The sequence below is a fragment of the Eptesicus fuscus genome, chromosome 17 (genome assembly GCF_027574615.1).
Source record: "Eptesicus fuscus isolate TK198812 chromosome 17, DD_ASM_mEF_20220401, whole genome shotgun sequence".
Lineage (NCBI taxonomy): Eukaryota > Metazoa > Chordata > Mammalia > Chiroptera > Vespertilionidae > Eptesicus > Eptesicus fuscus.
The window spans coordinates 60,503,592-60,570,764 of NC_072489.1; the positions used below are offsets into that span (position 1 = coordinate 60,503,592).

General features: G+C 60.7%; 3 protein-coding genes across 5 annotated transcripts; all 3 read right to left on the reverse strand.

Annotated features, from left to right (window-relative positions):
- Positions 1-21,988: 21,988 nt before the first annotated feature.
- BUB3 (BUB3 mitotic checkpoint protein) lies at positions 21,989-31,808 on the reverse strand. 3 transcript variants are annotated; one of them, XM_054729110.1, is made up of 8 exons: positions 31,724-31,808; positions 31,103-31,297; positions 30,712-30,781; positions 28,726-28,877; positions 26,229-26,387; positions 24,816-24,993; positions 24,352-24,568; positions 21,989-22,261 (listed from the first exon to the last, which is right to left on the reverse strand). In XM_054729110.1, the coding sequence occupies exons 2-8, from the start codon at positions 31,295-31,297 to the stop codon at positions 22,252-22,254; spliced, it is 981 nt and encodes a 326-aa protein (XP_054585085.1). In that variant the 5' UTR covers positions 31,724-31,808; the 3' UTR covers positions 21,989-22,251. The 3 variants fall into 3 exon arrangements, with proteins under 3 accessions (XP_054585085.1, XP_054585086.1, XP_008154368.3); XM_054729111.1 differs by lacking the exon at positions 31,724-31,808 and adding an exon at positions 31,532-31,586; XM_008156146.3 differs by lacking the exon at positions 21,989-22,261 and having other exon boundaries at positions 24,348-24,568.
- A 4,372-nt stretch (positions 31,809-36,180) lies between these two features.
- Positions 36,181-37,777, reverse strand: HMX2 (H6 family homeobox 2). Its single transcript, XM_008156164.3, has 2 exons — positions 37,510-37,777; positions 36,181-36,731 (listed from the first exon to the last, which is right to left on the reverse strand). The coding sequence occupies exons 1-2, from the start codon at positions 37,775-37,777 to the stop codon at positions 36,181-36,183; spliced, it is 819 nt and encodes a 272-aa protein (XP_008154386.2).
- Positions 37,778-47,608: 9,831 nt separating this feature from the next.
- On the reverse strand, positions 47,609-49,280 carry HMX3 (H6 family homeobox 3). Its single transcript, XM_054729112.1, has 2 exons — positions 48,875-49,280; positions 47,609-48,285 (listed from the first exon to the last, which is right to left on the reverse strand). The coding sequence occupies exons 1-2, from the start codon at positions 49,278-49,280 to the stop codon at positions 47,609-47,611; spliced, it is 1,083 nt and encodes a 360-aa protein (XP_054585087.1).
- Positions 49,281-67,173: the final 17,893 nt, after the last annotated feature.

Consider the following 67,173-nt stretch of genomic DNA (forward strand, 5'->3'; position numbering starts at 1 on the left):
TCCAGCTCAGACACCTGCATGATGAATGTTCCCATCTCCGGCTGCCTTCCCTGGTGAGGAAATGGCTGGAAGGCCCGGCCGTGGGGCTCAGTGGTTGAGCCTTGACCTATGAACCAGGAGGTCACAGTTCAATCCTGCTCAGGGCACATGGCTGGGTTGTGGCGTTGAGGGGGGCGTGTAACTGTTCGATGTGTCTCTCTCACATTGATCTCTCTCTCTCTCTCTCTTTTGTTATCTTCACCCGAAAATATTGTTTCCATTGATTTTTAAAGAGAGTGGGAGAGAGAGGGAAAGACAGAAACACCGATGGGAGAGGGACACATCCACTGGTCGCCTCCCCTGCCCCCGACCAGGGCCAGGAGCCTGCAACCGAGGTACGTTCGTGCCCGTGACCGGAATCGAACCCGGGAACCCGGGACCCTTCAGTCCACAGGCAGGCGCTCTATCCACTGAGCCACCCGGCCAGGGCTAAATCACACTGCACATGCGAAGCTGAGAGGAATGACTTTTGGATAGGTTTGCGCTACCGCCTCCTGCACCCAGTTTAAAAAACAAAAAGAAGTCTCCCTCGGTGCCCCCACGGTTCTCGGGCACCCACACCCGCACCCCAGGGCCCGCCAGCTCCCTGCTCCCCGGGGGACGCGCCTGCGCAGCGCCCAGCCTCCCGCGGAGAGGAGATGCTGGGGGGGCCGGCGGGAGCAGGGAGGCCTGTGCGGCCGCAGACAATGCGAGAAGCAGCCCGCCCGCCGGCCGCGGCGATTTGATCAAAACGCTCTGGCTCACCTCTCCTCACCAGGACACAATGGCCCCATCCGGCGGGAGCCAACTCGCGGCTTTTACTCATTACTTTTCCTGTTGAACTCTCTGGGCCGCCGTGGAGATCATTTGCAAATAGAGCCGGGGTCTCAAGAGGGTCGGCGCGCAATCAGCGGGGGAACGCGACCCCGCGGCCGCCGCCTCCCACCGCCCTCCGGGATCCCGGTTCTTCGGTGCCCCTCGCGGTCTGGAAGCTGTTGCCATTCGTCTCCCTTGAGCGGAGCCCAGATCAATCTCCCTAAATTAGAGGCTGCCGCACCCTGCCTGGCAGAGGAAGCGAGAGCAGACAGACAGACTGTCTGCGGGAAATGGCTAATCCGCGCTGGTCGGCCTCGGAGAAGCGATGTCCACAGCAGATAAGGCCACGGCCGTCCCAATTGCTCTGTCAGCGCCGAGATGCCTGCGCTCGAAGCTCATCCAGACAATTGGAAGCTGTTCTCCTCTCGTCTTCTTCGGAGGCAATTGCACAGCTTGAGGCCTGTTTGTGATGGGAGGAGAGGCCACGATGATGTATACAGTGAGAGCCTCGCTCCGGATCAAATCGTGCATTTCCCAGGCAGCCGTGCTGGGCAAACACCCCCTCTGTTTCCTCTTTAATGCGCTGTCTCTATGCATCCTGTCGCGCCGACACGCCCGGGGAGTATTTCTACACACGGACACCGGCAGCTTGCGGCCCGTTACACGTAACGCGGTGTGTCTCTCCCAAGACGAGCACACGAAGAGCGCGTCCTCCTTCCTCAGAGCCGGTCGGGCCCAGGCACGTGCGTCCGCTGCCCTCGCGGGCCTCGCGGCTCTGATTAATACGGCCGCGCCGCACTGCCGTCAGCCAGGGTTTAGGGAGCAGCCCCCGCGGCCGGGTCTGTGCGGGGCCTTAATGAAAGGGTCCTATCGTACTCCAGGGATCTGAGCGAGGGGACCCCCCCCCCCCACAGCCGTGCAGGGGCCAGAGGGCCGGCTGCGGGGTCGTGGGTCCTGCGCTGGGGCAGCACAATGGGCCGGACCCAGCAGATTATTGCACGGCCATTAGCGCCGCGGATCGATGTCCATCAGCTGGAGTGGAGGGTGCCTACGACATACTAGGGGACGGGAAATGGGAGCTGGAAGACGTTACTAAGAATCACTGATCTCATTTTCGGGGGTCGGGGGGGTCCTCAGTATATGCAGCGTACATGCTAGTGTGTGCATGTGTGTGAGAGTGTGGGTGTGCATGCTAGTGTGTGCATGTGTGTGAGAGTGTGGGTGTGCATGCTAGTGTGTGCATGTGTGTGAGAGTGTGAAAGTGTAGGTGTACATATGTGAAAAGTGAAAGTATAGGTGTACATGCTAGTGTGAAAGTATAGGTGTACATGCTAGTGTGTACATGTGTATGTGAGAGTGTAGGTGTGCATGCTAGTGTGTGCATGTGTGTGTGTGAGAGTGTAGGTGTGCACGCTGGTGTGTGCATGTGTGTGTGAGAGCGTAGGTGTGCATGCTGGTGTGTGCATGTGTGTGTGAGAATGTAGGTGTGCATGCTGGTGTGTGTGTGTGTGTGTGAGTGTAGTTGTACATGCTGGTGTGTGTGTGTGTGTGTGAGTGTAGGTGTGCATGCTGGTGTGTGCGTGTGTGTGTGTGTGAGAGCGTAGGTGTGCATGATGCTCATACTCACATCTCAGCGTGTAGAACAGTGTGCACCAAACTGTCGGCAATAGTGACCCGAGGGGCTAGAGCTGAGGGAGAGACGCTTGCCTCGCCCGGACGCTCGTACATTACTCACATTTCCTACAAAGAGGTTACCCTCGGAAATAAGGAAAACAAACGCGTTCCAGAGACGGCGGTCACTCCATCAGCACGTCCCGCACGCCCGCGCAGGCCGGGCACTGCTAGCTCCCCCGCAGGGACGGCGGCGACCGGCACGCTTCAACGAGCGGAAACGCAGGGGCACAAGCACTCGGCGAGCGAGCGGGTTGCTTTGTGGTAAGATGGCTTCTCTCGACAACAAACAGAAATCTGAACACTGAGATCCACTGGCGTTTATGTCTCTAAAACAGGGCACCCCGTGGGTCCCCTGAGCATTAAGGACGAGGCAACTGTCATCGCTGAATAATTAAAACAGTGGACGCCCTGCCGGTTGCTCCGTGGTTAGAGCGCTGGCCCGGGGCCTGAAGGGTCCCGGGTTCGGTTCCGGTCAAGGCTACGTACCTCGGTTGCAGGCGCGGGTGGCAACTAATCACTGTGTCTCACATCGATGTTTCTCTCGCTCTGGCTCTCCCCCTCCCTTCCACTCTCCCTAAGAAAAAACCCTCTATAATAAAACCCTAATATGCAAATCAACCAAACGGCGGAACGACCGGTGAGCGCAGCGGCGGTGGCGGGAGCCTCTCCCAACTCTGCTGCAGGTGGGCGGTAAGGAGCAAGGGGTCCCGGACTGCAGGAGCCCGGACAGCGAGAGGGATGCCTTTCCCCACGGGGAGTGGGCCTCAGCCAGCAGGCGGACATCCCTCGCGGGGTCCCGGGCTGAGAGGGCGCAGGCAAGGCTGAGGGACCCTGCCCCCCCCCCCCCCCCCCGCCATGCACAAATTTCGTGCACCGGTCCCCTTGTTTTAAATAAAAATCAAGACAGTGGAGCAGTGACACCTCCCTGTGCCTGGGGGGCGCTCTTATTCCCAATTCTCCATGGAGACTCAGGGCTCCAGAGAGGCGTGGAGAGGCCGAGGACCCTAGCAACAGGCAGCGGAGAGGAACCGGGAAAAGAGTAGAAATAATGCAGCCCTCTGGAAGGACTCGGGACTTGGAGCCTGGTCCATCCCAGAACCAGGACCCCGTACTCTGGAATACATCCTGAAAACACTTCTGATGAGGCCATAAAAGCCACCCCATTTCTGAGAATCAACAGCGACTGTGTGGCGTGAAGGGGAAAAAGCAAAAAGCCCGGCGCACGCCCAGCCCCGCGCCCCTGGAGTATCACACACGGCGTCTGAGTGACGCCCAGAAGCCGGGACAGAGGGGACCCCGACGCCTGAGACCACCAGGCCACCCCGGGAGAGCGGGGGGGGGGGTGTGGGGGGGAGAGTGGGGATGCAGCGTGAAGTCCATGGAGCCACGAGCAGTAAGAAGCGAGTCTGCAGGAACCTCCTGTCGGCGTCTCAGTCTCCGTAGGAGCCTGCGGTTGGCCTGGCCGCGCCCCCGACGGGGCGGCGTGGCCTCTAAGGCTTCAGCCATCCGCCGGCGGCCACGGCGAGAGGCGGCCGGGGCTTGGGGGGCCCTGAAAGAGCCCTGCATGTGGGCGCGCTCAGCCGGATTTCGATTCCAAACCAGCACTCACTGAGCCTGGGCTGGGTCTGTGCGAGGCGTTCCCACGCTGATCACCGCTGGGAACCGGGAGCATGTGGCCTCGGGGACAGGAGGCGGCCTGGCCGCCCCGCGCACACTGCTCCCTCCGGGGACACTTGCGTCCCAGATGGGGTGTGAGGTGCACCCCACGGCCCGGAAGAGGCCAGGCGCAGAAAGGCTCTCCTCGCACCTGCTGAAGTCCCACTTCCTCGTGAGGACAGCTCCCTAATGGCCGGCCCTGAACCGGACGGCTTCGCGCTCAGGGACCAGGGCTCCCCGTGGGGCAGATGGCCACGTGCGGGAGGAGCCAGCCGGGTGGGCATTTCTCCCTCCCCGCCTTCTTGCCTGGGGTGGCTTCATTCATTCCCAAGTCCTCAACCTTAGCAGGCAACTGAGGGGCCGGGGAACCTTAGAGCGCCCCCACTTGACTCCAATGCAGCAGCCCATAAACTTATTTATTATTGATTTATAGTCCCTCCCTCCTGGCCGCCTGGAGAAGACAGAGGGGGAATGGGGTGGGGTGGGAGCTCACGCTGTGTAATGACTAAAGGTCCGTCTGGCCCTTAAACCAGAGCTCTGTCTGTGGGAACTCACCCCCCCCCCCCCAGGCCCAGCCTTGGTGCTGAGCAGCCTCTGCCCTGGCTGAGCGCCCCCCCCCCCCCCAGTTGGTGACCCGTGGCACCCCCAGCTGTGCCCTCCCTGCCCGGTCCACCCTCCTCTCCAGGCAGCAGCGCCAAGGCCCGGCTTTCTCCAGCTCAACCCGCTGCGCAGCTCGGGGCGCCTGATCTGCCCGGCCACCTCCAGGCTCCCAGCGCCCCCAAACCCCACCCCGGGGCCTGCACCTCACAGCCCCGGCCTCCCGCACCCCGAGGGCCGGGCCCAGACCTGCCTCCCGCACCCCGAGGGCCGGGCACGGGCCACTCCGCGCCCTGACTCCTGTCCCCCCAACCCCGGGCCGTGCTCAGGGGACCCCCTCCCGGAGGTTCTCTGCTTCCAGCCGCCGCTGCTCCCCACGCCCACCGAGTCCCCCCGACAGCGGTCCGTCCGCCCAGCCGTGTCCCGAGGCCGGGCTGTCTGCTCAGACCTGGGTCCCCGCGGAGGTCCGCCGCCTCCCCAGCAGGACAGGACAATGGCCTGAAAGGGCGAAGCCGGCAGCGTGTCCCCCCCCCCCCCCCCACGTTCCCGCCCCTGGAGCCTCGACAAAGGCCCGCACAGAGGCCCCGGCAGCCTCCCTCCCGGGAGCCGGACAAAGGCCGCCCGCACGCCGTTGCCAGGGCGCGTTTTAATGAAGGTGAGGACCCCGCTCCGAACGGCGGACGCGGCTCCTTTGTTTGTCGCAGTCCCGCCGGGAGCAGAGCGGGGTGCGGGGTGCGGAGCCCAGAGCTGGGCTCCGGGAGGGGGGCAGGCTCCGGGAGGGGGGCCTCCGGGAGGGGGGCCTCCGGGAGGGGGGCCTCCGGGAGGGGGGCAGGCTCCGGGAGGGAGCCCGCGGGGTGGGCCGCCTCCTCCGCGCTGCCACCAGGATGCGCGGAGGGTGGACAGTGCTGGGCAGGCTGGTCTGCTGGGCCCTGAGGCAGCTTCCATCGGGGCCCAGGCAGGAACAGGGACCTCAGAAACCAAACCCTCTGCCGGCTCCTCAGCCTCTCCCCCACCCGCCCCCAGGTGCCTGCGGCCTGCAGAGGACGAGCATTTACACCACGAGCTGCACAACCAACCCAACCCGCCATCAGCAGCTACAGGGTCCGCCCATCAGCCCAGGGTCCGCCCATCAGCCCAGGGCCCGCCCATCAGCACAGGGTCCGCCCATCAGCCCAGGGTCCGCCCATCAGCGCAGGGTCCGCCCATCAGCCCAGGGTCCGCCCATCAGCCCAGGGTCCGCCCATCAACATCTACAGGGTCCCGCCCATCAGCACAGGGTCCTCCCATCAGCCCAGGGTCCGCCCATCAGCCCAGGGCCCGCCCATCAACATCTACAGGGCCCGCCCATCAGCCCAGGGTCCGCCCATCAGCCCAGGGTCCGCCCATCAGCCCAGGGTCCCGCCCATCAGCACAGGGTCCGCCCATCAGCACAGGGTCCGCCCATCAGCCCAGGGTCCCGCCCATCAACATCTACAGGGTCCGCCCATCAGCACAGGGTCCGCCCATCAGCCCAGGGCCCGCCCATCAGCACAGGGCCCGCCCATCAGCACAGGGTCCCGCCCATCAGCAGCTACAGGGTCCCGCCCATCAGCCCAGGGTCCCGCCCATCAGCCCAGGGTCCGCCCATCAGCCCAGGGTCCCGCCCATCAGCAGCTACAGGGTCCCGCCCATCAGCCCAAGGTCCCGCCCATCAGCACAGCCCCTGGGTGCGCATCCTATGTGGTCCCCTCCACAGGGAACAGGCTGCCCCGTGACACCGCAGTGCGCAGTGCGCACAGAAACGGCAGTGACCTCGGGCCGGCCATGCAGGGCATGCTTCTCGCCTGGCTCTCTCCCAGGGCAGCCGGCAGCCATGCTGGGAGGGTGCTCAAGCAGCCTGTGGGAGCCCCACCTGGTGAGAAACGGAGGCCTCCTGCCAACAGGAACCTTGGGGTGCGTGCTCCAGCCCCAGCAGCCTCCTGAGACCCTGAGCCAGGCCCCCAACAGCCCCTCCGGGATTCCTGCCTGGACAGACGGGCAGTGTGGGGTGGTCCTCAGCGGCCTCCCCTCAGAGTCCTCGGCTCTGGGTAGCTACTCTCTCATCCTCGTCCTCCCAGCACCCCCCACGTCCTCTGCCAGCCCCTGAGAGGCCAGCCTGTGTGCCCCCAAGATTAGCAGGGTGGTGGGAGACAGCGCCCCGAAGACAGGCACCCTTCAGAGATCCGCTCACCTCAGGGAGCGTGGAGCCCGTGTCACAGCCAGGCTGGAAGGACGCAGCCGTCGCTAACGCGTCCGTCCGTGAGGCCAGCGAGCATTTCCCGGCCCGGGAGGGAGTCAGTGCGGCGTGGAGCCGGCGGGGGGGCCGGGGTGCGGCTCCGTGCGGCATCCCCGTCCGGGATGCGCTCCTGGCCTGCAGGCAGGGAGCTAGGCGGGGCGTCTCCCCACTTTGCTGTTCCAGTTCATGAGTTGGCTCTTTATCGAACACTTTGCTCAGCTGGGACTTCGGTTTTTTGCCATTTTTCACTGGTTTTGCTCGGGGTCTATTCTCTGGCTGACGCCAGAGCCTAAATTTGATCAGTGCCTTCCCTGGGGAAGGGCCTCAGAAAGCTCCCTGCTGCTCGGGATGGAGACAAAACCCCATAACGCGGCCCCGCCTCCTACCCCACCATCCGGGTGCCAGCCTCCCCTCCAGTCTCCACTCCACCACCACCCCAGTCCCTGCCCCAGGGCCTTTGCTCGAGCTCCTCAGGCCGCAGCCTCCCCCAATGAAGACAAGCCCTGCCCGCGCCTGGCTCACTGCAGGGACCGCCAAGCTCTCTAGCAGACCCTGAGGGCTCTCAGCCCAGGGGACCTGGGGCCCTCACCCTCTCTCCAGGCCGCTTGCCTTCTAGTGGGGTCCCCCGCTGCAGAGAGGGGCCTGGCAGGCCAGGGCTCTGTGTCTTCTGAAATCCAGGACACCACCTCCCACTGCAGCCACCCCCGGGGCCCAATTTGAAGGACTGGGTGTTAATGGCTCAGTGTCCTCACAGGCTTCCTCCCCACCCCTCCTCCCGATCTTCTCCCCCCTCCTCCTCCTCCTTCTCCTCCTAATCCTCTTCCCCCTCCTCCTCCTCCTCCTCTTCCTGATCCTCTTCCCCCTCCTCCCTCCTCCCCCTCCGCTCTTCCCTGCTCAGACGCATTGCTTCAGGCAGACCCTGTGTGTCTGAAGGAGGGATGCCGTGTCCCTGGTTCAGGGGCCATGGCTAACAGCAAGTGCTGGCGAGGGTGAGGGGGAGGGAGGTCTCGGCCCTGCGGGCGGAGGGACTGAACATGGTGCAGCCCCTGGGAGAGCGGTTGGTCGGTTCCTCAAAACGTAAACACATTGTCATGTGACCCAGCAGTTCCCTTCCTAGGTGTGCGCCCAGGAGAACTGAAAGCGGGGACCCACACCTGAGGGGTGACAGCACGCAGGCCACCGCGCTGGTGTCCGGAACCCTGAACCTTCCCACGCCGGCCGGCCGGCGCCAGAGCCAGCCTCCGAGGCCCCGGATGAGAATGTGGGGGGACCTTTGCACCCTGAGCTACCTGTGGACTTGGGTTTTTGTTGGGTTTCTAACTGACCAAGAGCTCTGACCCGGACGGGGCTCCGTGGGGGTCGGGAGACACTGGCCTGGCCTCCTCGGCCGCCTCTGGAGGGAGCCCCGCTCTCCGTCGCCCCAGGGAGGCGGGAAGGTGTGGGTGGGGACGAAGACCATCCTAACGCTCGTCCCTGGCCTTGGCCTTGGGCTCCGGGCCTGACAAGGCGCTCAGGGGCAGGCTCTCGCTGAACCCCGAGGTCACCTGCGGAGGAGCCAGGGTTGGCCGTTCGCAGGGCAGCACCGCAGCCGGCCGGGGCTCACGCTCAGCAGGGTCCCCGGGAGCCAGCGCCAGGCCCCCCCCCTCCCCCCCGAGGCCGGTGCACAGTGAAACCCGGGCCGCGTCCCAAAGGGATGAAGACGAGGGGAGCGTGACCCCGAACGCGGGCCTTCTCAGTGTGCGACGGGCCTCGTGCCCACAGTCAGCCGGGGAGCCAGGGACTGAGCCGGGATTCTGGGGGATGTCCCAGCCCCACCGCTGCCTCTCCTGACCCTGAGCACAGCCGCCCTCTGCCCGGCCTGCGGCTCCTGCGCGGGGAGGGGTCCTCCGACCGGAGCCGGGCCGAGGGCCTCCGCAGAGCCGGTCACGGACACAGCCCCCGGGCGGGCGCATTAGCTCAATCCGATTGTGAGCCTGTAATTGCAGCCCTCTTCTAGGAGGAAGGGGCAAACTGCATTAGGAGGGGACAGTGCGACTTTCTTCCAGGGAAAGGAAACTGGAATCAAAGCAAAATTAGATTTCACTCTGCGGCCCTGGATTGGGGAGCGGGGGACTCGGGCCAGAGTCCTGCCACTGACCCTTCAACTCAGAGCCGAGCCCCCTCCCAGCCGCGGGCTCCGCCTGCAAAATGGAAGAAAGGAGCGGCTTTGGGGACTTTGAGGAAGATTCAACTAGACGGGCAGGTGCTGGGCCGCTGGGAGGAGCGGGTCAGAAACGCGCTCTGCTCCACTGCCCAGGGTCTCGTGGTCCCGAACGTGCAGGCACGGCGTCCCTAGAATGCTCAGAAGTCACGCTAAGAACTGCAAACACAGGCATGTAAAGGCGCCATGCAAGGAAAGTACTTGTTATTATGGCCGGCCCGCGTGGCACAGGGGCTGAGCGTCGGCCTATGCACCAGGAGGTCACGGTTCGATTCCCCGTCAGGGCACAGGCCCGGGTTGCAGGCTCGATCCCAGCAGGGGGCGTGCAGGAGGCAGCCGATCCATGATTCTCTCTCATCACTGATGTTTCTCTCTCCCTCTCCCTTCCTCTCTGAGATCAATAACAATATATTTGTTGTTCTTTTCTGGGATTTCAAACCACTGAAACACGAAGGCACTGAATGAGAAAGGCTTTGTTGAAGTATCCAGAGTGTTTAACAAATAAGCCGGGAGCCTGAGCATGACTTGACTCTGCTCCAGCATGAATATTTCATAAATTACATGCAATTATTAACATCAACACCAGCAAATTAATTACTGTCGATTCATATTAATAAAACTGCGTTTTGTAATAAGTAAAGTTAGTTTACGGCGCCCCATCCGTCTCCGAGGTATTCACATTTGTCAATTGTCCTCTACTCGAGGCTAAAACAAAAGTAATCAAATAACTAATTATTGTACTAAATGTAGCACCGCTTAGCCGTCAATGAAAACTCACATTATTTATAACCCTGTGGACTAAATATTCAAATCTGTGCTGATTCCTACGCTCAGAGGAACGTCCCAGCCTCTCCCGTCCCCTGCCCCTGGCCCCTGCCCTGAACCCGGAGGCGGGCGGCGGGGGGCCTCCTGCCTGGATGACACGTCTCAGCAGGTAGGTCAGTGGTTGCCGCGGTGACCAGGAACTCGAGCCAAGTCTGCAGAACGTGCGGCAGCATCCCCGTGGCCGGCGGCCAGTGGCTCCGCGTCTTACACTCAGGCCGCACCGACCCTCTGCCGGCTTCTGTTCTCACCCCAAAGCCTCTTCTCCTCGGTACAGGCTCCGGGCTGTTCGGAGACGATGGCGCCGATCCCGTGCGCGCGGTCCGCTTCCGAGCCTGGGGCCGTGGTCCCTCCAAAGCGAAACCCAAACACCAACAAGACGGCCGCAGGGCCCACTGCGCAGCGGAACGGCTCGTTCTTGATTCCGTCCGATGCTCACCCACATCTCAGTGCCCAAGCAGTTCCCCGCTTTTGTGTAACATGTTTTCATTGATGTCAGAGGGGAAGGGAGAGGGGGAGAGAGAAGCATCCATGATGAGAGAGAATCACCGATCAGCTGCCTCCCGCCCGCCCCCCACTGGGGATGGGCCCGCAACCCGGGCCTGGGCCCTGACCGGGGATCGAACCCTGACCTCCTGGTTCACAGGTCGACGCTCAACCCCTGAGCCGCGCCGGCCGGGCAATAGTTCCCTTTTTCACAGAATTAGCCAAAACAGCAGTTTCTTCACATGAAAACTGCCGGTGGGGAGTGTTTCGTGCAGGCTGGTCACACGGGAGGAAGACTCATCATTTCGGGGAGCGGCCGGTCCCTGGAGCCGGGAGGAACGGGCCGCGCCCCGGGCTCTGTGCCGAGAGGGAGGACTGTAGGAGCGCAGGGACACGCCGGGGAGCAGTGCCGGCTGCAGGTGCTGGGGTCACTGGACCGAGAACCGCGTGTCTCGAGGGACATGCACTGGGCAGGGCCCTCGGCTTCCCAGGACGGGTTAGCAGGCACCACGCCAGGCGCCCGGGCCCAGCATCGCTCCTGAGCGGGGTGGAGCAGAGGAGAGCCCAGGCCCACGGACAGCCACCCCGACCCAGGCCGGGGGCCCTCTCTCGTGACGGGGACCTGCCCAGTTTGGAAACAGCTTGGAGACCGCCCGCTGGGAGCCAGCACCTTCCAGGGGAGGGACGGCCCAAGAGAGTCGCCCTGAAACGCAAGCCCCAGGCCCCCCAGCCAAGGCCCTTTCTTTCTCTTTCCATCCCCAAGAAATGTTTCTTCTTCAGAAACAAAACCCAGAAAAGCAGAGCCGTGCACACATGCACACACACGTGTGTACAGACGCGCGCGCACATGCATGCACAGGCATGTGTGCATACACACACCCACGTGCATGTGCAGACATGGACTTGTCCTAAAATTGGTGAGGATCACGGAGTCCAGGACACCCCGTTCAGTGACGCCGCCCTCGCTCACGGCTCCTGTTTCTCCCTCCGCGTCTGCTTTTGAACGACCCGGAGAGTTAAGCAGAGCGACGGCAATAAGTCTGCATTTCTTGCCTCTTCATAGTGGGTGTCACCACCTTCGTGTGATTCGAATGTAGTTGCTTTGCATCTAATTGGAGCCTTGAACAAAGGAAAGGTAATTGGACATCCAGAGGAGGGGGGGCGCAGAGGAAAGAGGGGGCGTCTTGCTTAACTTCGCGACGATAATTACCGACACAAAGACGCTCGCAAGAACATTCGACGCTGGCTCCCCGCCAGAAAAATTAAAGCCACGTTGCTGCTTCAGTCCCTCTGAATACGCGGAATTGGAGAAAAACATCTAGTCTGCGGATAATAGCCTCTACAGCCGGAGGACAGCAGTACATGAATTTAAAAAAAAAAAAAGAAAAGAAAAAGAAAGAAAGAAAGCGAAGAAAAAGAAAAGGAGAAACCGTCTCGGGCTTTTTCCAAAACGGTGCTAATGCGCCGCGGAAACTTAATTTCATAATTTGCTGGCAGCCGGGATGGCAGGAAATAAAGTAATTTGCTACATTCTGCACAACAAACCTGCTTTTCCTGGGAAGGGGTAATTATCCCCATGGAGGCAAAAAAAAAAAAAAAAAAAGAAAGAAAGAAAGAAAAAATACGCCATCTCATATTAGGCTAAAGTCTCATCCAGAAGAGAAAAAGTGCCTCATTACGCGTAATTACCAGGGAATTAGAAACATCATTTAACTAAATGAGCGAATAATGCTCAGGATATTGAAGAAACTTGCCTGCACTTCTGCAAAGCACTCTAAGTCCCATTACAAAAATTGCCCCTCTTTAATGGAATAATTTCAGGCCTTGTCTGCCTGGCTTTAAACATAAAGAGGCTCCGAGAGGCAGAAAGGATGGAACCGCCGTAAACAACTGTTGAAAGGGCTGAGAGGAGGCGCAGTCCCTCCGAGCGGGGCCTCCAAATGGCCCCTAATCTGCCGTAATCACGAAAATGAAGCCGGGGGGCTTGGACAGAGGATCACCCCCTTTTTAATTGTGCTTCCCCAAGGCTCGGGGCGCTCGCGGGCCTGGACGAGGGAGACGGAGGGAAGATTCCGGGGTCCGGGCCGCTCCCTGCTCCCACACACGAGCAGGGCAGCCGTGTGTTCTCTCAGAGAAATCACCGCGGCCCGGGCCTCAGGGCACTGACTGTCCAGCTGCTCCAGAGCCGAGGGCTTGGATGGGGACCCCTCCCCGGCCCCTTCACTTTTAACCTTTGTCAAGAGTCAGCGTCAGATCACCTGCCCGCTCCCTGCTCCCCACCGAGTCAACTGGCCAGGGCGACAACTGCCTCGCTCTTGGGTCCTTCCTCTCAGCCGCGGGCGCTCTGCTGGCTGCTGTGCCTCCCCACCCCCGCAAACCGTAAGCTTCTGAAAGACACAGGTGCACGCCTGAGTCATCTTCGGTTAAGGACAAGTTGTACATCAATTATGTCTCAGCTGGTGGCCCGGTGCACGGATTCGTGCACATTGAAAGGAAATTAATTAGAAGAAATATTTTAATATCACTATTCGCCTTTCTCTATAAGAGAAGTGTCAACCAAATTCACAATCGACAATGACAGTGGAAACACACGCGTGTTGCGCATGCGCGAGTCCACTCAGCCTTTTATATGTATAGAACAAACTTGCTTAATTAGACCTGCTTTCTGATGTAGCTAAACTTCTTCCAGCCCAGCGAAGCACCCCAACTTCTCTTCCAGGTAATTGTCAGCAACACAGCAGTAAGTATCAACACGAAGCAGATGATTATTGTAGATCACACAGGGAGAACAAAGAGTAAAATATTTAACTGCAGCCGTGTTTGATTATATTCTGTGCAGTGAGAAAACCTGAAGTCATTTTCAAGGTCCACCATTTCTTCTTTTCAGTCAGGTCAAGTTTCTAAGCTTTCTAAATCTCCGTTTCCCAGCTAATGAAAAGAAAATAGGATTCCACCGAGTCTCCTATCTACCTACTCCAGGAATTCTGTGAGGATCAGATGAGATGAGGCACGGGAAAACCTTCAGACATTTGGTTAAAGTGTGAAATGTTTCCACCTGGCTATAAAGCAAGTCGTGTTCCTGGGCTGAAGAAACTTCAAGGAGCCTAGTTGTTGCTAGGGAGAGGAAGCCGGGCGTTGCTACTTGACATTATTACACAGCAACTGTTTGAGGGCTGGGCTGGGCTGTGGGCTGCATTTTGTGCCATGGAGTCTCGGCAGGATCGGCTGCGATTTGGTGGGCTGTTGCTCCGGGGTGGTGGCGGGGCCTGTGTCCCATTTGGGGGAAGCCAAGTGTTGCTTTGTGGGCACCAGGTCCGTGGTGCGGTTTCTCTGTGCACGTCACAGCAGCTCCTGTGTTGAGAGTCTGCCCCCTGGTGGTCAGTCTGCATCATAGCAACTGGTCAGACAGTTGGACACTTAGCATATTAGCCTTTTATATATATAGATATATATATAGATGGTTGGAAAAAACACCTGGAAAAAAATAGCCTCACAATGAACATGGTGAGGGGTAGTACTATAGCACAGGCTGGTGCTGGCCACGTTTTCCCTGCTATCTCATCTAGCCCTACAGCTACCCTATGAAACGGGCCGTTGTTATCACCACACAAAGACCGAGGACACAGGCTCAGAAGTTAAGTAACAACCCCAAGTCCCATAGTTAGTGAGTTGTGACACCTGCATTTAAACCTGGCAGGCCTGCCACAGAGCCCACCTTCCAGGACCCCACGCTGTGTCCAAGGCAGGTCACTCAGGAGTGTGAGGATCAGAATGTGGAGGAGGGATGGAGAAAGGGAGGGAGGGAGGGAGGGAGGGAGGGAGAGAAGGATGGATAAAGGGAGGGATGGTTGGGTGGATGATGGATGGATGGAGGAAGGGATGGCTGGAGGGATGGGTAAATGGGTGGATGAGTGAATGGGGGAATGGGAGGAGGGAGAGAGGGAGGAAGGACAGAAATAAACATGCAGTCTTTCGGGAGCTTTCACAGCCTGGACCTGTCTGGGGAGGCACCCCCACCTCCACCCACGGCAGTGGAGGGAGGGTCGTCGGAGGGTCACCTTCCTGTGAGGAGGGCATCTCATTATGCTCTGGAGACCACAGCAGCAAGTCCCAAGGGTTTTAGCACCTCCGCCACCTCGAAGCACTTGCCCTTAACAAGCACCTGACGAGCAAAAGGCTTTAGGAGAATAAAAGCTCCTTTGAAAAGAGACTTCACACTTGCTTCTAATTCTCTGCTGGTGCCAGGCAGGGTCCGGGCAGGGAACGGAGACACGCGAGGTCCAGGACGGGGGCCGGAGGGTCCACAGCCAACCAGCGGCCCGGCAGGTCGAGCCACCGCAGGCCGGCCAGGGGCCAGAGGCCTGTGCAGCTGCTGCAGGGGGTCTGCGGCCTCGCACCTGGCCCCTGCGGGTGGGCCTTGCGCTGCGGCTGGGCACCAGGGCCCAGAGTCCGGAAGACCTGCCGGGCGCACGTCAGCAGGGGGAGGGACAGGCAGGGACCTCCGAGCACCTCCTCTGCCGTCCATCCCCTGCCCTGACGGCCCACGGGCCTCAGCGAGCCGGGCTCCCTCCGTCTGCATTCATCCCTCCTGGGCAGACTCGAGCCCGGAGCCACACAGGCAGCGGGGATGCTGGGAAATGTAGTTCCCAGCTCAGCCCCGGCCGCCCCGAGGCCCACCAGCCTCCTTCAATTAAAGACAGAAGGCTCACGTTACGGTTCACGCCTCCGGGGAGACTGCGCTGTGAACCGTGACCACACGGTCAACAGTGCACGGTACGTGTCCTCGTCATGGGATGAAGGATGAACCGTCCTCTCAGGAAGGTGCCCAGTAACTCAGAGGCCGAGGATGTGCTGAGAGCCGCGGCCGAGACGGGTCGGGAGGCGACTGGAGGTCTTCAGACGTGACCCCCAAGAGCAGTGCCGCAGCCGGGCGTCTCTCGGGGCGCACTGAAATGACAACGGCCCGAAAGAGGGAAAGAGCCGTGTGGCTTCCAGGGTGGATGAGACCCAGTGCCCCGCGGTAACCCGGGAGGAACCCGCCGGCCAGCGCGTGGAGGCAGCTCCTCTGGCCGCTCCGTGTCCCCCTCCTTCTGAACACGCCGCCTCCCTTCTCACCCCACTCGCGGCGGGAAGGACCGGGGCGCCTGGGAGGTGCCTCATGACACGTTCCCACCGAACTCCCTGTGTCCTGCCCCCGCCTCACACGGAGCGCGGGGCCCCTGGCCCGAGTGGCTCGGAGACCCGCGTGAGACTGACCCCTGCACACAGCTGACCCTGAGCAGAAAGAGTGGACTCGGACGCGTGCCGGAACTGAAGTGTAAGGAACAGGCTCGGGCCCGGCCGCCGCGGCTCAGCTCGGAGCCAGGAGGTCACGGTTCGATTCCCAGGCCCGGGGTGCGGGCTCCATCCCCAGTGGGGGGCGTGCAGGAGGCAGATGATCCGTGATTCTCTCTCATCATTGAGGTTTCTCTCTCTCTCTCCCTCTCCCTTCCTCTCTGAAATCAATGAAACATATAAAAAAAAAAAGAACAAGAAAATGCGCTTTGGGCACATGGGAAATGGCAGGACGGTGTGAGGCATGTGGGAAGGCTTCTTACAGGAGGGGGTGCAGGCTCTGAACTTTCAAAGAGGGGCTCGGGGCCGGGGGGACACACAGGGAGAGGCATGCCACGCTCCCGTGCCCGCTGCTGACCGCCGCCTGCACCCATTGGCACGATGGCGTCTTGAGCACCTTTCGAAAATCCACCAAGGGCCCTGCCTTCCTACTCAACGTCCGCACAAATGCCTCCATTGTCCGCCCACTGGTGAAGCAGAGGGAGGGGAGCGGAAGGATGAGGGGAGCAGGGGACAAAGAAAAGAGGGAAGGGCGACCTGAACCGCAGGTGGGCGTGGTCAGCGACAACAGTGGCCGGGAGCAGCTGGGGTGCCACGCGACCTTCGGCCCGGCACGGGCCATCCCTGGGTTATGAGGCCACAACGAGCAGCCGCAGTGATGGACGGTTCCATTAGGAGGCCCTCGCACTGCACACCAGGCCGGGCTTGAAGGAGCCTTTTAGCCCGGCCAGTGTGGCTCAGTGGTTGAGCATCGACCTATGACTTAGGAGGTCAGTTCGATTCCCGGTCAGGGCTCGTGCTCAGGTTGTGGGCTCCATCCCCAGTGTGGGGCGTGCAAGAGGCAGCCGATCCATGATTCTCTCCCATCATTGGTGTTTCTCTCTCCCTCTCCCTTCCTCTCTGACATCAATAAAAATATATTTAAAAAAACAGTGCAGGTGACTATCCATGTGGTTCCGGGTGGAAGCCTTGCTCCACGCGCAGATCAAACATCACTATTACGAACGTGTGGACGCCTCTCTCTGACCTCACGCTCTCCCCGAAGTCAGTGCAGCAGGCGTTGTTAGGGGCGTCCACACGAGTGAGGTCTCCACGCTCCCATCGCTTTCCATCGGCGTGAACACAACCCCAGGCGAGGACTGGCAGCAGGAGCACGTGACGGTTTGAAATGATAGGTCCTTTTTAAAACGTGTGTTTACTGATGTCAGAGAGGAAGGGAGAGGGAGAGGGAGAGAGAGAGAGAAACATCCATGATGAGAGAGAATCACGGATCGGCTGCCTCCGGCACGCCCCCCACTGGGGATGGAGCCCGCAACCCGGGGATGTGCCCTGACCGGGAATCGAACCCTGACCTCCTGGTTCGCAGGTTGATGCTCAGCCCCTGAGCCACGCCGGCCGGGCTGATGATAGGTCTCACTGCAAAGCAATGGTCAAGTCCCGCCCTTCACAGGATGTGCTCTGTGAACGTAATAAACAGAAAGCCAGGCCGCCGCGCTCCGATGGGCGGCGCCCGCCCTAGACTCGGGGTGACTGACGCTGACAGTGCCCTGCACAGCCTCGGGCCGCGCGCTCGGGGCCGAGCTGACATGCGTGTCCTCCACGCCCATGGCCGCCCCGTGGGAAGCCGGGCTTCTCCGTCACATGGGCAGCACCTGATGAACGCACGGTGACCCCGCCAGCCACCTCCCTTCCCGCGCCTGCTGGAGGCGTCATGGCCAGTTCCCAGCGGGGGTTCTCTCCATGGAGAGGCCGCCGCTGACTGCCACCCTCACGCTGTGAAGCAGGGAGAGAGGTGAAGGGTTTGTCAGGCGATGGACGGGAATGTGAGGTCTCACGGCCGAGGAGACGATCGCCTGCACTCCCTGTGCTGGGGCCGCGGAAACGTTCCGGAGCCCAGCGCGTGCAGAATCATGGAGCGACGTGGTGACAAGGCCAGGAGTCCGGGTGCGTGGGCTCCGAGTGACCGCGATCGCCGCTCCCGGAGCCCTAACGGATGGAAGGGGCGCCGGCCTGAGCCGGCAGGTGTGATCTGTGCGGCCTCTTAGGTCTGTGTTAACCGCGCAGAGGTGGCTGGGACGGTCAGAGGCGAAATCTCTCCTGGGAAATCAGTTAATGAAATAAATCACTGGGAGTTACGTCGGCCGCACTCCTTGCTGTGTTAAAAGTCAACAGAGCGAGCATTTCCTTCTCCGTGTCTCTGTTCAGGACAGGTGACGTGGACAGGTGACGTGGACAGCCCCGCCACCAGTGACCGGCTGCATTCAGGGAAGCAAAGTTAAACCGTTTTTCATTTAAAATAGAGCTGCCTCCAGCACGCCCCACTGGGGATGGAGCCTGCAACCCAGGCCTGTGCCCTGACTGGGAACAGACTGTGACCTCCTGGTTCCTAGGTCGATGCTCAACCACTGAGCCACCGGGCCGGGCGGGACTCACTAGTTTTTACCTCCGGACTGCTTCCCCTCAGGACGGAACACAGGGGCGGGCGGAGGCAGGGTCCCCGAAGCTCAGTTTATTCTCGTATTTCACCCGCCGCAGCGGACGTCTTACCTGTAACCCACCTGCGCCACCGCGCCCGCGCCCCCTGGTTTAAAAGAACAGCTGGCGTGGCCCGCCGTGTGCTCCGGGAAGACGCACGGCAGAGCGCAGCCGCCAGGACTGGTCTCAGGGCCTCGGGGCTGCTAGCGGTTTCCGCCGCCGGGCCTGTCAGCTCTCCCCTCCCCATCTGACTAAGCACCGCGATGCTGGAGAGGGGTGCCTTCCAGGAGAGAAGCAGGGAGCCATGCACACACATTCCCAAAGCAGCATGGGTGCCACGGGAGCATACGGGGTGCCGCGCTGAAGAGCAGGAACTGGGAATGGGAGAGGGGGGCACACGAGGCTTCATGTGTGTGCCAAGTTGTATTGGAAAACGAACATGAAATGCAACAGTCACATTGTAAAACCGGAAGTGGGTGTGCGCTGATTCTGGGTTTTTCTAAGATAAGCAGACCGCCCAACACAAGAGCTGGGGCCCACAGACGTCTTCAGCCACAAGCCTGAGTCAGCCAACAACGGGGGGCAGTGTACTTCCCCAGAGAACAGGGGTTACTTTCACCGACTGCGCCAGGCCTGCCCGCAGACCTCCACATGCCCGTCTCCAGCCCCAGGAGCTGGTGGTACCCCCATTGCACAGATGAGGAGACTGAGGCTCAGGAAGGTCCAATGCACTGCCAGGGACGCAGGGGACGAAGCAGCCACGCCGGGGTTCAAGGCCAGGTCCAGAGGCACCCAGCGTCCTGCCTGACCTGACACACTCGCACGGGCAGCTCCAGGGCAGGGACCGGCCACCCGGGCGAGGGGACATGGGCCGTCTCGCCAGACCTCTTCCTCTTTAAGGCACGACCAGCAGGTTCTCACACAGGGGCTCCCGCCCACACGGCGTTCCCAGGAGCCCAGGCCAGCACGGCACCTGCATTAACCGGTCGGCACCTGCATTAACCGGTTGGCACCTGCATTAACCGGTCGTGTGGGCTGAGATTGAAGAGCAGTTGCCAAACTTACCCGTCCTTCCCACCAACAGGGCTGTGAACGTGAGGACCAGGTCAGCAAGTGCCTGAGCACCAAATCTGGTCACACGATGGTGTCACAGCGCCAGTCACACAACCATCGTTGTCGATGGGTCACCCCTGCCAGCCACGCCCTGACCCAGCCGGAGGCCCAGTGAGAAGTACTTCATCCAGTGACCTTGTAAATAGGTGGAACAAAGCCATGCCTCTCTCTCTCTCTCTAAAATAAAGAAGGCAAAAAATAAAGAGTGGGAGAATTTTCCTGCCGCGTTGAGTGTATAAAGCAGGGTCCTTCCACACAGCCCAAGCTTTGTAAAAGCCTACATACTGCCCTGCCGGATGGCGCAGTGGATAGAGCGACGGCCTGCAGACAAAGGTCCCGGGTTCGATCCCGGTCAAGGGCATGTACCTTGGTTGCAGGCTCCTCCCCAGCCAGGGCCCTGGTCAGAGCTGACGCAGGAGACAACCAATCGATGTGTTTCTCTCACATCAATGTTTCTGTCTTTCCCTCTCTCCCACTCCCCCTTAAAATCCACGGGAACTATCCTCAGGTGAGGATTAACAAATCCATAAAAATAAACAACCCTCTACACTAGCCAGCCCCGTGCGGCTCAGGAGCAGTGACCACAGGGGAGCGGGCGCCTGCTGCCTCTGCAGCAGCTTACAAACGGCTGTCAGCGGCCTGCCCACGTGACCTGGCACCTGCCCACGTGACCCTGGCACCTGCCCACGTGACCCCGTCAGCGGCTCCCCGTAACCGTCACAGGATCGCTTGCATCCAGGCTTCAGGTGCCTTAGGGGGTGACCCGCCACCATTACCTCCAAGTGCGCCTCGGGTGACCCCTCCCCGCCCAGGGTAAAGGTCGTAGTCACACCATCGGAAGTACGAACTCCACACCTTCGCCCTGCGTTGTCACGTGCCCTGGGAGCAGGATGCCCCTGTGTAAGGTGACGCTCCGGCTGTGCGTGCCGGCCCCAGGTGGCAGCAGGGCTCCCGGGCCCGGAGGGCACGTCCCTGCGCCTGCAGCCAGGACGGAGGCTCGGGGAGAGCGGTCTCGACAGCACCTGGCAGGACTCACCTGTGTCTGAGCAATAGCGACGCCAACAGCAGGCCCTCCAATGGAGGGAGTCCCAGTGGTTCCGGGGGTTGGTAAAAAGTAAAAGGCGGGGGGCAGGGGGAGGGGTTGGTAATGGGACAGAGTGGAGGCTCAGGGTCAAAGGATGCGGGTTAAGCAGCCACAAGCCCCTGTGCTGGAGTCCCCAAGCCGGGCTCTCCAGAGGGAGGAGCCTGCTCTCGTCTGACCAGAGGCTCTTCCCTGAAGAGAGAGGGCGGCAGGGCGGCAGGCAGGGCCCCGGCAGGGGGGCCTCGGTCCTAACGGGGCCCGGATCCCGCAGCACCCAGGAGGACCTCCCGACACCCGTTTCCAGTGAGCATGAGCAGAGCCAGCTACTGCCGCCCAGAGCACCCCTCCTGCCAGAACCCCCAGGCCAGTCCGCCGCTCCCCGGGGGCAGCTCCCCTTCCTAGCGAGTGATGGCAGGGCTGCTGCGGGCATGGGGACACCGAGGGTCCCAGGCTCCGGCGACAGGAAGAGCAGGTGTCTGCAGTCCTGTGGGGGAGCGGTCTGTTCAAACCAGAGGTGGCAGGCATTTGTTATCAAGTCAGGGCAGGAGCCGTCACCAACATTCCTTAAAAAAAAGGAAGAAAGAGCAGAGACGCATCCCCATCCAGAGGCAGCGATGCCGCCAGGCCTCCTCACGGCGTCTGTGAGCCTCTGCTCTGGGCCAGAGTTCAGGTGCATTCACATCTCACCCTCAGTCACCCCCGGAAGATGGGAGGCGGTCGCCTTCGGGGCGGGGGGGGGGGGGAGTGGGGGCGGAGGGGACCCTCCGAGGCGGTGGGATTGCAGTAAAAAAATAAGTAAACCCAAGCGACACTCCGAGAAGAAAAACCGGGAAGAGGAAGCCAATGAAAACGAAGATGTGACGTGTGGGTCCTTTGGGGACCAGGTGGCTACTAGCCAGACAGACCACGTGGGAGGGGCTGAGGAGGCCGGGGGGAGGCGGGGACACTCAGGGGCACACTGGCTTCGAGACGAGGACATGGCCCCCACCCCGGGAAGCGGGCCCACGCTGCTCTCCCCGGCCCCATCCTCCCCCCCGCAGTCCTTCTCCCACATTTCACTCGTGCTGTCCTCGGCCGAGCGGTCACACTGCAGACCCACGGCCGTGACATCACGTACATGCCGGGGCTTCGCGGTGACGGATCCCAGACGGCCTGTCACCGGGTTGGACCCGAGCTCCGGCGCTTCCAGGAGAGGCCAGCAAAGGCACCCGCCGGCCGCCCGCCGGCCACCCTGCAGGGCTGCCATGGGCTCAGGGGCCGGCTGGGGAGCTAGAGGGCTGAGGGAGCGGCAGGACCCCAGCAGGCGCCTTCCCAGGCCGCCTCCAGCAGCAGCGCCTCCAGCAGCCCGGGCAGGACAGGAGGGGGGAGCGGGCAGGAGGAGCACGGCCTGAGGTACCGGGTCCGCCCACCAGGCCTGATGCAGCCGCCTCTTCCAATAAAGCACATCCATCACCCACACGTGCCACCACCCAGGACGGGGGGGGGTCTGCCTCGGCTTTATTGGACAGCGACACAGCAGGTTCAGGTTACTTTACAACAAGAGCTCAAGCTGCTCAGAAGAAGCGCCGGGGCCTGTGGAGAGGCCGGGACGAGACTCCGGCCCAGGCCCGAGGGCAGGCGAGCGGCCGACAGGGCACCGCACTCCCCGCGGGGCAGCCCACGCCACAGAGCGCCGGCGGGAAAGCAGGCCTTCCTTCCACCGGAGGGAGGCCACGTGCCAGGCGGCTAGGTGGACCTGCAATGAGAAAAGACGGTCAAAGGACGGGTCAGGCCACACCAAGTTTTCACTGAAACACTCCCCACCAACACGAGACCTTGCCCTGCATCCGAACAATTTCTTACACACCACGGAGCACACACGTTCAGGCCCGGCCCAGGCCCTCTCACAACCACACCTGCATGTGGCCGACCAGAGCAGCCACAAGGGCCGGGAAGCACCGAGAACAGCCACCGAGTGCGTGCTGGGCTGCAGGCACCACACTGAAATGAATCGCAGTCTCACGACCATTTTTTCTTTTTAACCGTAATCACCAGCGGCTGGGCAACTGAAATGGACATGGAACTATATAAATGTCAGAAAAATATGTAAACCTCATTAATGTTCCCCAAAACTCATTTAGAGATAGAAACAGGTCCAAATAGATGCCTGTCTAAATGTACTGCAATTACGTTACAATTATTTTTCCAAATACACAGATAGGCTCTGTCTTTTCTCAGCTCATTACTGACTCAAACAATTCGCCCTTCTGGGATCAATTGTTTGCTAATAAATAATTGTTTACAGTCACAAAATGATGTTAGGAGGTTTTCTTATTAGTTTTCCTTCTGCACCCTAATAAGATTGAAAACTAGCCGATTCCCCAGAGTCTAACCTTAACCTCGCTTTGTTTAACAGCCCAGGAAATGATGAACCATCTGCTTCAGAAAAGAATGGACGGAGGAGGAAATGCTGTTTAATTGTAGATTAACCTCCTCATGGGCAGTCTGCGCAGCCTGCGGATGAGCTCGGTCAGCAGCAGCAGGAAAAAAGGGCTGCAGAGCCTCCCCCCCGCCCCCCATTTCAGGTCCAGAAAAAACGCAAAGGGATTTATGACCTGTATTTCTTTACACATTCACTCCCACAACGGACACAAACCAGCAAGGTCAAACGGACTCTCAAAAGCGCAGTCACCGCTCCAATTTCGTTTGCCGAATACCTTTACCGCAGCAAACCATCAAGCCATCCCATGCGCTTAAGAAAAGTGTTTGTTTACAAAACAAAATCAATAAAAACCTCTTATCCCTTATGTTTAGGTTCCTATAATATTAAAATGAATGTTTTCTCCGGTTTCTTGGTTAATAGTAATAAATCCACCATTAGAGAGTAGGAATTGTTTTATCATCATCAACATGGCACTTAAGTAAATGAAATCTTGTCAAGTACATGGTGGCCTACAAGCTCAAAAGAGAACAGAACAGCATGAGGTCAGAATGGCCGGCCAGGACAAGAGATGGGGGGGGGGGGCAGAGAGCGCGCAGATGCGAGCACAGCCTTTACTAGGCTTCCCGCGCCAGCCTCTCGGGTCCCGCCTGTGACAGTCCCCTGATCGCCAGTATTGCACCCTCTGCCCCTCACAGGGACTCAACCCATTCCGCACGGGTGCTAGGGTGCCAGGCCATTTCCACTCAGAAAAAGAGGGGCCCTGAGCACGGGGCACAGACAGGACGAGACGCCGGGGAGGGGTTCACGGGTCACAGTGCCTAGGCATCAGCTGCCCTGAGCCTGTGCAGGTCGTTGAGGAAGAGCTCTGCCCGCTGGTACCAACACCGGTAAACGGTCCGCCAGCCCGGGGCCGAGGAGATGCGGCAGTCGGCACTGAGAGAACCTGCCGCCCGGCAGGGCCGGCTCGCTCTGCGCTCCCAACAAGCCGCAGCCACTCCCTTTGTGTAGATGTCACAGAGCAACCTCTGTGGAGGGGGACGCTGTTTAGCAGTTCAAATTCTACAGATCGTAAATAGAATTTGCTTAAATAATTCTTGAATTCCTCAACTTAATTTCCAAGCAATGAGCTAGTAATAACTCCGAGACCCAATAACTGGGCCTAGTCAAGAAGAACGAGGGTTTGACATTCGTCCCTGCAGAACAACCAGGCACAGTTTTATCCATCAGACGTCTATCAGCCCACGGATATTGAAAGCTTGGGAGAACGAGATAAGATCAACTCCCGCCCCCAGTCCGCTGTACTATCAGGCAGGCATCAACAACGCTATTCATGAGTTTAGAAAAATTAATAAGCCCTGGGGTGAATGCAGGCAAAGGCTCAAACACGGGTGAAGCACACTCACTTGGGTTTTGTTTCTGCATCTGTCACTTGGCGAATGAAGATACCATCTTCGGGATGCTCCGTGTCGTCCATCTCATACATGTATGATGATGCTATTGCAAGCGTGGTCCCATCATTGCTGAAGGCCAGCGACGCGATGCTGGTGGGGTACCGATGGAACTGGCACAGCCGCTTTTTATTAAACGGATCCCAAATATTTACAAACCCATCAGAACCACCTGCAAGTGATTTTGGAAAAGTCAAAATGACCCTTAAGAGCAGAGACAGAAATCACCATCATCGTCACAAATGGTTCTTTTTAAGATCAGAGAGAACACTTCCCCCAAGAAGCCCTGGGCCAGACCCGCTCCCTCTCGACACAAACAGCCAGCACGGCCTTCAAAAGCTCTGCCTGCGTGTCAGCCTCTAGGGGTCACAGCGAACTCCGCTCCCGTCGTGCGGCTCGGGCGCACAGGCGGACGGTACCTGTGGCGAACGTGTTGTGGATGTTGTGGAAGGAGATGGCATTGACCGGGTAAATGTGCTCAATGTTATTCTCCTTCAGCCGGTGACACTTGAAGGCATACTTCTTCTTCTGCACCTCAGGGCTGGGGTCCAAGTACTCAACCGCCACTCGGCCTTCAATAGAGCTCAACACATAACCCTGCCGAGAGGGAACCGGAGAAGCCGAGATGGTGACTCCACGGGCAGGCCCAGGCCCGAGCCCCCACCCCGCCCACACCAGAGCGAGGCTTGCAGAAAGCGTGGCCAGGCCCTAACGAAGCGCTCGGGCTACACTGAGAGGGACAGCGGTCCCCAAACGTGCAGAACCTAAGACTTGGTTTTATTAAAAATGAGACTATCATCACTTGTTTCTGATGTCAGAGTAAAAGAAGAACATAAAGTCTATTTCTTTAATTCTTCAAGGTATGAGATTCACTACTGAAAAACTACTTATGGAGACAAGAAAATCAGTCAAATCTTACTTTTAGTTAAACTTCCATTATAAACTGGAGAAATACTCCGACAAAATTTTAGATATGATATAAAAATACTTAAAATGCAAGCTTATTTTAATCATGTAGTTAAATCTCTCAAGTTTGAAGTAACTGCAATTCCTTCTTTTCAATGGAAATTGACAACATTTTGAAGGAAAAGATGTGACCCCGTTCGAGGCCCTGGCCTTCCAGCTAAGGGAGCCGAGAAGCGCCGACATCCCTGCCTCAGCCCCACAGCCGCTGGGACTCGGGACCCGAGACCGGCTGTCCGTACAGACACTTCCCCCTGCGGCGCCCTCCGCGGCCCACACCGCCCCCCCCTCCCGAGGGCCTGCGGGGAGCGGCTCCCACTGCACGGGCGGCTCGTTAGCAGGGCGCAGGGCGACGGAAGGCTGACCCCTCCACGGAGCCAGTGTTAGGGCACTGCCTCTGCGCAGGGGCGTGCTTCTAAACCCCGGTTCTGCTGCTGCACTCGCTGAAGGACTGTTACAAAGAGAGAGAGAGAGAGAGAGAGAGAGAGAGAGAGAGAGAGAGAGAGAGAGAGAGAACAGCCAACCCCACAGCCCTTCACTTCCAGATTCAAATGTGAATCCACTGCGTGTAAAGTGAAATAAAGCTCTCCTTGACTACTGTGTCTGTCAAGCCTCCGAACCAGGACCAGCAAGAAATCAGAAGATTCTATCAGACCGCTGGCAAATTACCCGGCCTCCCTGAACATCAAGGTCATCTCTCAAATTGGGTCAACACGCTCCCTTTTAACAAAGGACGTCAAAAACATACCTAACTATTTCTAAATCTCTACTCCAAAGGAAGGACAGTTTTTAAAAGGCAGCAAGCAAATCACTGTTGTAGAAGGCCCTATTATTGACAAATCCGAACGCTGGGGCGGGGGAGGGAGCACCTGCTTGTTGGGAAACGCCCGGATGCAGCGCGTCTGGTACTTGAGGCTGGACTCGCGGCGCTGCTGCACGTAGCCCATGTTGCGCAGGTCCCACACCAGCACCCGGCGGCCCGCCGTGCCCACGATCAGCCTGTCTCCGGACACCGAGAGGGTGTACACCTTCAGGGAGGACCGAAACGGTAAAATCACCCCCTGGCCTAAAGATGACATTTTGCCCCAAAATAAAACCCACCAATCCTAAAAACATAAAAAAGTTAACTGATCAGGTTCCCAAACTTTAAATAATTTTAAATACTATAGTTACACAAACCAACTGATCCATACAAAATAATAAACCCAAGATATTCTTCATGCTTAACCAAGTGTCATATAATGTACATTCTAATTAATTCCAAAAACGCTTTTGAGGAGTTCTCATGACGAAAACAAATTAAATTTTTAAACAACCTTTCCAACCTTGTTTCCTTCAGTGACGGTGTTAACGTAAGGAGACAATAAAGCCAGGAAACGAAAGGCGCTCGGGCTTTTCACAGACAACCCTTCCCAGTGACTTTCTGGGACCAGCTCCGAACGAGCCCTCAGGCCCCCCAGCTGCCACACCACAGGAGGCCGTCCCGGGAGGAGGGCCCCTCACTGCGCTCAGCTCTTCGGAGGCACAGGAACTCCCCGAGGAACAGTGTGCGCACCCGACAAAGCCCAGCCCTGTGCCCACAGCAGGGCCCCCCGCAGACGGAGCTCGTCTTTGGGAAAAACCTACAAGGCATTTCTCCCATCCAAGTATTTTCCCTCATGGTGCCCCTTTTCAACAGTAAAACACCTTCCACAAAAATCCCTTCATAATAAACAATAAACATACGCAAGGATTTAAAAGTGTCCCTTTCAAGTATGTATTCGGAAATCAAGTCAAGATAGCAAATTCTTGAAAATGGTGGCAAAATGTATTTTCCTGACCGTGTTCAATCTTTTGATAATCTAGACTTCAAATACAAATTGTTCTCTGATTATTTCTCCGTTAATGAGCAGCTCTAAATTTATTTTTTAGCAACTCTAACCTGATGTAATATTTTAACACCTGAAGAGTCATTATACAAAATGATAAGGCCTGTGTCATGGTAAGACATCCCTTTAACACATTAAGCCACATGGTTAATCATCACTAATATGTTAACTACATACCAATAGTCAAAAAAAAAAAAAAAAGTTAGGGTTAACAATGCAACAACTCAATATCACCACAATCTGGCCTTAAAATTCAACAACTACTTTGACCAGGGGAAAATTAAGGAATTAAAAAGATTCAAAACAGTTGATTTAATATAGATATACTTAAATACAGACATACTTAAATAAACCATAGTTTATTCAGAAAACAAAATGTTTGTAGAAAATAGAAACTAACCTAAGTCACATAAAACACCAAACTTAAAAAACACAGAACCCAGAAAGAAATCACTTTATAACAGGACGATCGGACCGGGAATTTTATCTTAAATCTTTATACAGGTGACACAGAGTCTAACCGTGCTTTCTACCCCCACCGATCATCAATCACGTGAAGCCACTGTCAGGCTACTGACGAGGTCTATACATCTATCAAAGGAAGTATTAAAAAAACTGACATAATGAACCTCGCTGAACCAATAAGCAGCTTGATTCAGTGTGGCTGTCCATTACATGATATTCTGTCAGCAATTTATCACAGCTCTTAACATGTTACATGCAACCATATATCAAAACTAGAAACAATGCAATTATTTCATTCTGAACAAAGGTCTTGCCAGGTTGTAGATTCGACTCTGAAGTGACAAAAATAATGGCTCTTTGGATGCACTCCAGTATATAACGCCGGCGACCAGGAGCTGGAGTGTTTACACTGAGGAAATAGACTAAGTGAAGGATACCTCTGCACCGCTCAGACAATCCATCTTTAAAATTAACTACCACTTGGTCGCGTCTGATGAGGCTGCAGCAAGAATGTTCCATTCCCTTCACTGTACAGATCAAGAGGTTAGAATAAGACACAGGGACTGGGTTTTAAGAAGCTGGGTTCACCAGAGCCTTCAGACGACGCCGTCGGTGTTAAACATAAACAAACAATACCTGGTAGGAGCCAGGGACAGAGGCCAGGGCTCTCACTAAACCCGAAATGCCAACAGTAACGCCAACGAAGCCTCAGGCCTGAGCGAATGAGAGATGCACCCTACCCCCCCTCCCCCTCCCCCAGTTTTGGTCTGAGCCGTCTTGGCTGAGCGCCTCCTCTGAAATCTCAGGCCTGGGGTAGGAAGCACTAGCAGCACCCGACATTTGTCCCTTAGGCTACTGTTCTCCAGGACAAGGGACAGAAAACACTGAACAAAATGACTCTGCCTTTGCATCAGTGTCTCTATGTACTTGGGTTTATAAAGTAACTGTGCAGCCTCACGCTCTACAGTCAACACGCCGTCCTCTCTCGGGCAGCAAACCCGAGGGCCGCAGCGGCTGATGGGCGGGAGCCTACCTTTTCAGGCTGAGAGAAGGTGCCGGCGTTACAGGGCGTCCTGGGGTCCCACAGCTTCACGGTCTGGTCCCAGCTCCCAGTGACCATCACGTTTACCTCCGGGCAGTACTCAACACATCTGATCGGGGCATCGTGGGTTCCCACAAGGTTTTCTACAGGAGAAACAAACAGCACACCTGGTTTTACTACGTCTGCTACCCCAAGGTTCTTCCAGTGAGCAGGAGGCATTCGTTCCACTGTAACGCATCCACTTCCACCACGCTCCTGCTCGCCGTACAGCAGTCTGACCCCCTGGCTGGTGCGGCTCAGAGGCTGCCCTGAATTCAGGTTACGGTAAAACGATAGCACATCTTATTGTCCTCACCTGATTCTGGATTCCTTTAAGGAGGGGACCTTGTTTAAGTCTGTAGTTATGACTGTGTCTAGTTCTGACATATGGCAGGTGCTCAGAAATGCATGCTGAATAAAGACATGAGTAGATAACTTGTCTTTTGGACCTGAATAAAACTCATCAAGTTAAGCCAATGCTGGTAAAAAACTTATTAAAGTGGAAACAGATTATCTGAGATCTGGAGATGAAGAAAGCATGGAATCTTATGATTAATTCACTGGGTTTGCATGATGGGTCAAATTCCCAATACCATTTCTTTCCTTTCAATTTCAGCTCTTCACTATCTCCTTCATTCACTCAATTAGCATCTACTGAATGTCTACTATGTGCCGGCACCTGTGCCCAATGCTCGGGATACAATAAAGAACAGTATGTGGTCTTGATCCTCAAACAGGAAAGCTACTTGTTTAAAAATACATGTCATCTACAAAAGAAAAAAAGCTCATCAGGTTGGGCAATGAACTTTGGAAAATAAACAGCTAATTCCCTTAATTATGGCCTCCAGCATCGAAAACGTTTTTAAGTTTGCTTTTCAGTGTTTTTTCCTGCTTTTGAACAAACAGGACCTAAACCTGCAAACTAACTTCCTCTGTGGAGTAAGCCGCTGGCCAGCAAAACCAACATGTGCAGCTGTCAGAGACAGTGCAGCGGCTGTCCTGGGCTCCTCCCTTAGACAAAATATTGTGCCCCTCCTCCCCCTCCTCCCACTGCCCAACTCCTCATCCAGTCCCGTCTGTGGCGTGCGGCTCCTTCAAATACATCTTTGTCTAGTGCACGTGTACACACCAACCCCCAAAAGCAAAACATAATTCCTAAGCTCTGCCTGAGAGCTCTGTGCACTGGGCTCCCCCTCTCTCTGCTCCCGGGTCAGTCCCTTCCGACCTGGCCCCTGAGCAGGTTAACGACGAGATCACGTGCCCTCCTGCTGTCAGTCAGGAGTGCAACTGAAGCCTGCTCTCTGCTAAGCAATGACCGAGGAGGATTAACGGTCCCGGGCTCTTTTATTTCAGAACATCAGACACTTTAAAACCTGCCCTACCTCCGTCTAAATTAAACCGGTTTCTGACAGAACTGAAACATCAGCCATCCTGGACGCCGCCGGCCCACCTCTGAGGACCAGGTCAAGGGCCAACGGAGGTGCCCTGTGTACGCAGTGGAGATGGGGCTCGGGATGGGCCTTCCGAAGAAGCCCGCACACACTGTGTGGTGAACTTACTGGTCCAACCACTTAAACAAAAAGTCCTCAATGGAAGCTTTGTGCCTGTACCTGACCCACCGAGGAATCAGCAATTCAACCTCTCCTCTCCTAAGAGGCACTCACACCCTAGCACAGTGGTCGGCAAACTCGTTAGTCAACAGAGCCAAATGTCAACAGGACAAAGATTGAAATTTCTTTGGAGAGCCACATTTTTTAAACTTAAACTTCTTCTAACGCCACTTCTTCAAAATAGACTCACCCAGGCCGTGGTATTTTGTGGAAGAGCCACACTCAAGGGGCCAAAGAGCCGCATGTGGCTCGAGAGCCGCGGTTTGCCGACCACTGCCCTAGCACACCCGCTGAGCAAAACAAGCCGACGAAAGGCCCGGCCGGTTACCTTGATCCGTGTTCAAATCGTGCATTTTCAATTGATTATCTAATCCCCCACTCCAGGCATGTGTTGGGTCCTGCAAAATAGAGGTCCGGGTCATCTGAAACGTACAGAGCTTTAGAGATGGTTTGCAAACCCCCGCCAGCTGTTCAGTTTATGCTCAGGGTGACGCACACGGGCCTTAACTCTCCCTCTCAGCACAAAAACACACAGCTCACAAAACAAAGCACCCAAGTGGCCACGGACACTGAGGACACTGCCGTCGGGGAGCAGGGAGAACCGCCATTCCTGCACGTCCCGTGGCACAAGTCGAACACGACTGTCCCCGGTCAGGGCCGTTCGCAGGGCTGTCCACTTTTCAGGGGGGACCGGCCGCGGAGGCGGGGCGGACACCTACGTAGAAGGCGCAGTCCAGGACGGCGCCCGAGTGCTGGTACTTGAGCCGCAGCGAGTTGGCCGGCACGTCGTAGAGCCGCACCGACGTGTCCCAGGACGACACGAGCAGGAACTGCGAGGTGTTGGGGCTGAACTTGACCGAGGAGATGCCGTCCTCGGGCGGCTGGTTCAGCTTGAACTCGTTAGAGCCGGTCATCTGCGGGGCAAGCGCCGGTCAGAGACCCGGGGACGGGGCGGGCTCGGGGAACCTCGCAGGAAAAGGACCCAGAAAACCTTGGGGACGGGGCCTCCGCGCCTGCGCAGAGCCTGCGCGCCCACCGCGGACAGGACTCCCCATCCCACCCCCCACCCCCGCCCCCGCCCCCGGCCGGGACTCCCCTGTCCCCCGCCGCCCCGAGAGCGCCCCAGTCCCCGGCCCGCTCCTCCGCACCCCTGACTCCGGCCCGCGCGGGGCCCCCGCACCCGCCCGCCGCGGGCTCCGCTCCTCGGCCCCTCCCCCCTGGGGCCTGCCGGCCCGGAGGCTCCTAAAAGGGGAGGAAGCGAAGCGGGCTCCCTGCGGACGGCCCCAGCAGCCCCGCGCCCGGCGGAGCCCGCTGGTGCGCCCCGCCGCCCTGCCCGCTACCTTGACTTCCCCGCAGAACCAACTGGGCCGCCACTCCCGCCGCCTCGCCGCGCTCCGAGCTCTCGCGGGCTGGGCCAAGTGGGCGGGGAGGAAGCTCCAGTGTTCGCCTGCCATTGGCTGATTTCAAACGCCAACGTCTCGGTCTAGGCAGACGATTGGCCTTCTCGGGCGTCGGTCAACCCAGTCATCCTCTTCCGGCTCAAAGGCAAACCGCGGCTTTTCCGATCACGTGGTCTCGCAGTACCTCTGAGCTGAAGCACCCCGGGCTAGTGCTGACCGAGTGAAAACTACAACTCCCAAGGAGCATCGCGCCAAGACTGGGTTTACGTCTTCTCAGACACGTGTGCGGCACACTGGGAGTTGTAGTCTCCCTGGGACCGACGTCCTTCCAGTCCCCTAAATACTGACTAGGAGGGAAAGATGCTCTTTGGGGATCGAAGCGTAGCTCCCTCCCCATCTGAGTTAATTTCGCAGACACAAGAACCCCATTTTGGTCAATATTTCTATAGAGCTAAATTATTCTCCCTTTCACTGGGCATACATTCACTCATGAAGTTAACCAAAAATTGGAATAGAAAAGGAAATATTTACTCTAATGAATTGCATTGTTTTGCCCTGAGTTTTTTCTCATTTTCCTGGAGTTTCCATCTATGAACTGGCATCTCTCATTTCCTATTGATCTAATAGAAACTCATACATATGTATACTATGCTTTATCTCTCCATTGCATCTTTCCACAAACATTTGAGTGCCTACTGTGTGCCAGGCCTGGTGAGGGGCTGGGAAGATGCACTAATCAGACCCGTCCTTGCTCTGGAGGAACTCCCTGTCCAGAGGGGTGAACAGACTGGCGAACAAATAATCTGCAATGTGTTAAAGTTCAAAAGCTTCTTTTAGACATACATTAAAATAGGGCCTTATAATGCTGGCTATAAGCTTCTCCCTACCCACTCAACCCCCACCCCAACAACTGCCCAGAATTTTGAGCTCAGTTTGCTCCATTTTCAGTTTCTAGAATCCTCCACAAATAGAATAATCAAGAAGGTTGCCTCTGTAATAAGAAATAATTTGATCTCCATGAAAGAAAAGCAATACTTAATTTGTAACTAGAATGCTGTGACTCAGTTACTCTTAAATCTCAAAAACACTGAAATTGTTCAAGGGAATCCATGCTGTAACCTCTTTTTCACTGCCTTTTGTGGAAAAAAAATCTTATGTTATTATGTAACTTAGTATAAAGTGAGAGGAAATTGTTGCGGTTAAAGTGACTTTTAAGGTGCATTGATAGAGGAAAAAAGTTTGGTCTTTATGCATTCACACACGCTGACTCAGGTGCAATTCTTTTTCTGATTCTTGACACAATAATAAGTGCACACACCACCACTCTTCTCCCTACTGTATAGTAATACCACTGCTCAAAGGTCAGATTCCTCCCCTCCCTCCTCACCAGTCCTCACACTGGCTTCTCTCTCTCTCCTCTTTCAACAAGTTAATGGCTAGGTTAAGAATTTTAAAATACAGTGCCTTGCCTCCATTCTAACTTTAGCTAAACAATTTTATACCCAAATAATTTTATTTAGTTCCTTCTCCCCATCGCTTATTTAATTATATTAGTGCTTCGAGATTCTGAGCATGAATTATCCACTAATAAAATCTAAGTGTATTTCATTATCCACTGGGTGTATGATTCAGGTCCCTCTGGGCATGCAGTTGCAACCAGACTCCATTTGAGTTTTGAGAAACGTCAATCTTTTAAATCCAGTTTAGACCCCGAAAGGAGGCTGGTGATTTGGCTGATTATTCAAATGAATTGATGGTCATGAGATAGGAAATCTGGCCAAGATGGAGTCTTGAACAACATTTTAAATCCAAATGCAAAATTGTGTGTGTGTGTGTGTGTGTGTGTGTGTGTGTGTGTGTGAATGCCGGTAAGAGAGAGGAATTCCTAGAAACTAATGACTGTTGGACCCGTTGTCTGCTAGTCTCCGGATTGGTAAGAAAGTGAATACCCACCACATGACAAACTGTAAAGGGGTCATCCCTAAAATCCGAAGGGCGAGCTTTGGCCGTTCAGTGAGTCCAGGGGCCAGAGGAAACCACTTGCTGTAAGAGAAACCCAAGGAGGATGTAGTGACCCAACATTTTCAAAACCATCGCCCCTTGAGAAAGACAATCTGCTGGCCTGCACACAACAATGATATGGATGGACTATTCCTGTGCAAGAGGTCCCTGGAAAGCAATTTGGTTATTTCTGCATGAAATATTCAAACAGCAACGTCGGAGGGAAGGAAGAATTTAAAGTGGGCCATCCGGGAAGGGAGGAGGTCCTTGAAATAAGATTCGTGTGCCAGCCCTGGCCCGGCAGCTCAGCTGGTCAGAGCATCTTCCTCGGACTCCAGAGGTTTCCGTTCAATCTCTGGTCAGGGCACATACAAGCACCAACCAATGAACCCCTCCGTAAGTGGAACAACAAACCCACCTCTCTCTCTCTCTCTCTCCCTCTCTCTCTCTCTCTCTCTCCCTCCCTCCCTCTCCCCCCCCCCATCTCTCTCCAATCAACCAGTAAATAAAAATGTGTGTACCAAATTAACCAGAAGGAAATGGGCCCAGTGTCACTTTTCTCTCTCCCCGAAGATCCCGTGTTTAGCAGAGTTCTCAGCCAGCAGGAGGGCCCAGTACCTGCTTATTGAATTGGACTCAATGGAAATGAAACAGATGCCACTGAACGGACCCGGATTGGCAGCGGCGTTCTTGGGTACCATCCTTCCGGCGTCACCTCGAAATACACTGTGGTTTTTATGAAATCTCATGTGAGAAGAAAAAATAGGACATTTTTTTTTCTGCGGGGGTGGGGGCAGACTGCGGGGGTGGGGGTGGGGGTGAGGGTGCAGGTATTCCGTGCACTTCCACAAACGCACACGAACACGCCCTCCTGGACAGGAGACCGGCCCCCCGCGACGTGAACTCCCCGCGCCTTTGCACCCGCTAAGGGGGTTCCCCCACCCCCCGGGTCTGGAGCTCGTCTCACGTGACACCAAACACCGGCCACCCCTAAACTCAGGCTTCCTCTTCCGACGTTTTACCAGGAACAGGTGGCTGTGATCCGCCCTCGGAGACGAGATTTGCATGCCGCTCGCGCGCTGCTCCCTCGGCGCCGCGCCCTCCCCGCGGGCACGAACCGCGCGTGTTGGGGCCAGACGTCCGCGGGCGCCCAGGCCTCGCCCGGCTTTCACTCCGCGCGAGCAGCCACGCGCTGGCCCGCGACCCCGTGGTTTAGTCGCACACGATGCAAACACCACCACCAGCAAAACCGCGCGGGAGAGGTGCCTTCGCCCGCGCCCCGCGCCCGGGGCCTCCTCTCCCGGGGTCCAGCCGCAGATCCCTCCCTCCTCCGCCGAAGCGCCCGCTTCCCGCGCCGCACGGAGCGCTCCGCTGTGCCACCCGCCGGGGACTGGGCTCGGCCGCAGGCCTCTCGCGCCAGGCGGGGGGCGGGCGAAGGGGCTCTCGACCTGGTCCAGGCAGCGCCCCCCACCTGCCCTGCGCCCCTGGAGAGGCGCTCAGGTCCAGGGCTCACCGAGTCGCACGACGCCCTGTTGCTGCCGAGCCCCGGGCGGTCGGGTGCTGGGAAGGCGCGCTCTCTCCGGTGCCCGCCTGCCTCCCGGCCGGTGTCCCTCTCGGCGCCGGTTCCGAACTGGATCCGGGGAGCGGAACGGGGTGCCATCCGGCTCCCGTGCCGCCAGTTAGCGGCCCGACCTTCAACCCCGGGCCCCGGCCCCTCCCTCCACGCGCGGCGAGTCAGCCTTCCTCTAACACACCCCGAGCCCCGCCACCCCAAGCGAGAAACCCTCGCACGTGTTAGCACGCCCACCACAGCCAGCGAGGATGCTTAAAATGGTTTATTTCTTTTTTCTTTAAAAATATTTACAGATCTGAAATCTCACCCTTTCGCCCCCACCCATCCTCGGGACGCGGGAAACGAAAAGGAGGCGCGGAGATCCTTGTCCAGAGCGCCCGGGGGCTGGCGTGCGGCTGTGCGCGCGGGAACGTACATACAGATGCGCAGAAGGGGGTGCGGGGTGCCGGGTTGTGGGTGTTTCCCTGTTGGTCTGGTTTTTCCCTACCAATCCACGCCGGCCTGGCCGAGACGCCCTTTCCCACCAGCCCGGGAGGACAGCCCTTCCTACGGGGTTTCCGAAGCGTCCTGGTTTGTTTGGGGCAGAAGCAGATCTGGCCTGAGGCGTGCCGATAAGTCCCCAAAACAATCAACACGAGAGGGGGGGGGCAGGGACCATAAATAGGAGATAACGAATACACACGGTGTATTTCTCAGTATTTCTGGCCACACGCCGCCGGCTCCGGAGCCGGGGAGCCGCCGTGGGAGCGGGCGGCGCGCGCCAGGCTCCCGCAGCTGCGGGCGCGGGGGCGGCGCGGGGCGCGGGGCGCGGGGCGCGGGGCGCTCAGTAGTCCAGCTTGTTGTAGAGGTTGTAGAGCGGCAGGGCCGACAGGTTGCCGCCCGGGTAGTAGAGCGGCGCCGGGAAGGCGAGCGAGCGCGGCACGGGCACGCGCAGCAGCGAGCTGTCCCGGAACACGAGCGGCAGCCCCACCAGAGTCTGCGCCGACGCGTGGGCCATGTTGGCCGCCTCCAGCTCGGCCGAGAGCTGGCGCTTCCACTTGTTGCGGCGGTTCTGGAACCAAGTCTTGACCTGCGTCTCGGTGAGCTGCAGGCTGGAGGCCAGGCAGGCGCGCTCCGAGCTGCTCAGGTAGCGCTTCAGGTCGAAGGTGGACTCCAGCTGGTACACCTGGCTGCGCGAGAAGACCGTGCGCGTCTTCTTCTTGGCGGCGCCCGCCGGCCGCTCGGCGCCGCCGTCCCGCGGCCGCTCGGGGCCCGGCGACGGCGAGCCCGCGGGCAGGAGCCTCTCCTCTTCCTTAAAGTCCGGGTGCGACGGAGAAAGGAAAGGCAGGTGTGGCGAGCTCGCCGGCCCCGCGCCTCCGCCGCCCTTGGGGGTGCCTGGGGAGTGAGAACAGACACGGAGGCCGTGGGGATGGGGCGCCGCGGACACCCCCGCCGCCGCCCCAGCCGCCGCCCTCTCGCCGGCGCCCACAGCCCTGGCCCCGGCCTGTAAAAAGCGCCGCGAGGACCAGCTGCTGCCAGGCCGGGTCTCTGCGCGCCCCGCTCCCAGAGAGGGGAGCGCGAGCGCCGTGCGGAGAGGTGGCTTTGCTCGGGAAGAGCGGGGCCGGAAGGGCTCCCCGCGCTTTATGGGGCGGCACCACTTCACAGGCCATTTGTTCGGAGATCACTAAGGACTAACGCGGGGCTCCCCCGTCAGCTGCCGTGAAAAGGAACCGTCTCTGAAAGGCGCCATTGTCAATCACGGGGCAGGGCTCCCGGTCCCGGCAGGGAGGAGGAGGAGAGGGAGACAGAGACAATGAGAGAAGGAGGGAGAGACCGGGAGGCGAGCGGGCCGCGCTCTCAGACCTCGTGTTGGCCGAGTGTCCGACGCGCTCAGGGGCCGGCGAGGGCCGGGCGGTGCGCGCGGCTCGGCACCCTGCCCGCCGCGGTCCCCTCTCCCTCCACCCAGCCCTCCCGCGACCACCCCGCGCACGGCCTGGGCCCCAGTCTCCTCCCCAGCGCCCGCGGGGCCCAGGAGGCAGCACCCCGCGCGCGCCTCCTCCCCTCGGACCCGGGACCCCCGGGCGGCCACGGCTCTGGCCAGCGGGGCCGACGCCAGAGCACAGTCTCCGTCCCCGGGAGCGCGCTGGCGGCCGGGGGCGGCTGCGATCCTTACCCAGGCACGGGAAGGGGATGGGGGGGTGGTGCTGGGGGCCGGGCTCCTTGGGGCCGTGCGGGTCTGGGCAGAAGCAGGCGGGCGCCTTCCAGCCGTCGTCCGGCTCCTCCTCCTCCGAGGACACGGACAGGCTGCGCTTCCTGGCGGGCCAGCCGGCGGGCTCCCGCGGAGCCTCGGAGGGGCCCCCGCCCAGGATGGACTGAATGGTGAAGCTGGAGACGCCGCCGGCCGCCGGACACCTCTTGCCCGCATCTTCCTTGCTGCCCATCCTGGGTTCATAAGAAACCGGAGGAAACCGAGAACTCCCTTTAGAGACGGTCGGAGTGGAAGGTGGTGCGGGCAGGCAGGCGGGGGGGAGGGGCGGGGAGGGGAGTCAGGGGGAGGGGGCGGCGAGGCTGGCGAGGCGGCCCCTCCGCGCGGGGGACGCGCGGGCACCGGACGGCTGCGCCGGGGTCCCTGCCCGCCGGGCTCTGGGTGCGCCCGCCCGGCCCCAGCGCGGACGCCCCTGCTGTGCCCGCCAGCGCTCCCGTCCCCGGCGGCGCGGCGGCGGCGCGGCCTCATTTGCATAGAGGTTACCGGGACGTGGCCAATCGCAGCGCCGCGGAGCGGCCCCGGAAATTTTCAAAAAGCCGAGGCCGGGCCCGCAGCGCCCGTGCTCCCTGCCGCGCGCCGACCGCCTGGCGGGCACCTGCGGTGTCCAGCCGGGGGCCGCCGGGCCCGAGCGCAGCATCGCCTCCAGCCAGGCTCCCGGCCTCCGTGCGGCCGGGACCGGACCGCGCTTCCTCGAGGGGCAGCGACTGCGCGGAAGTCCGGGCTGGCGAGGCCAGACTCCTCCCGCAGGCGACGGGTCCGCACTCCCTGAAGAGCCAGCGCGGGCTGTTCCACGACCCTCCCCAGCCTCCCACCGCTCCTCGTCCTCGAGCGAGCAGGGCTGGGAGCCCCCAGACCCATGCGGCCCTCGGGGGAGAGGGGAGGGGAGGGGGCGGAGCATGCGCCTCGGAACTGCTGCGTTCCGGGAGCTCAGCTGTGAAGCCTGGAGCAGATCACGCTGCCCTTTCTCCTCCGCAGACCCCACCCCTGTCCCAGGCCCCCGGGCACCGCGGGATCGTCCAGGTTGGTGGGCCTGGCAGGGGCGGAGCCCTGGATCTTGTTTCAAGAGATCCTGGTTCCAGTCCCAGCACCCGGTTGGCAGTTGGCGCTGCGAGAACTTGGACAATCCAGTCCCAACCGAGGATTCCTTGCCTCAGACGTAAAATGAACTTCTCTTTAGCGCCCCTCCCCTCTTGTTTCGGGGATCACCTCAAGTAGGAATGGCAACGCCCTCGGAAGCGCCAGGAGCGCACAGTAGGAGCTCTCCTAGAAGCGCCGGGAGCGCACAGTAGGAGCTCTGCAGACCTTTGCTGACTGGGCCACACCCATCCCGGTCCGTTTGGCTGTGGTCGTTTCCTCCCCTCTTTGGCAAATATCGGAGAAGGCGGAACTGCTGCAGAAACTGAGCGCTTGGCTCCAGGGAAGGGGAGGGGAGGGCAGGGACGTGGTGTTAGAATTGGGCAAAGTCGCTTCACGTCTGGCCTGGGTGACTGTGAACAGGACACTTAAACTTCCTGAGCCCCGGTCTCCACTTCTTAAAAGTGGGGGGAGCAATGCCTACCTCGAGGAAACCCTGGAGGCCGAAGTGCGGGCCCCACTCCTCGCCGGGCACACAGTAGGCACTCGGTCAACCTGGCTCCTCACAGCCCCCGGGGGCCTGGCTCTCGCCCCTTCCATCCCCAGGTCAGCTGTTCCCGGACCTAGGACGGGCCGGGCGCAGGCAGAAGCGGCCTGGGCGCGCACTTGTCTGCAGAAGCTTCGAAGGTGAGGCGAGGCCCCCAAGTGCTCAGGCAACCCCACCGCCCGGTCTGCGGCCTCGCCTCTGACCGACCCCGAAGCCCTGCCCCCTGGGTCCCCAAATGCAGCCCAGGGTGACAGGCGGCTCTGGGTCAGTCCCCACGCATGTCCAGGCGCTGCGCCCTGACGGTGCAGCTCCCTCCTCGCCCGGTTTGGGAGTCAGGCGCTTATGGCATCATTAGCAGCGGGGAGGGAGCGACTGCGGCCGGCCGGCGGCAGGCCCTCTCCCTCCTCGGCTCCTCCGAGGGCTCGTTAATGGGCTAATTGATTAGGACTCGGCTGCGCAGCCGGGGCGCGGGCCGGCGAGGGGGCGGGGGGCCAGGGCTGTGCGCCACGGCCCAGGAGGCCGGCGAGGGGCAGGTGCCGGCCCCCGTCACCGCATTAACCTCTTCGGGGCTCGGCGGCGGGTCGAGACACATTACAAATGGTCAGCTTTCATCACGCTGTCAGCTCATTAACCCGGAAGGACCCGGCGCAGGAATACAATTTGCGCGGCCTCCTCCGCTCGGCCACAGTGCGCAGGCTCCAGGGCCACGGTGCCGGACCCTCACCCGCTCCCACCTGCTTGGGGGGTGGAGGGGAGGGTCCTGGGGAGGAGCACCCGACTTTCTCACGCGCCTGCGGCCTCTCCGCCGGCCACAAGCACCCTCACTGGGCGCCGCCTTCCCGCCTGGCCCGGGCGCCCCGCACTGGGAAGAGGGCGGGGGAGAGGGGAGAGGTGGGCTGGCCCCTCTGCGCTGGTGGAGACTGGTGCCCGGACCGGGAGCACGGGGAACATCCTTTCCTTTGGCGCTGCAGGCCCTGGCCCCCCAAAAACAGGCTCCACACGGTGCCCAGGCCGAGCAGAGCGAGCAGGCCTGAAGTTCAAGGTGGTTCCGCTGTGACCACCCGGCCCCGGGCATTGGGCTTAGGGAATGGCGGCCTCTCCGGACGTGGGGGTGGATCTGTGTGTGGGGTCCAGGGATGGGGGGTGGGGTGGCCAGGCCTTTAGGGGTGGGCCTGGGAGAAGCACTAGGCGACAGAGGACTCTACCCGGGAAACAACCGGCCTCGCGACCCACGACCTCTCACCCCGCACAGGCCCCGCCCGGCTGGTCAAGGGCGAAAGGAGCCATCTGGCCTCCTCCTCCGCCTGCTGGCCACGCCCACTCGCAGGGAGGGTCTGGTCCACCCAGAGGTGCGCTCCCGCCGGTCCGCGCAGCCTCTCCCACCCCCACCCCACACCCCACACCTCGTCAGAGGCTCCCGCTCTGAGCAGCAGGCACGCACTTGCATAACCGCTTACACACACGCGCACACGCACACGCACACGCCTCCACACTAGACAGGGCGCAGGGTGGAGCCGGGGAGGCCGGCGGAGACTGGAGAGACCTCTGCCTCCGACCCCCTGGCCTCTGCTCTGCCCGCCTCCACTAGTCCCCTGGGGGCCTCCCGCCCCTGTGCACCGACCGCAGTCACACGCAGGCGCTGAGGGCCAAGACGCGATCTTCCCGCCCTCCCTTGGGGCATCCAAGGGTCCCCCAGACTCCACGGAGCGCACAGAGGCCCAGATGGGCTCTCCGGGGCCCCGCGCAGCTGCAAAGCACACAGGACACCCCCCCCCCCCCGCTCCTCTATTAACGACTCAGGACCTGCTCCAAGCCTCAGCCACCGCCCGCAGGTACCCGCTCTCCACCCTGCGCCCTGTCTGAGGTGCGCCCTGCGCTCTGCACCCTGCGCTCTGCACCCTGCGCTCTGCACCCTGCTTGAGGTGCGCCATCCTTCACCTCAGAGCCGCCTGCGACCCCCCCCCCCCCCCCCGCCTCGCCTCTGGGGAGCTGGCCCCTCCCAGCTCCACTCGGTCCACAGCCGCGCCCCGGGAGGATGGCCCCTCCTCGGGAAGGGGGCCGGGTGGACCCCCTCCCCCGAGGAATGATGGGTAACGGGTTCCGAGGAATGACGAACTTTCCCAGACTGAAAGGACGCTTCAAGTGTAGGTCTGGAGATTACGCCGCTGCCCGGTGTCGAACCGGCCCGGAGCAGACTCGCGGAGGAGGCGGCTAATAAAAATTGATCCTCTGCGCTCGCGGCAGAGGGGCCACGGGCTGGCTGAGCCGTAATAGAGGAAGAAGGCTCTCGGGAAATGACAGATGAAGTCATAAACAAGTTTGATCTTGGAATCAAGCTTCGATAAATATTAAACACAGTCTGGACCCCCCCCCCCTCCTTCGCCAGTGGATTATGATATATGGCGCGTCCAAACTTTAAAATAAGGAAATACCAGAGAAAATGATCTCAATAAATTTTCTAAGTATAAACGTTGATTATGTTTCGATTTTCATTCAAGGGCCTCTGCTGTTCGTTCTTTGGCGCAAATGACATCTCGCAATGGGCTTTGGGGGGGGGGGGGGCTCCCTCTTTGAAAAAGAGAGCCCAGAGGTGGACAATTTATGTAATCTGCGGCTGGAAAATGAATTCTGTAATTTATTGGAAAACAGAAAGTCCTGAAGATTGGATCAGGAGCGCTGAGTCCCGGCACCCCACCCCCACCCCCCATCCATCAAGTTCCAATTAACAGCCTAACCAGAGAGCCTTAATGGGTTTCCAATCTAGTGGCCCTGATAGACTCATCAATTCCTCTGGGAGAAATTAAGAAAATCGACCGCCCCTTGGCGACGCAGTGTCATTCCTTTCTGCAACTATATGTCAAATTAAAAACACAATTAAAATTTAAACTGTTTCAATCAAAGGGTGCCCTGCAACCTATGTTTCACTTAATAGAACTTTGATGAAAATCTGATGCGTGCACTCCGTCACCGGGGGGCGGGGGGGGGGAGCGCAGTAGGGAAGGGGATTCTTGCTGTTTCTTTAAGATGTTGGCGCTGGGGCGAGGCAGCCAGGTGAGTACACCTCCGGCCCTGGCAGCGTGATGGGGGCGCGGGCGCTCTGGGCGCTCTCCCACTCGCCGGCTGGACACCCCCCCCCTTTCTCCTTTCCGTCCATCCACCGCAACCGGGAGGGATCCTTTGGGAACCCGGGCCACACAGATTTGGGGCAGTTTCACCCCCGAGATGCATCGCCTATAGCAGCAGCCGAGGGAGGCAGTGCAGCCCTGTGCACCGCCGGGGGCCTGCCCGTCCTTGTCTCACGTCTGGAGAAGCTGCCCTGACGCCGCTGAGCTGATCCGGCACCTGGAGGCCGAGGGTGGGAGGAATCCCGGGCGGAGACGTGAGCCCCTGTGGCTGTGGCTCCCCCCTCCCCATAGGCCACCGCGGGAGAGGCGCGCCCGGGGCCAGCGCGGCCCTGGCCTCACTCAGGACGCGGGCCGAGGCGGCTTCAGAGTGCAGCGGCCTAGTTTTCGCCAGGCCCGTTCCGTCCTTCCGCCGCCGGCGCCTCACTGTGCCGCGGGGTTAGGGTCACGTCCGCCCCGCTCACCCAGACGGGAGCGCGCGCTCCCACGGGCGCGCACACACAGGCGCGCGCACTCCCAGCTGCGTGTGCACAGACGCCCAAAGCCAGGGCGGGTCTGCAGGCCGCGCAGGGCGGGGGCAGAGAGTGGGCGGGGAGCCGTGAGGAGGGGCGTGCGGATCGCCTCAGTCGGGCCCCGCGGGGCCCCCAGGGCTGCCCGGCTGCGTTCCGGACCCCAAACGGGGGTTCCTGTGGGGCTCACGGGTCTTGCACGCTGACGCCGTCGGGGTGACCCAAGGAAAGAGGTCTTTTCTATCGGCGCTGCGGAGTCTGTTTGGGGCGCTAAGGAGAGCCGGCCCCCTGGACAGGCCTCCAGGCCGCGGGGCGTGACCACCGCGAGAGGTGGAGCCACAGGGAGCCTTCGAGGCGGACGGGGCCGGGCCGGTAGCCTGCGGCCCTCCGGGGCTTCTCCGGGGAAGCTCAGGCGCCCAGTGCGCACAACGGGGCGGAAGCAGGAGCGCGTGCCCGGCCCAGGCGGCCGCTGCGGGAGGCCTCTCCCGGGCCCCGCAGCCCTCAGGGCCGCATCGTGCCGACTCCCACCCCTCGCCCAGGCCCTCGGCGGCCAGCACGCCCCGCAGAAGAGAAAGCAAACCCCACCGACCTTCTGGCCTCCTCTGTCCCCCGCTGGCCCTCCAGCGCGCGCTGGGAGCGCGGAGAGGAGGGCGCTGCGGGCTCGCGCGTGGCCACCGGCTCTGGCAGCCGTGCCGGGAGCTGGCGAGGGGACGCCCTGGCTCAGAGTGAGCGCCCGTGGCGGGGGCCCGTGTATATCTGTCTCGCTGGTGTTTGATGTACACACACTTGCTCTGTTTACTACCAAATAAAAGAAATACATCTGTGTTGCCAACAGAAACAGCTCGAGCGCCGGCTCCGCGCTCTCCCAGGGCCCAGAGGCGCTCGCGGGCGCGCAGAGCCGCTGTGGGGACCCGGCTCCCAGCGAGGCCCTGGCCCGTAGGAGTATGGGGATCCCTCCGGGCTGCGGGCAGCTCCGCTGGGTGTCCCAGGTGGCTTGGGCGAGGGGAGCAGGGGGCGGCCTGCGGAAGGAGTTCAGGCTCAGAGCAGCGCCTGGCTCCTCGGCCCGTCCTTCCTTAGGATTTTCCCGGCCGCCCCGAGAAACCTGGCAGAGGTGCGCCTGACGGGTCGACGTGGCTGATGCCAAGCACACGTGGGGGAGGGCCGGGGCCGGAGGTCTGCCAGGAGGCCTGGGCTGTGCTGCCGTGCGTGTCCTGCACGTTGTCCGGGGCTGGAGGGATCTGGCTGGGCAGCGGCGTCATTTGCACTGACTTGAAGATAAGTGGGTGCCGGGAGGGAAGGACTTGGAGCTGGGGCTGGAGGAGAGGAGGCCGGGTCCCGCCTCTGAGGGGAGGGAAGCTAAAAGGACAAATTGGGAATGAGGTTCATTGTGGGGGGGGGGCGGGGGTACTGACCCCCTGGCTTCCTTCCTTGGACTGCTTGGAGCAGTTGGGTGGGGGCACCTCACTCCCCCAGAGCCCCCTCTAGTGAGCGGTTCCCGCATCCCCACAATCCCCGGGAGAGGCAGCAGCCGGGAGGGGGCGGGAGGGGACCGGATGCTGGGTGTGGGGAAAGGTGACCCCAGCCAGCTGCCCAGATGCGGCAGCTCCACCAGCGCGTTCCTGGCCTCTCCTGACACCAACGCCGCGGAAAGACGGGCCGCCGTGCCTAGGATGGTGGGAGCGCGAGGTGGCTGGGCTGCTGGGAAACCTCCCCCGACTCAGCCCCTTCTGCCCCGTGGAAAATGCCTCGACCCCACCTGACCAGAGGGGAGGGCAGGCTTCTAGGCCCAGGCAGCCGTCAGCCCCAGGAGGCGGGGCGCGACCCCCCTCCTCTCCAAGGGCGCACCGGGGCTCCTGGGAGAGACGCCCCCCAGGCCCTCGTCTTCCAGAGGGAAAGGGAGGCCTGCGGAGCCGGGCGGAGGATAAACGGAGCGTGTGAAGAACCAGTTATTTCTCGACTTTGTAAAGACTGGGTCAGTCAAGAACCGTTTTCTAGAATCCACACACAAATAAAGTCTTTTCTTGGCGCTTGATAACATCGTGTCCGGGGCCGTAAAACCTAAGGACGTGTTTGCTGTTGCAACATTGTTTTTAATGAGCTGCCGCTGGCCTGGCCCGCGGTTAGTATCGCCAACAGCCCCCGGCATCACTCTGTTTGCAGGCCACACACGGAACACCGTGTTTTGACCCCGAATGTCTGTTTATTTTTCATTTACGGCACATGCCCTCGTTTTTATTCCAAACCAGAGGGAAATAAAGGGAGATCTACCCTCGCTGAGGTCCAGGCTAACATTTGGCCATAAATACTCATGCCCATTTATTGGGGGCAGTTTGCCATCAGCGGGAGGCGAGGCCGGACGCTCCGCCGCGGTAGAACCGTTTGTGTGGATTGCGCTGGAGGAACCTGGCGCGGCGAGAGTGGCCGGAGCGCGCGCAGGCGCTCCCCAGCGGATGCGCCCCGCAGTCTGGGTCTCTCCGGTCCCGCATCCCCCTGCTGGTTCCCCGGCTTCAAGGACATCCTGCCGGGAGCTGGGCTGCAGGCCTTGCGCTAAGGCGGGGAGCCGCGGGGGCGAGGGGCGCCCAAGAGCCTGCTTCTGCCGCAGACCTGCGCTTCCCAGCAGCCGGCTGCCCCGCGCCCAGCCGGCGCGTGCGAACAGCTAGCGGTGCGCTCCAGGCCGGCGGCGGGGACGGGGCGGGGGCATGGAGAGGCCGCCCTTAGGGTGTGGGGCGCCGGTGGGCAGAAGCACGTGGACCGCGCCCCCCCCCACACACACACCCCAGCCGCCCAGGAGCCACCATTCCTCAAGGACAGCGGAGGCCGCCCTGTCCCCTGGCCTCCCCGGCTGCCCTCTCGCGGCCCGGCCTCTCCCAGCCGGACTTCGCGATACGCCTGCGGCCGCAGCTGAACCCCAAACTCACTCCCGTCCTCCTTTGCCCACACCCGGAGCCCGCCTGCTCCAGGCCCGCCGCCCCGGGCCCAGGGCTCTCCCACCCAGAACCTCCCGGCTCCCGAAGGAACCATGTCCCGGGAGCGGCGTGCGAGGCCGCCTCCGAGCTCCTGGCCGCCGCCTCGCCCCATCTCGCAGCCCAGAGAAGCCGGGTTCTCGCCCTTCCGCCCCTCGTTCTTCTGCTCGCAGGGCGTTCAAAGCCGCGGAAGATGCCGCGGAGGCGAGCACAGCCGCCTCGGTCTCGCCGCCGCCGCCCGGACGCAGCGGCTGGGCGCCCCGGTGACTCCGCGCGCTGGCGGCAGGAAGGACCTTCGGGGACACCCGCTCCGGGAGCCGCGCAGTTAGTTACACACGCGGCAACACGAGACGCTTCGCTCTGCTTTTTAATGAATTCCGTTTCACCACGACATGAAGTGTCACAATGTTTTGTTTCTTTTTCTCTTTTTCTTAAAAAGGGACTGAACCCAGACGGAGGTGGGAAGATGGTGGGGGGAGGAGTGGGGCAAACTACCGCAGAACAGCAGGTGCAGCCGGGGGAGAAAACGGATGGGGCGGCAGAGCAAGAAGCCCTACGGAGTCGAGGGTGAACTTTACAAGAAATCTGTACATTTATCAAATAAGTTAAAATTCTCCTAAATTGATTGTCCTTCACTTAAAGCGCTCCAGTCTCCTGTCCTAACTCCTCTGAGCATCGCTACCTGTCTGTCCTTCTTTCCTTTCTCCCCCCCCTTTCTCCTTCTTAGTTTTCTCTTCCTGAAGCAAAGACCAGGATTACACAGTGGGAATGCCCGCCTGTCCCGCCAGAGGAAGGGCAGGGCTCTCGGGAAATGTTGCACAATATTGCACAGATCAGAAGCATAGCGGTTACTGCGGAACAAAAAGGGAGAGGGAGAGGGTGTGCGAGCCACAGGTTGTTACTTCTCATATTGAAATCACTCTCTAGGAGGGGATAAAATAATGACAGCAATATTAAGAATAATTTACCAACAAGTGAAATTCCAAAAATAAATGCCACTTAATAAATAAGGCCGCCCGCGGGGCCGGAGGCGGAGCCGCTTCCCTCGCCAGGAGGCTGCTCTGGGGCCTTCTGGTCTTTTCCCTCCAGACGCGGAGATCATCCTCCGGTCGCAAAGCGGAGCCGATGAAGGATGGAGACAGACAGACCTTGAAGAAGGGAGGCGGACCTCGCGAGGGAGCAGGGCGGCCTCCGCTGGGGGTTCTTACAAGAGGCTGCTCAGATCTTGAAAACTGGGGAGGATGACTGTTTAGGGGGCGGAGAGGCAGACGCACACCCAGAAATCTAGAAATAAAAATACTACAATGCGAGTCCTCTCTCTCTTTCTCCCCCATCTCTCTCTCCCCTTCTGAAAATAGTTCTCTAGGAGCGAATACATTAGAGGGGGTCCGCTTTTTGCGTGTATTTTTCCTTCGATAAAAATAAAACAAACAACAAAAAAAGCCACAGCGCGGGGATGCAAATTTGGTGGGAGGGGGTTGCTCGTATTCCCAAAGCTTCCAGCGGAAATGTGTGGACCCGGGCATGGGACCTGTTTCCCGTTCTCTCCACGGAAGCCGAAAACCAAAAGGCAGAGGGGGAAGCGCCTCAAATCCACGTGGGGGGGTGAATTGCACGAAAATGCATTGCAAATACTTACAAAACGCTACCGATTGGGGGAGGGGAGGCCGAGCCGCGCCGGCGCCGGCTCCCGAAAGGCCGCTGGACGTCTGGGCGCCCTGGGGCCCGGCCCAGTCTCCTCCGGGGTCTGGGGAGGGGGCCGGGCGCTCCCTCCGCCTCCCCTCTCGGGCCTCAGACGGGCCGGAGCAGCGGCACCGACGAGACCACCGGGTGCGAGTAGTAGACCGGGTGCGGGAAGGTGAGCAGCGGCTGGCTGGCCGGCACCGGCGCCCCCGCGGCCGCGGCCGCCGCGCCCTCGGCCGCCGAGTTCTCGTGGTAGAGGATGGGCACGCGCACGATGCGCTGCGCCGCCGCGTGGCTCAGGTTGGCCGCCTCCAGCTCGGCCGCCAGCTGCCGCTTCCACTTGTTGCGGCGGTTCTGGAACCAGATCTTGACCTGCGTCTCGGTGAGGTGCAGGGAGGCGGCCAGGCCGGCGCGCTCCGAGCTGCTCAGGTAGCGCTTCATGTCGAAGGTGGACTCGAGCTGGAAGACCTGGCTGCGCGAGAAGACCGTGCGCGTCTTCTTCTTGCGGCACGCGGGCTTCTTCTCGGGGCTCTCGGCGCCCTTCTTCCAGTCCTCGGGGCCCGGGGGGGCCGCCGCCGCCGCCGCCGCGCGCGCCCCGGCCGCCCCGGCCGCCGCCTCGCCCTCCTTCTTGCCTTCCTCCGAGTCGCTCTCCTCCAGGACGATCTCGTCCGGGCTCCGCGAGTCCAGCTCCTTGGGGTCGGCGACGGCCTTGAGCGGCGGCTCCGGGGAGTCGCGGTCGGTGCCCGAGGCCGGGGAGGAGTCTCGCAGGAGCGCTTTCTCCGACGCTGGGGAGAGACAGACACACCGAGGGATGCGCGCGCGCACCCGGCGGCCGGCGAGGCCCGGGTCGACCTGCGCCACCTCCGGGTCTCGGGCCTCCAGGCCTCACGCTCGCCGGCCTCCTTCGGCCTGGCGGAGCCAGAAGAGGGGCGCGGCGCCCTGGGGCCCCCTTCCCCCCAGGACAGGCGACAGGGCCCCTGACGGTGGCCGGGCGACGCGTCCTCTTTCCCCGGCCCCCCCCCCCCCCCCCCGGGGCTCACAGAGAGATTCGCCTCTGTCTGGGGACCGCCCGAGTCGCTCCCTCCATCCAGGCCGAGTCCCCAGCCCCAGCCTCGAGGCCTCCCCATTCCTGCCGGAGGCCGCTGTCCCCGGGCTCCGGCCCCACGCTTCTCACCAAGTGGGACTGGACTCCCGGGCCGTGAAGCCGAGTGGGCGGCCCGGCCGGCCGGGAGGTGCGAGCCAGGGGCCGGAAGAAGTTGGCAAACACCGGGGTGGGAGGTGCGGGAGGCCCCGGGGCTGCAGGGGGGCGCGGCGCGGGGCAGGGGTGGGGTAGGCACGCGGGGAGGACAGGAAAGTTCAAAGAGCGGTCGGTACCTTCAGGTCGCGGGAGGTGGCCACCGGCGGGGGTCAGGGTGTAGGGGTACCACCAGGCCGGGGAGCGCTCCAGGTAGTGCGCGGGCAGGGCAAACCTCTGCGCCGGGATCTCAAAGCGGGGAAAAGCCAGGTCGCCCACCTGCGAGAGCGCGAAGCCCGCGGCGCCCTCCAGGGCCCCCTTGGCCGCGGCGGCGGCGGCAGCGGCGGCGGCAGCGGCGGCCGAGGCCGGAGCGAAGAGCGTCCGTGGGGGCGGCTGAGGCTTCGGGGGCGCCCGGTGGTGGTCTCCGTTGAGCAGGTTCTTGATGGAGAACGGGGACTCCTTGGGCGCGGGAGGCGGGGGCGGCGGCGGCGGCGGCGGCGGCTGCGCGCTCGCGGTGCCGGGGGCGTCCGGCCCGGGCTCCGGCATGGTCCCCTCTCCTCCGGGTCCCCGCGAGGGAGGGACGGGCGGGTGGCCGGGCAGGCTGGCGGGTGGCCGGAAATCAGACCATAAACGGAACTCCACTACGGGGCGCAAAGTCGAGGGGCCGCCCGGGGCGCAAAGCCAGCGGCGAGAGGGCGGGGTGAGGACCCGGCCGGGGCGGGCTCACATGGGGAGGGGTGCCGAGGGGCGGGGAGCGGCCCTGCCGCGGCACCGAGGGAGCGAGGCGGCTCGGCGGCAGCTCCGGCTCCCGGGGAGGAGGCGGCGAGAGCAGTTCCCGGTTCGGGGCTGCGTCAATCCGGCCCGGATGCTAATGATGAAATCAAAATGTCATCCAAGTTAAATGCGGGGAGTAGACGGCGATTGGGCGCGCACAATGGCAAATGGGATTAGGGGGCGAAGGCACCGCCAAGCCGGCCCGCAGCCGCCTCCGCCGCCCCCTCCTCGCCTTCCCCCGGACTTGGGCGCTTTGGCTCCGGGCGGTGAGAGCCCGCCTGTCATTGGCTTTATATAGTCCAATTAGGCAGCAAATGAGGACAAGCCGATTAGCACAAAAGGATATCGGCTCCCGCTGAAGAGGCACTCGCGGCGCTCCGGCGTGCGCGGCGGCGCCCGGGGCCCGGAGCGCACTGACAGCCGCGGCGCCCGGAGCCCCAGCCCGTCTCCCCGATCCTCCCCCCCACACCCCCCGCAGCTCGGGGACCAGCTCCCAGCCGCCCGGCTTGCGGGAGGGGGAAGGGGCGGGCCAGGCCCGCCCGGGTCACCTCGGGGTTATCCTTGTTCGCAGCTGCCGCTCCCCCGCCCCCAGGGGCCTGGCACGGGCCGCCGCCCCCAAGAAGCCATTCAGCGCCGGCCCGGCGGGCAGGACGCGACCTCGGGCCCCATGGACCTCAGCACTTTCCTTCCCTTGGCGGTGCCTGCCCAGGGCGCGGCCACCAAGAAGGTTGGGGTTCCCGGCCCCCCGTCTAGTCGATGGGAAGGGAATGGGTGTGCGTCCTAGCGCCGGGTCAGCGGGCCCAGCAAGCCCCGTGGCCTTGGCCTCTGGCCCCGGGAAACCGAAGAGGGAGCCTTTCCCGGGAGCGAGAGTGGGGGTGCGTCTCTGCGCACCGACTGTGCGCGGGAACCGCTGACGCCGGGCGCCACTCGGCGGGGCAGCGGCTGCGCGAGGAAGGGCGCTCCCGTCCTCTGGCCGCGGGGCCGGAAGCCTGGCCATCAGCGAAGGCCCCGCGACCCCGAAAACAGCACTTTCTCCCGGAAGTCTCTCCGGCTGACGCTGGGAGTTGTCTAACACTCACGGGGGCGATGCGCACAAGGCCGGCGGCTCACCTTCCTGGGCGGTGGCGCGCCGGGGGCACCTGCAGAGAGAACCCCGCTGGACCTGAGGGACAGCCGGGCGGACACGCACTCTACTCCGGCTGTCAAAGCAACCACCCCCCCCCGCCCCCCAGGCCGCACAAGAGCTTTGTAAGGCCGGCGCCTAAGGCCCTAGATTTAATCATCAGCATTGCTTGCGGGGTCCCCTCCTTAGAAACAGCTCCCTCGTCAGAGAAGGGTGGCACGCTGGCCGCCACTCCTCACCCCGCAGTGGGCCCCTCCCTTACCCATGGCCTTCTCTTCTTAAATACCTATTTTTATTGATGTCAGAGAGGAAGGGAGAGGGAGAGGGAGAGAGAAACATCAATGATGGGAATCATGGATCGGCTGCCTCCTGCGCGCCCCTACTGGGGATGGAGCCCACAACCCGGGCCTGTGCCCTGACCGGGAATGGAAGGAACTGTGACCTCCTGGTTCCTAGGTGGTCGCTCAGCCACGTGGGCCGGGCCATGGCCTTCTGTTCTTGAGATGGAGCTTCTCCTAACGCAGGCCGCGCTGCATGGACGGAGGTCGGGGCTCTGGGTCCCCAGTTGGGAAATGGGTTCTATTTTCCCATCGGGTTTCGGACCCCCCCCCCCCGCCCCCATCAAACCCCGGTGAGCGCCTGTGATGCTTCTCTCAGCAACACCCACGTTCAGGAGCGAACCGTGTTTGCTTTGGGGGCCTAGAAGCAAACAATTATTCTCCTTATTGTTACTCTCGCGTTTGCGCAAAGCGCTGGACGGGGACCTGAGTGGGAGCCAATCGCAGCCCGGAGGCCCCAGCAGGGCGGGTCTCCCACTCGGGTTTACCGATGGCCACGGCCTCCCGGGAGGCGGAGACCAGGCCAAGGTCACCCCAAAGCCAGGTTCTCTCCAACGGCAGAGGAAGCTCCGCGAGCGCAGGCCACGCAGGTGGGGGGCGCACGGCCCGCACCCCCCAGCCGCGCTGGCGGCCGGGGATGGGGCGGAGAGCGCCCCCCCCCGCAAGAGTGTCCGAGGGGGGTTCGTGCACAGTCTCCCCAAGTTCTGACGCATGGACGCCGCCTTTAGAGACAGACGCGCAGAAAAGCTCATCCCTGGAGAGGGGGGCGCTTGGCTGTCGGAAACTCAAACCTCGGGGACTGGGAGGGCGCAGGCGCGCGGGAGAGGAGTGGGGGCAGCCTGGGCCTCAGTCTCCCCCCCTCCCCCATGTCCCAGGCCTGGAAGGCGCGGCCTTCTGACCAGGGAGAGGAGTTTGGGGGGGAAGGTTGGGGGGGAGGCGGGGGGTCGGTACCCACAGCGAATCCCCCCGAGTCCAGGGATGCTGGGCTCCAAAGCCAGGCGCACGGGACAAGCCTTCCTTGCTCTTCCGCTGGGAGAGTTTGCGGGTGTGGGTCCCCCCACGGTCGCCGCCCTTCCCCCGCCCTCTGGCGAGGGGCGTTGCCTCGGCCTCCCGGCGCCCGCGCCACCCAAAGCCGGGCGAGCAGCGCCCTCTAAGGGGCGTCCTCGGAACCGCACCTGCGGGCTCAGCCGGCCCGGCCCCGCCCCGCCAGCAGGTAGAGGCCGCCGGTCTCTCCTTCCCGACCTGGGCCGCGCGGAGCGGCTCTTTCCGGGGGTTCCGGGGGCAGCCGAGAGCGGACCCCGCAGCCCGGCCGGTCTGTCCCCGGGGCCTCGCCCGCCCCGCCGCTTCTCCCGCCGGGTCCAGGGCCCTGGAGTGTCCCGCGGGCACCTGGCCCCCGAGGCCCCTGCTGAGCGGGCTGGACGGGAGCTCCGGGGGGCGGGGCGGTGACTGTCTCCTCGTCTCCCCGGGGCTCAGGCCCCGTTCCTGCTGCAGCGCGTGGGCCTCGGGGAGCCGGCCCGTCAGCCCCCACAGCAGTGCTGTTTTTAAAGGCAAACCAGCCCCGCGGAGGGCTCAGGGGCTGAGCGTCCGCCTGTGAACCAGGAGGTCAGGGTTCGGTTCCCGGTCAGGGCACATCCCAGGGTTGTGGGCTGGATCCCCCGTGTGGGGCGTGCAGGAGGCAGCCGATCCCTGATTCTCTCTTATCATGGATGTTTCCATCTCTCTCCCCCTCTCCCTCCCTCTCTGAGATCAATATATATATATATATATGAAAATATAATCTTTGGCCAGGAGAGTGGTTGTCCTTGTTGAGGGAGAGGAACGGGAAATGACTGGACGTGATGAAAAGGCCTGGGGAGCCGGAATGCTCTGTCTCCTCATCCGGGTGCTGGTGATCCAGGCACATTCCCTGGTGAAAAACCCCAGGTCGTTTAGGGCCTCATTAACCTCCCCAACCAGCGGCTCATAGGTCGATGCTCAGCTGCTGAGCCATGCCAGCCCGGCTATATTTTCATTTTAAAATTTTTTTATTGACTGATTTTAGAGAAAGGAAGGAGGAGAGAGAGAGAGAGAGAGAGAGAGAGAGAGAGAGAGAGAGAGGGATTTTGATGTGTTGCTCCATGCATTGATGCACTCGTTAGTGGATTCTCGTCTGCGCACGGACGGATGCTCACACCCGCTGAGCGACCTGGCCAGGGCTCCGGGTGCCGGTGAACCAGACCGTGTGCTCGCCTCCGTGTCTGGCTCCTCTTGTTAAGCCTCATGTTTACGAGGTTCATCCACCTTCCTCCACGAAGTTGTCGTTTTCCCTTTCATCGCCCTTTAGTGCCGCATCGGGCGAAGACGACGGCGTTTATGGATCCATTTGCCGTTGATGGACACGTGAGCAGCCTCCGCCGCTTCGGACAACTTCGCACGGAGCTGCTGTCAACACGCCTTCCTTTGTTTTTCTCTAAAGCACATTTTCATTGACGGCAGAGAGGAAGGGAGAGGGAGAGGGAGAGATAGAAACATCCACGATGAGGGAGAATCACGGATCGGCTGCCTCCTGCACACCCCACACTGGAGATGGAGCCCGCAACCCGGGCCTGTGCCCTGACCCAGGATCAAACCGTGACCTCCTGGCTCATAGGTCGACGCTCAACCCCTGAGCCAGGCGGCCGGGCTCAACACGCCTGCTGATGGTCACGTCTGTGTGTCTCTGGGGCAATCCCAGGAGCAGACTGCAGGCGTCAGGGTGTGGGCCTGCACCCTCTGCTCACAGGAGCCCAGTGACGGAGGTTCCGGTGACAGAAGGGCCCTCATTCCGCTCCGGATGCCACCACACTGGCCCTCGGGCAGCGACCTCTGAACCGGGTGGGACACAAACCCTCGGCTTGCCCAGGCCGCGCTCAGAGCCTGGGTCCGGGCGGCCCTGGTTGTCACTGGCCTCCTGGGGGCGTGGCCCAGGCATTTCGCCTCCAGAGCTCAGTGGTCCCGTGTCCTCGTCCGTCCAGCGAAGGTGGCACTAGACAGTCCGCTCCGAGGCGCTGTGGCTGTGCGTGGCCTTCCCCCTCCTGGACATGCCTGTGGATGCGGCAGAGCTGAGAGAGGAGCGTCCTGGGCCGCGGGCATCACCGGCCTTCCGGGGCCACTCTGTCCGGGGCAATGCCTCCAGGGCCTGTGTTTGCCCCCACTTTCTCTCTAAACGGAGGCCCCAGAGCAGGGGTCCTCAAACTTTTTAAACGGGGGGCCAGTTCCCTGTCCCTCAGACCGCTGGAGGGCCGGACTATAGTTTAAAAAAAACTATGAACAAATTCCTATGCACACTGCACATATCTTATTTTGAAGTAAAAAAACAAAACGGCAAAAACACCCGCATGTGGCCCGCGGGCCGTAGTCTGAGGACGCCTGCCCCAGAGCCACGGGGCCCTGTCGCCGCCTCTGACAGATTGAGCCCTTCCTCCAGCCCGAGGAGGGCTCTCATGGAGGGTCAGACACCGGGTCCCCGAGGCCCGCAGGGTCCTGGGATCCGGGCGCTTTGCACGCGGACGCTCCCTGGTGTGTCTGTTGTTTTTCCGGAACATGGAGGGACGAGGGCGCTGAGAATGGAATCCGGTTTGTCCAGTGCACATGGAGCACCTTCTGTGTGTCACCCCCCCTTAGAGGGGCACCAGGTTGATGGGGCAGGGCCGAGGGGGGGCGGCTTCCTTGCCCTGACCCAGTTAGTGGGAGAAGCAGGACCCCCTCCATCGCTCCTGGATTTACGTTCCCGCCGCACCAGGCCCCTCCATCCCTACACCCCCTGGGGTCCTGGCCCTCTGGGGGCTGCCAGCTGGCTGCCCCCCATTTTGGAGGCAACATGACAACCAGGGAGGCCACCCCGCCCTGAAGACAAACAGAAAGGCCTCTCCCCGGCGTGTGCCCGTCTTCGGAGATTGGCAGCAACCATTTCAGTGGGCGCACGGGACGATTAAACGGCCGCGAGTTCCGCGCTGGATTAATTGCCCGGTGGACCCGGATCGATGTTGTAACCAGATCATTTGCGTGGCCAGTCCGCGGGGATTTAGACGTCCGGCTCGCCCTCTCCCGTCCCCGTCCTGAAAGCAGGCCTGGCCTGCGGGCCGGGGCCACGCAAACAGCCGCCATTAGGTCCGAGTCCCGAGCCTTAAGTGGCCCAAATAGTCGCGTTGGGGCCGGCGACGCGGGGCTGATTGTGGGAAAATTGGAGCAATTTGCCAAAATAAGCCAAGTTCCTCCTCTTATTCTTCGTGTCTCTGCAGGAAATGGCTCCTCAGGAACGGAGTGGAAGTTAAACACCCTTCAGTGACACCTCAGGTCCCGCCCATGTCACCCCCGCCCTCGTCGGACACCGCGGTCCAGTTGCAGCAGCCGGTCCCGAAAGAGGAGCCCCCGTCACCCAACATTCCCAGGACTGTCCCAGCTGGCCCCCCCGCCTGGAGCCCCCTGCCCCGCCCACGGCCGGAGCAAGTTCAAGTCAAGGCCACGGCCCACAATTCTCCGCTGGGGGGAGGCCGTCCCGGCTTCAGACACTTTTATCCACTTGCTGCTCTTTATGGGGCACCCACGTGTGTTCCTGTCAGTCCCTCCCCTGATCCTCCAGGCTGGGGAGCCCCGTCCCCCTACCCTGACCACACGGGGTTCACTCCTCTCTCGTGGCGCTGCACACCCACGGCTGTCCCCAGGGCCTGCAGGGCACCCGCGCCCAGCACCCTCACACCTGTTTGTGCAATGTCACCCAGCTCCAGGCACCCACCATCCAGGAGGCCCTTCTCTGAGATAAAACCCCAGGCACTGGGCTTCCTATAGGCACTGGGCTTCCTTCCTCCTTCCTTCCTTCCCTCCCTCCCTCCCTCCCTCCCTCCCTCCTTCCTTCCTTCCTTCCTTCCTTCCTTCCTTCCTTCCTCCCTCCCTCCCTTCCTTCCTTCTTTCCTTTCTTCCTTCCTTCTTTCCTTCTTCCCTTTCCTCCTCCCTCCTCCCTCCCATCCCTCCTTCCTTTTCTCCTCCCTCCTCCCCTCCCTCCGCCCTCCCCCTCTCTGCGCAGGCCCAGTGCTGCCCGAAGCCATAAATTTGTGCTGTGCCAAGTGAGGTGACTTGAGCTCCTGGTCCCCAAAGGTGGGGCAGGAGGGTGGGCCCTGGGGGGGGGGGTCATGCAGAAGCCAAGACGCCTGCCCGGGGAAGGGCTGAGTGCAGGGGTGACACCTGGAAGGAGAAGGTCCCGGAAGCCTCGGCCTTGAGGGCAGCCGATGGAGGGGCAGCTCTGCACCCGGCGCCTCGTGCTGGTCGGGACTTGGTCGCTCATTGATGCTTTATTGCCCCCGTGACACGCGTGATGGAAGTGGAGCGCGCAGAGCGGAGGGAGGAGGGAGGGGTGTTCCCGCGTGTGCTGACGGGGACAACGCGCCAATTAAACGAGGACGATGGCCTGTCGTTGACGTGTGGCCGCAGGAAGGACCCTCCGTCACGAACACGTTGTTTTACACGTCACAGTAACGGAGCGCCCGGCCTCAGGGGAGGCGCCGTGCACACGGTTCCCGTCATTTAAAACCGGGGGAAACGCATCGCCATGAAGTCATCGCGGAAACCTCAGGCCCGGCCCGTGCACAGGGGCGGGGGCAGCGGTGGGGGGGGGGGGGTCCATGTTTTCCTGACCTTGAAAGTGAGACCGTCAAGGAACTGGGGGCGGCAGACGCACAACCGGAGCCGCTCACGGAAGCCTGGGCGCCGGGCTCTGTACTGAACTTGACCTTGAGCCTAAACCCCGCAGTAACCCCGCTTCGACCCAAGGCTCCGAGGCCTGGGCAGGGGCCACGCAGCCAACGTGCGGCCAGCGGCCTCCTGCTGCGAGTTCTTCTGGTTTAAATACGTTTTCACGGCTCCAGAGAGGAAGGGGGAGGAGAGGGAGAGACATCACCGAGGAGAGAGAATCACAGGCGCCCCCGACTGGGGATCGAGCCCACACACAGGCCGAGGGTCCGCGCCCTCCCTTCCGCGGGCACGTATGTCGCGGGCAGGGAGGAACGAACAGATGCCCGTTCCTTCGCAGCGGGGCGCAGGGAACAGCCTGGGGGGCTCCTCTCCGTGGGAACGGAGGGGAAGGAGTGCAGGGAAGGTCAGAGGCACCCGATGGGAGAGGGAGGACGGGAACCGCCAGGAAGCACGTGGAAAATTCCGGAAAAAGGCGTTATGTCCGTAGCGAGGTCCCGAGCCTCGCGTGAAGATGGCCTTCGGTTCGGAGGTCAGTTTACGAAGCAGAAACACAGTTGAGGAAGCCTGTGCGACTTCACGAGAGAGGCAGGCTCCGTAAACCGTGTATCAAGCCCAGAAAACTCCATTGACTTGGACTAACAAACGGGAACTTGATTCCTTTTCAAAAGACACCTGGCCCCACCCGCAGCCGAACGACGGCTGTGAACAGAGGAAAGGAAGCAGGAAAGCCCCTGGTTATGGATGCGAGAAGGAGCTCGTGGTCTTAATGCTGAAAGCACGTTTCTGAGGCATCGCACAGTGTTTCCGGGCCTGGAAATCAGGCAAAGGGTGGGACGCTGTTTTAACAAATCACAAACATAACGAGCGGGTCATCTCGGCCAACCAATTAAATGCAAGTTAAAATGCTGATGAAATGCCTCTCAATTATTAAATACGCAGGACGGAGGGGACGGGAGCCCCTCGACATCACTGCTGGGAAGCTCCGAGGGGAGGGCTGCGGGCGGCCCTGTTAGGAACGCACATCCGTGTCAGTGTTTCAGAAAGGAATTTGCCAACGGGGATCCAGAGCTTCTTCGAAGTTTAAGCCGGCGGTCGGCAAACTCATTCGTCAACAGAGCCAAATACCAACAGCACAACGATGGACATTTCTTTTGAGAGCCACATTTTTTATTTTATTTATAAAAAATACATTTTATTGATTTTTAACAGAGAGGAAGGGAGAAGGGATAGAGAGCTAGAAACATCGATGAGAGAGAAACATCGACCAGCTGCCTCCCACACACCCCCCACTGGGGATGTGCCCGCAACCAAGGTACATGCCCTTGACCAGAATCAAACCTGGGACCCCTCAGTCCGCAGGCCAATGCTCTATCCACTGAGCCAAACCGGTTTCGGCAAGAGAGCCAAATTTTTTAAACTTAAACTTCTTCTAACGCCACCTCTTCAAAATAGACTCGCCCAGGCCGTGGTATTTTGTGGAAGAGCCACACTCAAGGGGCCAAAGAGCCGCATGTGGCTCTCGAGCCGCGGTTTGCCGACCACTGGTTCAAGCAAACAGGTTCCCTTTAAAATAGACCCCAAGGAAACAGCTGGGAGCTTCGCCACGGAACACGTGCCCGCGACCCGGAGACGCACATTCCTCTGTTAACTGTAATGCAACACGACCCACGTGTACGCCCCGGGTTTATACACTGCGGTGTAAGCAAACAGGACGGGTGTTACCTAAGCCATCAAAAACGGTGTTTATGCCCTGACCGGTGTGGCTCAGTGGCTAGAGCGTCGGCCTGCGGACTGAAGGGTCCCAGGTTCGATGTTTCTCTCTCATCGATGTTTCTAACTCTCTATCCCTCTCCCTTCCTCTCTGATATCAATAAAAAATGTTTTTAAAAAATGGTGTTTATGAGGTTCTTCTTAATGACAAGAAAAAGTACTCATGATACATCTTAACCGAAAAAAAATTATGTTACAAAGCATGGTATGGACACAACTTTTTAAAAACACTATATTTGTATAGGGGTGAAACCTTGAAAAATATAATACAACACCCACCATCCATTTTCTAATGATGGGATTATGGGTAATTTTGTTTTACTCTTTGCACTTCTGTGTACTTTTCAAATTCTCCACAGTAAGCAAATATTTTCATAATCAGAAAAAACATTCTACTTTTTTACAACAGCAACGTGCACAGGAAATAATCCATTTAAAGGATCGTCGTTTGAGGCTAACGCATTGCGGCTCTTTGTACCAAATCACAACGCACACACATGAGTTAGTGTGGGCTTCTGTTAACCGTCGATTTACTTAGGGATCGAAGGACAAAAATGACTCGTTTATGTGAACAAATGATAATGGGTTGGAATTCCGCCTCCTGGTGAGGCGAGTGGGTAAGAACAGAGTCAGCTGGCGGTGCCCTGAGGAGGCTGTGTTCAGGCACGCAGCGGCATCCCCCCAGCGCCCCCCCCTCCCCCTCCCCCGCCCCGGCCCGTGGGCAGGTCTGAGCTCCCCTCCCCCTCCCCGTGGGCAGGTCTGAGCTCCCTTCCCCCTCCCTCCCCGGCCCTGGGCAGGTCACCGCCCCGACAGGCAGGGAGGCCAGACAGCGAGGCCGCTGTGTTCACGGCAGTGGAGACCCTCCAGGCTCGGGCCTGTGTGGCCTTGGGGGTGCCCTCCTGGCGCGGCGCGTGGGGCCCACAGAAGGGGCGGTGGGATTCGTTCGGTGGAGAGGAAATCTTGGGGAGGACCCGGGCAATTCCAGACGGACGGGAAGCTGGAGACCGGGCTCAGGCACAAGCAGGGGCCACGCGAATCCCGCCGGCACGGAGCCCCAAGTCCGGCCGAAGGACGTGCCGGTCCCGCGTGGCTGCTGGAGGGGCCTCCCCGGGGAACAGCCAGGGACTCGGTAACTGCCTGCTCTTCCCAAGACCATCTCCGTCCCCCCTGCCCCCCCCCCCCGTCCCCGCCCCAGCATCTTGGACCTGATTGGCCAAGCCCAGGTCACATGCCGCGCTCCAGCTGCCAGGCGTGGGAGGACCCGAGGGTCCCCCACCTTGTATCTGTAGGGTCCCCCCACCTTGTATCTATAGGGGTCCCCCACCTTGTATCTGTAGGGGTCCCCCACCTTGTATCTGTAGGGGTTCCCCCAGCTTTGTATCTGTAGGGGTCCCCCACCTTTGTATCTGTAGGGGTCCCCCACCTTGTATCTATAGGGGTCCCCCACCTTGTATCTGTAGGGGTCCCCCACCTTTGTATCTGTAGGGTTCCCCCCACCTTGTATCTGTAGGGTCCCCCCACCTTGTATCTGTAGGGTCCCCCACCTTGTATCTGTAGGGGTCCCCCCACCTTGTATCTGTAGGGTCCCCCCACCTTGTATCTGTAGGGGTCCCCCACCTTGTATCTGTAGGGTCCCCCACCTTGTATCTGTAGTGTCCCCCACCTTGTATCTGTAGGGGTTCCCCCAGCTTTGTATCTGTAGGGGTCCCCCACCTTGTATCTATAGGGGTCCCCCACCTTGTATCTGTAGGGGTCCCCCACCTTGTATCTGTAGGGGTCCCCCACCTTTGTATCTGTAGGGGTCCCCCCACCTTGTATCTGTAGGGTCCCCCACCTTGTATCTGTAGGGGTCCCCCACTTTGTATCTGTAGGGGTCCCCCACCTTGTATCTGTAGGGTCCCCCACCTTGTATCTGTAGGGTCCCCCACCTTGTATCTGTAGGGGTCCCCCACCTTTGTATCTGTAGGGTTCCCCCCACCTTGTATCTGTAGGGGTCCCCCACCTTGTATCTGTAGGGGTCCCCCACCTTGTATCTGTAGGGTCCCCCACCTTGTATCTGTAGGGGTCCCCCACCTTGTATCTGTAGGGTCCCCCACCTTGTATCTGTAGGGGTCCCCCACCTTGTATCTGTAGGGGTCCCCCACCTTGTATCTGTAGGGGTCCCCCCAGCTTGTATATGTTGGGGTCCCCCACCTTGTATCTGTAGGGGTCCCCCACCTTGTATCTGTAGGGTCCCCCACCTTGTATCTGTAGGGGTCCCCCACCTTGTATCTGTAGGGGTCCCCCCACCTTGTATATGTTGGGGTCCCCCACCTTGTATCTGTAGGGGTCCCCCACCTTGTATCTGTAGGGGTCCCCCCAGCTTTGTATCTGTAGCCGGAGCAGGGCTCCCACGTCCGGGACCCTGCTCTGGCGGGAGCTTCCCCGGGGCTGGGTTCCCCCGTGGGGTGGGCAAAGCCAGCGGATGCCTCTCGCCAGTCCGAGGTGGGTTCTCCGGCAGAGAGAGCGGCCGTCCGCCCAGCGGCCCTGAAGCTTCGCCAGGAGCACGAGCCCCAGACGCCGCCGAGGCACCGGCAGCGGGAACGCCGCAGCACGAGGGGAGCCGCCCCACTTCGCGGTGGGTGACCGTCCCGTCCAATTCGGAGCACCTGCCCGGTTTCTCGCCGCCTTTCGAGCGGCAAATGGATGCGGGGAAATCGCGTGGCATGAGGGAGGGCGGCCAAGGAGTGTGGCTGTTTCGAGGGGTACGTCTGGTGACCCCACGGCACTTGTGAAATTGCTTCGCGTCGGTGACCCCACGGAGACCCGGCCGGCCTCCCCGCTGACCTGGGGCATTGCCGCCACAGAGGAATTGCACGTTCCTCAGTCTGGTTGCACCCCCCCACCCCCATAGCCAGCGAGAGCCTGGTACCCGCCCTCGCCAGGGCCCAGGGGAGGGTGGGGTCCAGACCCACCCCGCTCTGCCTCCCAAGTCTCTGCCGGCCTGGCTCAGGGGTTGAGCGTCGACCTATGAACCAGGAGGTCACAGTTCCATTCCCGGTCAGGGCACAGGCCCGGGTTGTGGGCCCGTCTGGCGGCACCTCCGCTGGCCCCCACCGTCCCGGAGCCCGGCCAGCTCCATGGGGTCTCTGCATGGAGCTCCGGAGTCTAGAAAGATCCATTCCGGAGCCTCGGGCAGGGCTGTGAGTCTCTCCTTCCGTTAGCTCACATTTTAATTAAGAAAGTCACCCTTTGGTGAAATTGCAAAATTCTTGTACTTAAGAATCAATAAAATGTGCAGCGTCTAAAATGAGATGAATAACGGCCCCACTGTCTATTTTGGGCGCAATTATTTATTCATCGAAGAAAACCAGCTGCTGAGCCGCCGTCCGTCATGAGCGGAGACACTTCCCTCAATTCTGTTGTTAAAAGCCCTCCACCGCTCCGCCCGGTGTTAAATAGAAGCAGGAGGTTCACTCTCCACCTGCATACATTTTAAATAAGAACTCCCACATTATCTTGTCCATTTAAAATAATTGTATGGAAACGGGAAGAAATATGATCCCGTGGAAGCCGCAGTCCGCCGCGCCCAGGCGGCGGAGAGCTGAGCCGCTGCTGTTTAAAATTCATGGAGGCCGAGCAAGATGGATCGCAAGAAGCTCCTTCCCAGGACTGTGGGGCCTCCAGGCGGGGGCCGAGGCCTGGCCGGGGCTCAGCCAAGACCTCGGATCCAGCAAGAATCCGGGGGCATCACTGCCTTGGCCTGGGCAGGGATAGGGTCCGGGCAGGGACAGGGCCCGGTCAGGGACAGGGTCCGGGCAGGGACAGGGTCCGGGCAGGGACAGGGCCTGGGCAGGGACAGGGCCTGGGCAGGGACAGGGTCCGGGCAGGGACAGGGCCTGGGGCGGGGCAGGGCCTGGGCAGGGACAGGGCCTGGGACAGGGACAGGGTCCGGGCAGGGGCAGGGCCTGGGACAGGGACAGGGTCCGGGCAGGGACAGAGCCTGGGGCGGGGACAGGGTCCAGGCAGGGCCAGGGCCTGGGGCGGGGCAGGGTCCGGGCAGTGCTGATCCCTGGACCCTGGCACTGCATGGACCCAGGGGGCCTGGTCAGGAAGAAGGAGACCAAGGTCCCGGTTCAGGGTTTGGGCTGGACCCGTCCCCGAGCCTAGGAATCTGCATTCGAACAACAAGCCCCTCAGGGGGTCCCCCGTGCTCCCACATTTGGGGACCACAGCTCTGACCACAGGGTCAGCTGCGTGAGAACGGGGCTCAGTGCGCTTCCGCTCCAACCCTCCCACCTTCCCCCCCGGCCGCCGGGAGGGAGCCTTTCCTCAGGGTGGTGGTGAAGGGTGGACTTTCACAGCCTTCCCCGGCCTCGGTGTCCCCAGCGCGGCGTGTCCCCGGGTCCCGCCAGGGAAGAGGCCCCGGATGGACAAAGAGCTCCTGGAATCAGGCGTTTCCACGCGGGTGCAGACACGAGGGGGGCCGGGACCCGCTTGTATCTTCCCCTGCAGGTGAGCCTGCACCTGCCTCCCACGAGCTCCCGCCCCGCCCCGCCCCTTCACACTGCGGTTTGCGCAGCCTGTTAGCTGCTGACCTTGACCTGTGCGACTGCCCCACGGTGCCATGCGCGCAGCACTTAAGGCTGGGCTACTCCAGCCTCACCTCCGAGCTTGCCCCGGGGGGCCGGGGGCGGGGCACTTTCTCCTAAGTCAGTCCTTTTGAACATCAGTCAGAGACGCTGCCCACGGAGAGTATTTTTGGCTCCACAAAGCGAGCCGATGCATAATAAATGAGGCCGCGCCGCTCCTGCAACCAGCCTCCCCGGGAGCGGAGTCCTCCCCGCCGGGTCCTGGGATGGGAGAGTCTGTTAATCACACCCACCTACGGACGACCTGCCGCGGGCCGTGCACAGGCATGAGGACAAACCCTCCAAGACCCCGCTGAGCCGGCCCGCGGGGCGCAGGGGCTGAGCGTCAACCTAGGAACCAGGAGGTCAGGGTTCGATTCCCGGTCAGGGCACAGGCCTGGGTGGCAGGCTTGACCCCCAGTGGGGGGCGTGCAGGAGGCAGCCGGTCCGTGATTCTCTCTCATCACGGATGTTTCCACCTCTCTCCCTCTCCCTTCCTCTCTGACATCAATAACAATGTGCAGAGTGTATATATTTTAAAAGACCCTGCTGGACAGGCACCTCTGCCCCCCCTCCCCCGCCTCCCCCGTTTTCAGAGGAGAAAAACGAGGCTCTGAGGGGCGAGGCAGTTTGAAGGTCGCCCAGCAGTCGGGTGCCTGCATCTAGCTCTTTGACTCCCAGTTCTGCGAAGAAGCCAGCATCACCTCCGTCCCGTCTGCCGGCCTAGAGATACGGGGACGTGCGGGGTAGCTGCCGTCTCAGATCCCTGTGAGCATCCCTGGGGCGCACCACTTTAGTGAGGTGTCCCCGGGGGGGGGGTGGTAGGCCCCTCGGCCACCTGCCTGAGCAGGACCAGCCACCGTGTTGCCTGGGGCAGCCCTGGGTGTAGCACGGAAAGTCCCGGGGTCGGGGACGGGGCGTCGCTCACCTGGGCAGCCACACGCTGCCTCCGAGCTTCGGGGTTCCGGGTGGGAAGGGGATCGTGCCTCCTGCCGCACAGGAGGTTGCCATGGGCCTGGGCTGACCCACGTAGGGTGGCCCCAGGCCCCCAGGGAGGCACCTCTGAGGCGGGACGGGGCCTGCGGAAGGGGGCTGGGCACGGGGACCCAGAGGTCTGAGAGCGCGCACCTTGAGCCCGACCTCACGCCTGCTGCCTGGGCCCAGCCCCGCCCACCTCCTGGCACGTGAAGCCGCTCACAGGTCATGTCTGTTCTGTGGTCCTGACGCGTAAGCCCCAGCAGGCTGGGAATTTTGTCCGTGTGCTCCACTGCGTATCCCCGGCGCCTAGGAAAGTGCCGTGCGTCCCAGTGGGCTCTCCACGCTTTGTGAATGAATGAATGGGTGAATGGATGAATGAATGGGTGAATGGATGAATGAATGGATGAATGAATGAATGGGTGAATGGATGAATGAATGAACGATGGGTTCCCGGCTGTTATTGAGGAGCAGCACTAGGTGGCCAACAAACTCAGGCTGGGCTGCTGGGGGGCCACGAAGGGTCCCCCTGACCCAGGAAGGTGACTGACGGGGCCACCTTTGCTACTCCAGAGCCCGCCCTCCGTCCGTGCCACCTGGCGGCCGGGGTTCCGGGTGGCATTTCTCCCCACAGAACACAAGCCCCTGCCCCTGAACCTGGCATGGCCCCTCCTGGATCTCGGAGGCTGCCTCCCAGCCCTGGCACGGGGTGGGTGACCAATCAGGCCTCTTCTTTTTCTTTCTTTTTTAAATATATTTTTATTGATTTCAGAGAGGAAGGGAGACATAGAAACATCCATGATGAGAATCATGGATCAGTTGCCTCCTGCACGCCCCCACTGGGGACCGAGCCCGCAACCAGGGCATGTGCCCTTGGCCGGAATTGAACCCGGGACCCATCAGTCCGCAGGCCGAGGCTCTATCCACTGAGCCAAACCGGCCGGGGCTCCAGGCCTCTTCTGTGTGAGGCGGGATTGGGTACCGGGCTTGACCCTCAGAGGCCTACGCCTGAGTCAGAACGGGGGACGGAAGCCTGCCTGTCTGGCCCCCACGTCCAGCGCTGGTGAAAAGCCCGCCGCCCGGCCCGGCCCGGGCAGCTGCGAGGGCTCAGCTCGGCAGAACTCACAGCAAACGCGGGACCAGACGCCGCACACGCCTCGTCCACGCAGGAGGCCCAACTGCGACGTCCCTAACTTTTTAGCGTTTATGCAGAAGTTCCCCCTTGTTTTGGTCCCATTTCATGGTTAGTCTACGGCTGGTCTGAAAGATAATATATTGCGACTGTTATATTATTTATTTTCGAGCCGACGTATTGATTATCGCGCGCTGAAGATGACAGATGGCGTCTGCGCGGGGCACGGTCAGCGGGTTCCATTAAAGAAATGATAGCATTGCTCCTGGATTGTTAAGAGGTTCAGTTTAGGTTCTTTATAGTTTATATCCATCACTATTTAATGACCAAATGATGAAAAATCTGAGCCGTGGGGACCATTTTTTTCGGTTGGAGTTTTATGTGTAAGCAGTTAGCAAAATAAGATACTCCGTTCTGGAGGGGGCGGGGAGTGGCGGCGAGGGGCGCGCGTGCGATTTTACTTCTCCAGGTTTAATCAGCTGTCATCATGAATGTCGCAGGTATTTAGCAGAGAGGAGGATGCTGAGAAAGGCCAGGACAGGGAGGAGCCCGGAGACCCCCCCGCCAGGGCTCCAGGCTGGACTGGGACCGGCTGCTCCCGTGGCCTTGGGGGTGAGGGGCTGGGGCTCGCGCTGGGGAGCAAGGACTGGCCCCTGGGATCAGTTTCCCCGCTGGCGAGACAGGGCCCGGTGGGAGGAGTCCCAGTCAGAGAGGGGACAGCAGGGCGGCTGTCTGCAGGCAGAGGTCGCCGGCAACCTGCGGGACGGGGCTGCGACGGACACTCTCCGAGGGGCTCTGGGAGGCGGAGTGGGTGGCTGGGCATCGCGTGCCCCGAGCTCGGCCTGGGCACGTTGTGTGTCTGCTGGTGCCTGGCTGCGGTGACGGGGGGCCTCCCCATGGGCTGCGGCGGCCTCAGGTAGCCAGGGCTCTGCAGGGGGAGAGCAAGCACTGGGCAGGCTGCCTGCGGTGGGAGGCCGCCTCCGGGGCCTCAGCTGCCAGGTCTTTGCCGGGAGGCATCCCTGTGCTGGCCCTCCCCTCTCCCCCTCGGCACCAGACCGGGCTTCCAGGGGCCGGCTCTGCTTGGAGCCACCCGGGGCCCCCGCTCTCCTTCAGGGACCCAGAGCCTGGCTCCACAGGACGGGAGCTAGTTAGGGGCGAAGTGTCCGGGCCAGGGGGAGAGGGGCAGGGTAACGAGATTTGAAGCTCAGATCTGGTCACCTACCCTGATCCCGTTTTCCCTGGGCACCAGCCGAACTACATTTCCCAGCCCTCTTTGCAGCTCCCCGGGGCCTGCCACCCTCTGCTATCTGCGAGTCCTGGCTTGAAGGGCCTCCCACACTCAATCCTCAGGGTTCTTCCTTCCACCGACCCCCGTCCCTGCCCCGTCCCCCCAAACAAAGCTGCGGCCTTTACCGGGTGCCAGCCCGACGGCCCTGGACTAAGTGCACAAATGGGAGAGGCGCTTCTTTGCTCCTTTTGAAGCCCGTGAGTCTGTCTCAGCGATGCCCGGGCATGGACCAGGCCTAGGAAGGACGCCTACAGTAACGCAGCTCTCCCGGAAACCGACTCCAACCAGCTCTACCGGACGGGGAATTGGCGTTTGGGTTCGGCCCAGGCACCGACGGATCCAGGATAAAGTCTTCACCACCCCCACCCCCGCCCCCCAATCTCACTCTGCGATCTGGGTTCCCAAGAGCCGATCCCCACCCATCCCGCGCTGCACCTGAACATTAGAGACCTGTGATCGGCCCAGCCTGGGTCATGTGTCCATTCTTGACCCAATCACAGTGGCCAAGCAGATGGGGCCCTCTGATTGGCCAGCTCCATACCTCTGGCTCTGGGGACCCAGTCTGAGCAGCCACGAGCAGTGGGTGCCCTGTCCATGGGTTTATTCACCCTCAGACCCTGGTGGAGGTGGAGAAGGTGGTTCGCAAACAGGAATCACTTGACTTTTCCTCCTGTGGTGGTGGGAACTGCCCCATGGTGTGAACTGCCCCCCATGGTGTGAACT

What these genes read in the sequence shown, in the direction of transcription:
- HMX2 (XM_008156164.3), bottom strand. Translation starts at nt 37,777, where the DNA reads ATGGGCAGCAAGGAAGATGCGGGCAAGAGGTGTCCGGCGGCCGGCGGC. An exon ending in CATCCCCTTCCCGTGCCTGG is followed by an intron (nt 36,732 to 37,509) that starts GTAAGGATCGCA and finishes CTCACTCCCCAG; the next exon opens with GCACCCCCAAGGGCGGCGGA.
- HMX3 (XM_054729112.1), bottom strand. Translation starts at nt 49,280, where the DNA reads ATGCCGGAGCCCGGGCCGGACGCCCCCGGCACCGCGAGCGCGCAGCCG. An exon ending in CCACCTCCCGCGACCTGAAG is followed by an intron (nt 48,286 to 48,874) that starts GTACCGACCGCT and finishes GTCTCTCCCCAG; the next exon opens with CGTCGGAGAAAGCGCTCCTG.
- BUB3 (XM_054729110.1), bottom strand. Translation starts at nt 31,297, where the DNA reads ATGACCGGCTCTAACGAGTTCAAGCTGAACCAGCCGCCCGAGGACGGC. An exon ending in TCCTGGACTGCGCCTTCTAC is followed by an intron (nt 30,782 to 31,102) that starts GTAGGTGTCCGC and finishes TCTATTTTGCAG; the next exon opens with GACCCAACACATGCCTGGAG. An exon ending in CCTTCTCTCAGCCTGAAAAG is followed by an intron (nt 26,388 to 28,725) that starts GTAGGCTCCCGC and finishes TCCTCCCTGAAG; the next exon opens with GTGTACACCCTCTCGGTGTC.